The sequence below is a fragment of the Sorex fumeus genome, unplaced genomic scaffold (assembly GCF_029834395.1).
Source record: "Sorex fumeus unplaced genomic scaffold, SorFum_2.1 ptg000126l, whole genome shotgun sequence".
Lineage (NCBI taxonomy): Eukaryota > Metazoa > Chordata > Mammalia > Eulipotyphla > Soricidae > Sorex > Sorex fumeus.
Window position 1 is genome coordinate 6,646,449 of NW_026606183.1, and position 52,839 is coordinate 6,699,287.

A 52,839-nucleotide genomic window follows, 5' to 3' on the forward strand; every position below is an offset into this window, starting at 1 on the left:
GCTTAAAAAAAAAAAAGGGAGGAGGGCTGAGGAGTAACTTAAAGGGTTGGGGCACGTGTGTGTGTGTGTGTGTATGTGTGTGTGTTACATGTGGGAACCCAGGTTCAATTACAGTGCAGCGTAGTCTTCTAAGCAGCACCCCAACAAGCAACCTGAGTGACAAGAAAGTAGGGGGAACAGGTCAAACCCAAACCCCATGGAATAATGATCTCTGAGCAGTAGGAACTGGAGGTAGACGGATGAGTCAGCGCTGGAAGAGCTGGAAGGCAGGGAGGCCCAGCTGGAGAGGGCCAATCTCAACAGCCAACTGCCCCTGGCACTTGGGTACAGCCTGAGTCTTGGGGGTTTTGAGGGAGGAGATACTATGTATCTCTCTCCAGCCCAGGAAAACATTGTAGCGATGTCCTGCCCAGGCCAGTGGCTTTAGAGTCAGATTGGTCGCCCTTTCACTTTCCATGAAGTGGGGCTTCCCCTTCTGAGAATGGGCCGGCAGATGGGGTCCCCTGCAGCACAAAATGCATGTCCAGCAGGGAAGAACTTTCTTCCAAGCCTCACATAAACTATATGTCCAACATTTGCTTCTGGTGCCCACAGCACAGCAGGAGCTTCCTTCCTTCCTTCCTTCCTTCCTTCCTTCCTTCCTTCCTTCCTTCCTTCCTTCCTTCCTTCCTTTCTTTGCGTCACACCAGGCGATGCACCAGGGGTTACTCCTGGCTCATGCACTCAGGAATTACTCCTGGCAGTGCTCAGGGGACCATATGGGATGTTGGGAATCGAACTTGGGTTGGCCGTGTGCAAGACAAACGCCCTACCCACTGTGCTATAATTCCAGCCCCTCTTTCTTTATTTTTATTTAATTTTTTTTATTGTGAGCAATACCCAGAAGTGCTCAGAGGTTGCTCATAGCTCTGTGCTCAGGAATCACTCCTGGAGCTTTAGACCAGGTCTTGTGAACAATCCCTGGACTTGTGGCAACACTTTCTCCTTTGCTATTTTATTATTGGGAGAGCCAAGCAGTTTTATTTAAAAGGGGATAGAGAGGGAGCAAAAAAAAAAAAAAAAAGAGGGAGCAAGCAGCAATGTCTCCACTTCAGGATTAATGGCCTTCTAGCACCTGTGTCTTGCAGCCGGCAACCCTTTGCCTCTATAAATACCTCTGGACCTTTTAGTAAACAGGCAAAGTATGAACAATCCCACCTGCTGCCCCTCCCCCTTTTGTGCCTGTATTTGGGCCACTCCTAGTGATGCTGGTGCTGGTGCTGGTGCTGGTGCTGGGGATTGAACCAGGGTCAGCTGCCTGCAAATCAAGTGCCTTGACCCCAGTACACTCTCTCCTGCCCTTCTAGCCGCTTCTAGGTGGTCCTTATCAGAGAAAGCCTTTGTGTCTCTGATTTCCTATTTCTTCTTATGACCCTGTCTTTGAAAATAAATGGACAAAGCAAAACAGGAACCTCCAAGCAGTCAGAAACTGTTAGTCGAGTGATAACCAAACAGAGCCCAGCAACAGGCCCCATTGGGGAAGTTCAGAGAGAGCAAGAGAAAGGGCACTTGCCTTGCTAGAGGTTGTCATGACTGCAACAGGTTTGACTCCCGGCATCACCTATGATCCCTGAGCACTGCCAGGGATCACTGTCACTCCTGACCAACCCTGAGCACCAGCCAGTGAGGCCAAAAAAGAGAACAAAAGTAGTGATCGCTAAGGGCCCACAAAGAACTCATGTCATTTACACAGTGAAAACAAGAAAATGGAGGTTGGGGGTGACTGAATGCACTTAGGGGGCACAGGGAGTCCTGCATATGAGCTGATGACACTGGGACACAGTATCAAACTCTCAAGTCCACTTTGGGAAGGGGAACTCTGTGATGATTAAAGTCACTGGGTGCCTAGCCCAAAGAATGTATAGGTCTTGCTTATATGGATTTGTTTCAGCATAGCTGTAAATAAAATCTACCTTCACATCATTTGGATAAAATGAACAGATGAGAGACAATTATATTGTAGTTAGTCACAAATAAAAAGAAAGCCAAATAAATGCACCTTATAGATTGGACCTGGGTTAGCCGCATGCAAGGCAAATGCTCTGTCTGCCACATGACCTCTGCACCCCCAGGGAGCTTTATTTCTGTCCTTTCACAAACCAGAAGGAGGCCCCTCACACAGGATGATTCTCACAACTTTGGATTCTTCAGGAAGGTCTTCATTTATTCTGCATTACCCCCTGCCCTGCCCTGTGTTGTTTCAATGAATGGGGGTCACACCCCTTGGGCATAGTGGTGGCTTCACCCAGGGGTCACACCGAGCCTGGGCCATGTGACCATTTTAGCCCAGAGAAAGCTTGGCCTGGACTAGGGGTTCCCACCTCTTCCCTCTGGATCTCTCTCACTGTCTCTCATGCACACTCCACCCCCCCACCCCCCGCACCGAACCTGCACCTTAATTGGGCACCAATGCAGGTGGAGTTTCTTACTAAGTGAATTCAATGTTGTTGAGCACTGAAGGGACTTCCAAGCAGGGTTGAGGTAGACCCAGCAGCATAGAGAGGGCCACGCGGCCCAGGCTTTTAAATCACTTCTCAGAGCTTATAATTGCAATTTAAAAGTTGGGCAAAGGACACACCTGGCAATGCTCCGGAGTTACACCTGACACTGCACTCCAGGATCACTCCTGGTGGTGCTCAGGGGATCATATGGGATGCCAGGGATTGAACCGGGTTGGTCACATGAAAGGCAAGCAGCCTACCTGCCCCCCCACCCCCCTTGGTTCTTTTTCAATTGGAAATCACACACTAGGTTACAGGACTCATTAGGAATCACATAGCAATGACTGTGGGACGGTCCCAGGGCGAGACACAGCCTCACACCCAAATCGCTACATTCCACCTCTAAGCCACATTCGGGGCCTCCCTCTATGTATAACTTTGGAGGAACTGCTTGAGTGTTTTCTATGGAAACGCTGAAGTGTTTCACCATTTTACATTTCTGCTGGAAACGTGTGAAGGTTCCAGTTTCTTCACACCCTCAACCACACCTGCTATTTTCAGGTTTTAAAAAATGATTATGTTAGCCGCCCTCTGGGTATGAAATGATGTCTCACTGTGGCTTTGATTTACATCTTCCTAATAACTAATCATGTAGTCATGTACCTTGATCTCTGTACCATTTCTCTGGCTCCTGCTACCTCTTCTTTGGAGAAATGTCCATCAGGTTCTTTTGTTGTATTTATATGAGTTATTTATCTTAACTGTTAACATTTTTAGTTTCTTTTCCATGCTTTTATTGAGAAATAATTGATGCGCATTATTGAAGAAGGTACACGGCATGTTCACGGCATGTTTTAATTTCAGCTAACATCGATCAGGAAAAAAATATTCTGAGATAAGAACACTTAACATTTATTCTCAGAATAGCTTACCTGTATGAAACACAACAACACTGACCTTAGATACATACTACTGAATTTTCATTCCTGAAGCCAGGACTCGAACCCAGGTTTCATACATGTAGTGCATGTCCTTTTACCATGGACCCACATCCCCTGGCCCTTTGCCACCTCCTCCCTCTTCTCTCACACTTTGTTGTTTTTAGACTCCATAAATAAGTGACATCATAGAGTATTTGTCTTCCTCTGACTTATTTCACTCAGCATAATGCCTTCGAGGCCTGTTCATGTGGTCACAAACAGCCGGATTTCCCTTTCCCCACTTGTCGTTTATTGGTGTTGGGGTGACACTGCATGCCGAGCCCTTTGAGCCATCTCCCTGCTGCTTGTTCCTCACTTTTATGCCTAAATAACATTCCAGATGTGGGATACTATCTCATGACTCGATAACCACAGTGTGCTTATCTACTCGTCCATCATGGGCTTATAGGTTATTTCTACATCCCTGCTGTTGTAAATAATGCCCCCCCACTATCTCTCCAGTTTCCATAGTCCATTTTTTAGTTGGGTTATTTATTTATTCATTCATTCATTTTTTTTTCAAGAGGCCACTGCCAGGGGCCAGAGATATAGTACAGCAAATAAGGTGCTTGCCTTGCACACAGTCAACAGGCTTTGATCCTTGGCATTCCAGATGGTCCCCCGAGCACCACCAGGAGTGATCCCTAAGTGCAGAACCAGGATTATAACCCCTGAGCATTGCTAGGTGTGGCCAAAAACAAACAAGCAAAAAAAAAAAAAGACCACAGTCAGCGGTCACTGAGACTGGGGTCTCCTCCTGGTAATGGTCCTGATGCTCAGCACTTGGGCCCAGCCAGGCTGGGGGCTGCCAAGGTGGGGGAGAGGGCCGCCATGCAATTCTGGGGGTTGGATTCAGGGCACATCACTCACCCCTAGGTTTCTTGCTTGCTATTGAATTGTATTATTTATACAATTTGAATATTAACCTCTTAACAGCTACAGGGTGCTTTTATTGAGCACTGCCTAGTGGGCAAGGGGGCCTTCAACAGGAGATCCCCCAGCCCCCAACCTCAGACAGACAACCCTGGCTCTGAGGAGAGAAGAGAGGAGGAGCAGTGGAAGGAGGGAGGAGAGAAAGGAGGCACTATAGAGGGGAAAGGGAGAAGTGAGGGGAGGGGGAAGGGTGAGGAAGGAGGGGGGAGGAGGGGAAAGTGTATTCTAGAGGAAACAGGGCCTTCCTCTCTCTTTCTCTCTTCCCCCTTCCTTCCTTCCTTCCTTCCTTCCTTCCTTCCTTCCTTCCTTCTTTTTTTCCTTCCTTACTTTCTTTCTTTTGTCTTTTAGGTTTTTTTTTTTTGTATTTGGGTCATGCCTCCAGGGTTTAGTCCAGGCTCTGTGTTCAGGGATTACTCCTGGCAGGCTTGGGTACCATATGGGGTTCCAGGAGTGAAACCTGGTTGGCCATAGGCAAAGTAAACACTGCCCTCTGTACTATCTCTCTGGCCCCCAAACAATGTAATTGAATCATGTAGACCTTTGACTTTTTTTTTTTTTGGCCACACCTGGCGGTGCTCAGGGCTTACTCTTGGCTTTGCACTCAGGGATCACTCATGGTGATGTTCAGGGGACCATATAGGATGCCAGGGATCGAACCCAGGTCAGCTGCATGCAAGGCAAGTGCCCTACCAGCTGTACTATCACTCTAGCCCAGTGATGCATATTCTGTGAGATGGCTGGAGAGCTGGTCAGCTCCAAATTCTTGCCTTATCTCACTTTACCCTCCTGTCCTCTTGGGGCCAAGACTTAGCACCTTTGCAAAGAAAAGGAAACTGCATCTCCAAGAGCAAAGGGATGGTGCTAACCCACACCTGTGAGGCCGGGGGCGCTGAGAGAATGTGGGGGCTCATCCTCCCTCAGGACCTCACTGTTCTCAGCAGCCACCTCAAGGGTGTGTATTTATTTTATTTTATGTTTTGTGTTTTGGGCCACACCAGGTATGCTCAGGGCTCTACACTCAGGGACCACTCCTGGCAAGTATTCAGAGGACCATACGGGGTGCCGGGGTGCCGGGGATCAAACCTGGAACAGCCATGTGTAAGAAAAGAATCCTCCCCTCTGTGGCTCCGGTCGCTGAATACATTGATTGATTCTATTTAAAATGAGACAAAAGAGGGGCTGGAGTGATAGCACATTGAGTAGGGTGTTTGCCTTGCACGTGGCCAACTCGTGTTTGAGTTCCAGCATCCCCTATGGTCCGCCGAGCACTGCTAGGAGTGATTTCTGAGTGCAGAGCCAGGAGTAAACTCTGAGCATCGCTGGGTGTGACCTAAAAAGCAAAATAAATAAATAAATATAATGAGAAAAAAAAAAAAACCCAACCCCAGAACACTTGCCTCTGCTCTGAGCCACTGGGGCACAGCCTGGCATGCAGACTCAAGCCCAGGGCCCAGTCGCATCAGGCTTTCACAGCCCCTGGCAGGCAGAAGTGAGCAGCTAGATTAGCATCCCCAAGTCTCTTGGCTTCCAGGCCAGAGTGATAGTACAGCAGGGAGAACATTTAGCTTGCATGTGAATGACCCGGGTTCGATCTCTGCATCCCATATGGTCTCCTGAGCATGACCAGGAGTTACCCCTGAACAACACCAAAAAAGAAAATAAAGTCTCCTGACTCCCAAGTCAGGCTGGTGAGGCAGAAACATGTGTGAATGAGTGTGACTGTGAGAGTGAGCCCAGCCACGGAGCCTTGATTTGACCCAGCCAGGCCCCACCTGTTCTGCTGGCACTTGATGAAGGGGCAGGAAGGCGACTTTGTGTCAACATTGAATGACACGAGTCTCTATTAGTTACTGGGGGACAGCAGTGAGCACAAAAGGCCACGTTCCACCCCAGTGAACTACAGGAACATGTGGGGGAACATGTGGGAGACCCCGAGGGTCAGACAGAGGCAGATGACCAGGAAAAGACTCTGGGTTCTGTCCAATCAGAGTGGGGAAGGCTCTGAGGTCAGAGTGAGGGGTCAAAGGTGATATGTGTGCCAAGGAGGGAAGGTGGTGAAGGGAGTTGGAGCCAGAAAATGAGCAGAGGGGGCCCCCCTGGCTAGCACACACAGAACCCCGGGGCAGGCCTGGAGGAACCAAGCACAGCCTCTTAGCAATTTGGTTTGTTTTGGGGCCATACCTGGCGGTGCTCAGGGGTTACTCCTGGCTCTGCAGTCAGGAATCACTTCTGGTGGTGCTCAGGGGACCATATGGGATTGAATCTGGGGTGACCGCAGGCAAGGCGGATGCCCTCCCTGCTCTTCTTCTATTGGTCTGGCTCATCTAGCAATTTCTGACTTACGCTGGCTTCATCCCTGCTTTCCCCATGTCTCTGGACAGGCAAGCCTTTGAACATTGTCCTGCAATTTGTGTGTCTACAACACACACAATCAAACTTCTCAAGGGCAGGGAGCCTTGCTCTCCTCTCATCTACGTCCATGCAGTGCTTAGGAGTCACAGACATCAGAATACAAATGTGCTCAATCAACGATGCAGCCTTATGTTGCAGGTGGCTTAGGTGAAATGGGGAGGAGAGAGAGGTGGCAGCCTTGAGAAGGGAGTCCCCCCTCCTTCTATCCACCTTGGTCACCCAGGAAGGGCGTAGGAATCTAGGGCTGATGATGAGCCCCTGCATGGCACAGATGCTCACGTCTCCCCAGCCCCTCAAGGCAGCTGACAAACTGCGCCTGAAATCCACTTGTTCTGCACTGTGTGGGAAATGATCCACCCAAATTCTCATGGAGTCGTAGACTCAGGCTGAAGAGAGGAATTGCTCTTCCCAGGAAAGCCACTCCTCAGTCTTACCCAGGTTTTTCTAGGTTTGTTGTTTTCCCTCAGAGAAAAGAATTTCAGGAAATGAATAGTGAAGATTCAAGCATTCAAGAGAGAAGTGGGCTTCTCCAGAGGCAGAGAGAGAGTCCACATCTCAGGGAGAGTTGGGGCCACCCCAGAGAACGGGGAGGCTCCTCCTTGCCTTGGCAGAGTTGGTTTTGGAGGTTGCACCCCCATTCCTCTGTGGGGCTTCCTACCTAGATAAGAGTCTGGGGGCTGGAGCGATAGTACAGTGTGGCAGGCATTTGCCTTGCACGCAGATGACCCAGGTTCGATCCCCAGCATCCCATATGGTCCTCTGAGCACCGCCAGGAATAATTCCCGAGTGCAAAGCCAGGAGAAACCCCTGAGCATTGCCAGGTGTGACCCAAAAAGAAAAAAAAAGAGTCCTTTGACCGTGTCAAGGGGAAGAGCTTGACACTTTAGGTGTCCACTTTCACAACCCTTTGTTCCTGCTGGAGGGTCTTTTCTCTCTGGAGGGGTCCTGTGCTGGTGCCAATTAAGAGTCTTATAAGGGGGGCTGGAGGGATAGCACAGTGGGTAGGGCATTTGCCTTGCACGCGGCCAACCCGGGTTCGATTCCCAGCATCCCATATGGTCCCCCGAGCACCACCGGGGTAATTCCTGAGTGCAGAGTCAGGAGTAACCCTCAGGGTTAGGCATCGCCGGGTGTCACCCAAAAAGCAAAAAACAAAAAAAGAGTCTTATGAGGGGGCAGAGCCATAGTACAGCAGGTAGAGCACCTGGCATGCAACCGAATCAGGTTTAATTCCCAATACCCCATACGGTCCCCTCAGTCCACCAGGAGTGATCCCTGAGCACAAAATCTAGAGTTAGCCTAGAAACAGCTGGATGTGGCACAAGAAACCAAAACAAAACAAAAACCAGTCTTATGAGACCTCTGTTTCTGTGACCAAAAAGTGAATCCAGCAATAATGCTTTTAGGGCTAGTGACAGAGTAACTACTTCAAATTCCATCTTGGTTTCATTACTTCCCAAGAGCTCATTGCCAGCCCCCTGGCCCCACCTACCTGCCACCTTCAGTCTCATTTTTCTCATGGTTTTCTTTCCACAAAAATGAGGATAATATATAGGTCCCCTTCAATGGATTGTGGGAATAAATGATAAAGATTCTGAAATTGGGGTCCATAAGGTGTTTGCTTTGCACGTGGCTGACCCAAGATCTCTGGCATCCCATATGGACCCTGAGTATCACCAGGAGTGATTCCTGAATGCAGAGATAGTAGTAACCCCTGAGTATCACCCTGAGGCTCACTTCCCATCCCCCCAAAATTCTAAAATTGGGGTGCGGTGCAATGTTGTCTGGATCCTGGTGATCCCTGAATGGCACTTTTTTTTTTGGTCACACCTGGCGATGCACAGGGGTACCTCCTGGCTCTGCACTCAGGAATTACTCTTGGCGGTGCTCAGGGGACCATATGGGATGCTGGGAATTGAACCCAGTCAGCCGCATGGAAGACAAATGGCCTACCTGCTGTGCTATTGCTCCAACCCTGGTGCTGCTATTTTGTATGGAGTAGAGCACATCCAGCACTGCTCAGGGGACCCCACAATTCCTGGAGTCAGATCAGACCTCCTGCAAGCAGAGCAGGTGCTCAGCACATTGAACTCTCTTCCGGGCCCCATTCATGGGATTTAAAAAATTTGTCCTTGGGGGCTGGAGCAAGAGTAACCATGCTTTGCTGGTTTGATCCTGCCACCTCATATGGCCCCCCTAGCCTGTCAGGAGTGAACTCTGAGTGTGGTCCCCAAACAAAAATGTTTATCCTTTAGTACAGTAGGTAAGGCACTTGCCTGGTACACGCCTGGCTCGGGTTCAACCCGATATAGAATCCCAAGCACCACCAGGAGTGACCCCTGACTTCAGAGCCAGAAATAAGCCCTGAGCACTGCCGGGTGTGACCCCCAAACATAAATAAATGAGCTGGGCGCCCCTGCACTGCAGGAAAGGTCCTTGCTCTGCTAGGTCAGGGGTCCCTGCTGACTTCCCTCCAGGGCCTGCTGCCTCCCTCCCTCAGGAGCCCGCTGGGAAGAAGGGCCACCCAACAGCCTGGGAGAGAGGGCTGGAGCAGGGCTGTGCGTGCTCACTGCCTCCTGCTCCCTCAGCCGCGGATGCTGCCACAAGCGTTTGCAGGCGGGAGGATGTTCCTGTGCAGGGTTCCTCCATCCTGGGCTCTCACCCCAGAACACAGGCATCGACCCCCGCCGCGTCTGAGTCCAGCCAAGGTCAGGTGCCTGCACCCCAGACATCTGGCCCAGCCCCTGCTAGGTAGAGAGCAGCCAGGGATTACTAGACCCTTACTGGCCTCTGGGGAACCCCCCCAACAACCTGCTCCCCTCAGAAAGAGGGAGGGGGCTGGGTCTTCTCTACCTTCCAGTTTCCTCGTCTTCTCTTTTTTCCTTCCAGGCTGTGGGAGCCAAAGGGTTAAATCCCATAGAGCTGATGCTCTGACTCCAGGCTAGAGGGGCCCGGGAAGCTGGGGTCACTTCCTGCTCCGTCCCAGTCACCCTGAACTGGTCCCCGGGTCCTCAGCCTGGGATCACCCCTTGAGAAGGACCCCGGAGTCCTCGGCGTCCAGCCCGCCCCCGAGGCAGGGCGGTGAAGGGGTTAAGTCCCTGGGGGCTGGAGTCCGCCTGCGGGTGTTTCCAGACCCCAAGAGCCGTGAGTGGGGGGCGCCGGGGTGCCCGCTGGGAGGGGGCCCGGAGGGCCCAGGCCGGCCGCGGGGGAACAATGGGGCGCGGGCGGCGGGGCGCGCCGGGCCTGCACCCCCCCATCCCCGCGCGCACGGGGGCCCGGGTGGGGGCGGCGCGGGGCGGCGCGGGCCCGGGGATTCTGGGAAGCGGGGGTCGCGGGGGGGGGCGAGGCGGGGGCATTCTGGGAAGGGGGAACCTGGCTGGCGGCCGGCGCTGCGGGAGGGCCGGACAGCGGGCGGCTGGGGGCTCCAGTGGGCGCGGATGCGGGGCTCTGCTGGAGCGTCCGAGGGGGTCGCGGGGAGCTGTCGGGAGCCCAAGGAGCCTGGGCCGGGCTGGTGCGGGGTGAGGGGTGGCCGGTGCCTTCCCGCACCCGCCTGCAAGTCAGGGTCACCCTGGGCCGCCCCATTCCACCCGCCCTCTGCATTGGGAGGTCCCAGGAGAACCCAGGGGGCTCAGGGCCTGGGCCTGCGAGGGGGTGCTGCAGTGGCCTGGCGTCCACGCTCCTCCTTGTCCGGCCTTCTCGTTAACCCCTTCCCACCTCTGCACGCTGCCAGTTAGTCCACCAGAGACAGCCCGCGAATCTGTCCCTTAGGGAGCAGGGCACCTTCCCGGCAAGCCCCAGAGCTGACAGATCTCCCTTGCTCCCGTCTCCTCAGAGACACAGGCAGGAGGGGGTGTTCTCCTAGTCTGAGGGCCTGCAGGGCTGACAGATTCATTCACATTCTCCTGCGTTTGTGGGCTGCACTGGCCCCCACTTCGGTCACCTCCAGGACGCTGCTCCTCAACCTTATCTTCCAGCAACCAGTGGCCACCCATAGGCCACCCTAATCCTGTTCCCTTTGGAGGACCCAGGGGCTCTGAAGGCCCTTATGGGAAGCTCTTCTCCTAGCACTTAGCTCCTGTGGCCCTGTCCCCTTGCCCATTCTTTGTGGATTGACAGCTCCCGTGTCTCACCAGGGAGCCACTCTGAACTCTGGCTCCTTCACAAACTGGCCTTGAAATCACTGGGTCAGACAATCTTCCCGGGGCCAGGGCCGTCTTGTTCCTTCAGCTTTTGATCACTGGACATTTGTTGAGTAGTGGTTAAGTGTTAGGAACAGTTCTCGGATTGGATACGGTGGCAGCAGGGCAGTAGAACGGGCCCAGTGATGGGAAAGTTTAAAAATGCTGACAGTTGACCAAGTCCCCTTCCAGCCAAGCAGTCAAGGAAACATCTTGGTCCCAGGAATTTCTCCATCCCATTTTCTTGACCACAGGCTCTTGTCTGAGCTATCCTCATGACCTGTCTCCCGCCAGCTACCCATATTTGAGTTTCACGTGACTTCCAAGGTCATCTCCCTCTCCAAGAGGCAGAGGCAAGCCAGACAGAAGCTTGCATTTCTTGTCTTAGTCCTGCCACTTGGCTGGCAGTCTATGACCTTGACAAAATCTTCCTGGTGTTTCTGTAAAATGGACAGTCCAGCCCCTGGGTCAGCTGGTGGGGTGGCGGGAGGGTTGGGTGAGCTCATAAGGACACATGACGGGTCCTGTGTTCTCTGCCCGCTGGTCTCTTTTCCTTTGCATTTTCCTCTCAAGGTAGTTCCTGCAGAAGCCCCTGATGACTTCTAACTGCCCCCCCTCCCCAGACCTTTCTGTGCTTGGATAACGGGGATTGCCCAGTCCAGTCATCCTGGGGGGCCCTGGCCCCTCAAGGAATGGGGTGGGTTTTGTCTTTTGTCTTTTTTAAAAATTTTTTTAACTCTTTAAGTGTTCCATGCAGTGTCAGAGTGTCAGTTCTCTGTGGGGCTCAGAAGGGAAGTTTATTAGTCCCAATTAGCAGCCCTATTAAGGAGGAAAATTAGAGTCTTAATGAGCTTCCTCTGATTAGCAAAATAACAGGTTTCCCAGCCTCTGGGCATTAGAGGTGTGGGGGTGAAAGCTGCCTTCTGTGGCTGTCAGATACCTCTCCAGCCTTCACTCCGAGTTCAAATGGTTATGACTGATGAGATTTTAATTACACTCTTAAATTCCCCTACTTGCTTACTTGTGATCTTAAGTGCTGGAGCAGGAATCAGGCCCATGGGGTGGGATGGAGGGGTGAAAGGGAAAGTGGCAGGAAAGGAGTAAAGCAGGGATGCCCAGCGAGCACAGGTGGGTAGAAGAAGGAGGACAGGGATCAGCTCCCACGGGGCACACATTTCTCTCTCCTGCAGGGTCCCCGGGAGGCGGGGCAGCCCTGAGCTCTGGGATGGAGCCCGAGACCGTGCTATGGGGCCCAGATCTGCAGGATGATCCGGAACAGAGCCCCAGCACTGCTCACAGAGGTGAGGGACACCAGTGGGCTGGTCCGGGGAGGGTGACCCAGGGGCGGGAAGAGAGAACTGGCCCCGCGTCTGGGAGGAGATGGGGGCTGGAGACTCCCTTTCTTTCTGTAGGTACCGACAGTGGGAACGAAGAGGAGAGCCCCCAGAGGGAAAGTTCTGGGGAGGAGGTCATCATGGGAGATCCAGATGAGAGTCCAGAATTCAAGGACCCACAAGAGATGCCCCTGGAGAGACCCTCCCAGGACCCCTCAGACCCTCCGGACTCCCCCACCCCAGTGGGTCACCCCAGGCCCTTGGACTCCCCCACCCCTGAGGTTGTCCCCTCCCCCTCTGACTGGACCAAGGCCTGTGAGGCCAGCTGGCAGTGGGGGACTCTGACCACCTGGAACAGCGCGGCCGTGGCAGCCAGCGAGCCCAGCCTTCGCGAGCTGGTGCAGGGCCGGCCGGCTGGGGCCGAGAAGCCCTACATCTGCAACGAGTGCGGGAAGAGCTTCAGCCAGTGGTCCAAGCTCTTGCGGCACCAGCGCATCCACACAGGTGAGCGGCCCAACACCTGCTCCGAGTGCGGCAAGAGCTTCACGCAGAGCTCGCACCTGGTGCAGCATCAGCGCACACACACGGGGGAGAAGCCCTACAAGTGCCCCGATTGCGGTAAGTGCTTCAGCTGGAGCTCCAACCTGGTGCAGCACCAGCGCACGCACACGGGCGAGAAGCCCTACAAGTGCACCGAGTGCGAGAAGGCCTTCACGCAGAGCACCAACCTCATCAAGCACCAGCGCTCACATACGGGCGAGAAGCCCTACAAGTGCGGCGAGTGCCGGCGCGCCTTCTACCGCAGCTCCGACCTCATCCAGCACCAGGCCACGCACACGGGCGAGAAGCCCTACAAGTGCCCCGAGTGCGGCAAGCGCTTCGGCCAGAACCACAACCTCCTCAAGCACCAGAAGATCCACGCGGGCGAGAAGCCGTACCGCTGCACGGAGTGCGGCAAGAGCTTCATCCAGAGCTCGGAGCTGACCCAGCACCAGCGCACGCACACGGGCGAGAAGCCCTACGAGTGTCTGGAGTGCGGCAAGAGCTTCGGCCACAGCTCCACCCTCATCAAGCACCAGCGGACTCACTTGCGCGAGGACCCCTTCAAGTGCCCCGTGTGCGGCAAGACCTTCACGCTGAGCGCCACGCTGCTGCGGCACCAGCGCACGCACACGGGTGAGCGGCCCTACAAGTGCCCGGAGTGTGGCAAGAGCTTCAGCGTCAGCTCCAACCTCATCAACCATCAGCGCATCCACCGCGGCGAGCGGCCCTACATCTGCGCCGACTGCGGCAAGAGCTTCATCATGAGCTCCACCCTCATCCGCCACCAGCGCATCCACACGGGCGAGAAGCCCTACAAGTGCTCCGACTGCGGCAAGAGCTTCATCCGCAGCTCGCACCTCATCCAGCACCGGCGCACGCACACGGGCGAGAAGCCCTACAAGTGCCCCGAATGCGGCAAGAGCTTCAGCCAGAGCTCCAACCTCATCACGCACGTGCGCACGCACATGGACGAGAACCTCTTCGTGTGCTCCGACTGTGGGAAGGCCTTCCTGGAGGCGCACGAGCTGGAGCAGCACCGGGTGGTTCATGAGCGCGGGAAGACCCCCGCGCGGCGCGCTCAGGGGGAGACGCTGCTGGGGCTCGGGGACCCCGCCCTGCTCACCCCGCCCCCTGGCGCCAAGCCCCACAAATGCCTCGTGTGCGGGAAGGGCTTCAACGACGAGGGCATCTTCCTGCAGCATCAGCGGATCCACATCGGAGAAAACCCCTACAAAAACGCCGACGGCCTCGGGGCACACCCAGCCCCCAAACCTCCCCAGTTGCGTCCCCCCAGGCTTCCATTTGGGGGGAATTCCTATGCAGGTGCTTCAGAGGGCAGGGGCGATCCCCCAGGACAGCCCTTAAAAACCCCGGATGGGCAGGAGAGGCCCGCGCCGCCCTCCTCCAAGTCCTACATTTGTTCGCACTGCGGGGAGAGCTTTCAGGATCGGGCTGTGTTCCTCCAGCACCAGATCACCCACGGCAATGAAAAGCCCTTTCACTTTCCCGAGGGTAGGACCGGCCTCCGGGAAGGGGCAGGCCCCAGCCCTTTCCTAGGCGGGAAACCCTTTAAATGTCCCGAATGCAAAAAAAGCTTCGCGCTCAGCTCGGAGCTGCTGCTACACCAGAAAGTGCACGCTGGGGGCAAGGCCCAGAAAAGCGGCGACGTGGGAAAGAGCTCCTCCGTCCTCCTGGAGCACCTCCGGAGTCCGCTGGGGGCCAGGCCCTACAGCTGTGCCGACTGCGGGGCCTCCTTCCTCGATCGCCTGGCCCTCATCCGCCACCAGGAGGCCCACATGCCAGGAAAGCCCCCCAGACAAGAGGACCCCCTTCCAGAGCCGGCCCCTAGGCCCACCAGTCCGGAGGGGGAGGGCAAGTCCCCTACCCCCACAGGGAGCAGCAGCCATGGGAAAGGGGAAAACCCCAAAACCTTGTTGGAAGAAAAGCCCTATCTGTGCCCTGAGTGTGGTGACGGCTTCTCAGAAGTCGCAGCCCTCCTGCTCCACAGAAGCTGTCACCCTGGGGTGCCCCTCTGAGCAGGTCTGGGCACCTTTCTATCCTGAGAGGAACACTGGATCACCCCAGAAATCATGGGGGAAGGAGAAAAACTCTAGCAGCTTGTAGGGAAATGGAGGATAAGGAACCCCGGGTAAAAAATAGTGTTTTTACATCAGTGATGAAAACCCATACGAAATTGTTGGTGGGAACAAGGCAGTAGAGAAAATCTCTTGGGTTAGAAACCCTCTACGTAGGAAAAATAAAAAAAGCCCTTTAAGTCTGTAGCCAAAAATCCCGATAAACCATAGTGGATAAAAGCCCTATTAATTGTAGGACGAGGCCCCAGTTTGTCTCTAGGCAACCCTATAAGCCGTCTGGAATCCGTGTGGAACTGTAGGTGGAAGCGCAGGCTGGCACGGCCCGGGCTCCCCCACAGCGCAGCATCCAGAACTCTTGGACAATTAACAGTCACTGAGAAAAGTGCTCGACCAAGGGACAGAGGAGGCTCAGCCCTGGGACAGGGAATGGTGAGGTTGCCCTCTGTAGCCCCAGGAGCTGGGGGAAGAGCTGAGCTTGTTGCATTAGGGTTCTTGGGGCATAAGAGCACCTTGCAATGAGTTGTGAATGGGGGGAGGGGAGGAAGAGGCCCATGGGATTTCATATCCGAAAGAACTCAAAAATGGGGAAGGAAAAAAAAATGACGGCAGGCTTTTCAAGGCTGAAGTGTACTAATACTGATACCCACAAAAATTAGGGGAAGCGATGAGTTTCTGTTGTGTGCTTTAAGGAAAACAAATAGGTGGAAAAACTGTTCAGCTGGAATCCAGCAAACCCCAGACCACCTCCCCCCCACCCCAATCCCTCCACTTCCTGAAGCTAATTCAAGTGCAAGCAGCCCCAGGTCAGACGGCCAGGGTCCTCTGCGCCTGGCACGAGCCCTGATTCTATTCAGAGGCCTCCAGGTGCAGTGTCCCCACCATGTTCTCAGGTCTCACCGCCACCAGCCTTGCGACAGTGGGGACCATTTCCTCGCATCCTGTCCTCAATGCAGAAGAAGCTCCGCTAGTTGACCTCCAAAGAATAAAGCCCTACAGAGCCTGGGGCCTGTGTATGGTTCAGCCCTGCAGCGGCTTCTCGCCAGGCCCACGCGGGATGTGAGCAGTAGAAGGGCGAGCTCTGCCTCCCAGCGGCCTCCTTTCCCACCGCGCTCCTCTGAGCAGCCTTGGAGCCTGGCTGCTAGCAGGATGAGCCAAGCCTGCAGGGATCTAGTCTGTTCAGGCATCCTGCAGTGGGGACAGTCTCCTGTCCTGACTTGGGGAGTCTCCTCAGCAGGGATCCTGCAGAGGGGAAGGGAGGATGAGAGCAGCACTCTGCTGGGCCAGATCCCGTCCTCACACCACAACCCCCCCAACACTGTCATTAGCAAGGCCCACAGCAGAGGGAAGACTGTTCCCCTTTCTAATGATGGAGAAAGCTCCTGAGACAAGAACCCCACCCTGGAGCCCCTTAAGGGAGAGGACACCATCCAGTACTGAGTCCATAAGGAAATGCCTGCGGATTCCTACCGAGCTGTGGGAGAGAACCCTAATTCTACATTGGCAAGTGCAAAGGGTCTTCCACCACCATATATTCCCCAAGGTAGGACCCTTGGAGGAAGGACCCAGGCCCACTGGGCAGAAACAGCGGGACTTATGTGATTGCAGGGAGATCCTTGCCAACATCTGCGTCGAGCAAGGCCTCCTCAGCAAAGGGCCTGGCGGAGCGTGTTGCTGAATGGGAGCAACATCTGCAGGCAGCAAAGGGTCCCTATGAGAGAGAGGAGGAGACAATCCTTCAGGTTCGAGCAGAGTTCTCCTCAGATGGTAGTAGACAGGAACTCTAGCTGTAGAGACAAACCACGGAAAGCTAGATGCAGACCTCAGAAAGCTCTAGAAGAGTCTTGGCCAACAGCCTCTGAGGGATCAGCGGTGGTAGGTGTGGCCGAGTGAGGCCTCGAGGACTAGGCTGTAGCAAATGTAGTAGGATGCTCGCATGTGGTAGGGGTGAGTGACCCAGGGTTTCGCCTCTGGGATTGGATGCATGACGTGGACGTGAGTCGGGGTTGGGGTATGTGACTTGCTCTGTTACCCACCTCCCCCAAACTCCTTGAGCCAGTTTTCACTCCCAAAGGGAGCACATCTCAGGAAGAGCAAAGCCGGCGTCACTGGCTGGGATGGACATACTGAGGCTCCTTCTGACCAGCTCAGGTGGAGCCAGAGATTGCATTGGCAACCAGAACTGAGCTGGGAAGGCAAAAACCTCCTGTCCATGCAGATTCCACACACTGCCCACGTGCTCCCAGGGAGAGGTCTGATAAATGCGGTCATGGAGTGTTGGAGAAAGCACTGGGGAGGCTGGAAGCAGACCTGAGCTTAGGTAACAGTGTCATGGGAACACAAAGACGAGCATGGAGCCTGAATGGCTGGGGACTTGAAACCATCACAGTTGAGGGGGCTGCCTTGAGTGAAGGAGCCCCTGTTCTCCTTCACTTCCCATGAAGGAAACCCCACTTACCTGAGTTGCCCCCTAGAATGAAGAGAGGCCCCACTTTGAGTGTTGTGTGTCAATAACAGTGTTGTGTCACTGGTGGTCATGTTGATTAGTTGAAGAGAATAAAGGGGATAAGATTCCCAACGTGTTTTGTCTTCTCTCTCAAGCCCAGAGCACGCTGGAAAAGCTGGTCCTGTCCCCGAACCAGGGCTCAGGCATGACCTGGCCATGTCCAGGCTGCAGGATCCTCTCAGTTCTAAAATTCCCAGCCAGTGCTTGTTGGTGGGCACCCGAGGGGAACCCAGGGACTTGGGAGACCAGGGGAGAGATGGTGGCACATCGAGCAGTTCAGGATTGGGTACCAGAACGGAGCATTTGGTGATTTTCGCCCTGCTGCTCAGGCCCAGTGGGTGCTCACATCCTCATCCTCCCCAGACTGCCACAGGGGAAAGTCCCTATCATCTCCTAGAAGCTGGGAGTGACTTCTGGTCCCTGGGCTGGCCTGGTGTGTCCTCTGAAGCAAAGCCTCCAAGACCCTGAGAAGCAGGCGGAACCCTGGCCTCTTATCCCCTTGCAGGGGAAGCTCAGGGCGGTCCCTGGCCAAGAATCCCCAGCGAGCGGCCATGAGCTGCCTCTGTAGGTCCTACTCCTCCCCCATCCCTGGGCCTGTCTGGGCCTGCCTGAGCTCCACAATGTCTGGGTCAGGCGGGGCGCTCCTCTCAGCACCATCTCTCACAGCCGGGCCCAGGCCCTCGAAGGCTGCTTGAGGTCAGCACTTGCTCTAATCTGGTGCCCATCTCCGTCCCAGTCTGCTGGGGAGTTGCGCCTCAGCCAGGTAACTGACTGACCCTCACTCCCAGGACAGTCTCCGTCTTGCCTTGAGGTCAGAGTGAAGAGTATTCCTGTTCCCAGTCCTGGGGACTTCGAGAAATGTCAGGATTTCTCCCAACACAGGGGGCAGCATCCTGTAGAGTGAGGAAAAGACAGGCCCGGGACACCATAGTTGGATCCAAGGGGCCAGAAAATGGCAGGAGGAAGTGACCCGAGAGACAGTAAACAGAGGGGCCTGAGTGGAGTGCAGCAGTGAGGAGGGTGAGGGACTGAGACCAAGGCCAGAGTGTGACACACCTTAGTGGGGCGCCATGGAGAATATTAAGATGGGCACTAAGGAAAGAGATTGGGCAGGAAGAGGGTGTTAGCTCAGTGGCTGGGACAAAGAGCCAGGGAGAGTGGTGGGAGAAAGGTATAGCTTTAGGGTGGAGGAAGTGGCACACCGAACACGATGGGGTGCCCAGGAATGTGGTACCACAGGGACCGAGGGGGTTTTGCTGTTGTTTTAACAGGGGTAAGAGCTCAGGGTAGGGTGGACCCAAAGGTTAATCAGGGGTTCACCAGGATGAACCCAGCAGGACAGGGGTGGGAGTCCACCATGCTAGGTGTGTGCTTAAGTGTGTCAATGGATCCAAGGGAAGTGTCAAATGGGGCATCGATGCCCAGTGCTCTGCTGGGCACTGTGGACAGTCAGCAGCCCGAGTTCTGGTGGAAACAGGCCTTTCCATCACCAACATCTGCTGCCCCAGTCCAGCCCCCCCCATGCTGGTCCAGAGCTTTAGCCTGCTCCTGGGTCGCTGACCAAAGTGGACTGGGAGTCATCGCCATGAGGTACTGGGGATACTGAACCTTATGGGGACATCAAATCTCCCAATCGAGGGGTCAGAGTGACTGTACAGCAGGAAGGGCCTTTGTCTTGCACATGGTTGACCTGGGTTCCACCCCTGACACCCCAAATGGTTCCGAGCCCATCCAGGAGTGATCCCTAAGAATCCCTGGCTGTGGCCCCCAAACCAAAACTATAAACAAAAAAATTCGCTTGGTTAAGGGGCCTGGCCAGCTCTCATAGTATATTGTCTGGTCCTGGACAGGTCATTGCCAACATGCGCGGCCCCAGCGCTGCCCGCAGACACCGGTCAGGGAAGCCCAGTGTAGCCTGCAGGGAGGGCTGACCCCACCTGCGCGGGGCTGCGCTCTATGACGCAATGCCAGGAGTCCCCCAGGGCCCGCGGGCCAGGGCGCTTCCTCAGCCGCCCCATGCCATCCCCAGCCACTGCTCGTGCCTCGGCCAGCGCGCCCGCCGCCGCCAGCCCCGGTCAGGAAGTGACCGTCGCCCGCGTCTCCATGTCCACTCCGACCTGGCCGGGCCATGGCAGTCCTGGGGAGTCCCCGCGGGCAGCGGACAAGGCCGCCGGCGCCCGCGAAGGCGCCGCAGCTGCTCGGATCGCGCGGTCGCCGGGGGATGCGGCTGCTGACGTCTTCGGCCACGGCCCCGACCTGAGCTCCCACCCACGGCCCCGCACAACCACGGCCAGGGCTGCCATCTGAGGACGCTCTAGCGCGCCGGCCCCACTGCCTGGGAACGTGCCAAGGCGCCAGCACCTGTTGTAATGAAGTAGCCCCTTAACGTGCCTCAATCGCTCTATCCGAGGGGGAGGGACTAGATCAGCGCGCACAACCGGGAGAACCAGTTTCTCGGTCCCCTCCGGGGGCCCCAGGCGCAAACAAGGGACCACATTTCCCAAGATGCATCTCGAGGCGTCCCATGACAGCGAGGGGCGTAGCAACCCACGCAGGGAGACCCAGATGCAAGGGCATTTCCAGGTGGGAGCAGGATGGACCAGGTGGCACCTGAGAGCTGGCCACGCCCATTCCCCTGCAGTCTACCTCAATGGGCAGTCTCTGTCCCTTAAGACCATTAAGTTTAGGTGTAACTAGGGGGTTGGTAGTGGGCTGGATAGTGTATTTCTGCTTTGAGGGGTTATACCCGGCAGTGCTGGGGGTAGGGGTGTTACTTCTTGGCTCTGCGCTCAGGAATTAGACCTAGCCACACTAGGGGGACCTTTGGGATACGGAGGATGGAATAATCCGGATCAGCAGCCCTGCCCCCTGACCTATCGCTGTGGCCCCTGGACCACATGTCATCTCTCTTCTGAGCAGGCTCTCCAGTTCACAAATTAAACTGGCCAATGCACTTGCCTGTTTATAGAGGTAGGAAGCCTGGCTACCAGGATAGCAGGCTGAGGGTTGGGTGTTTATTGTAACATTTAACAGCCTTTACAAGACATCACTGGAGCAGGAGCTGTGATCCAAAGGGATCTTGCACCATCAGCAGCTCCACTTCTCATGCCCTGGGTGCTGCTTCCACAAGCCAGAGTTGGTCTGGGCAGGCCTGCACAGGAAGCTTCACTGGCACATGCTTGTCACAGGGTGTTCGATGAAGATTTTCTACCTGGAATGATCAGAAGTTGGCCCAGTGCTACTCTGTGCCTTCGGGGAAGTTCTGCCTCCATTGCAATTAAGGCCACCAGGATCAAAGGAGTCAGGGCTGAGGACCCAGTGGCACAATGGGATTCCCAGGAAGGCAAGTGGGCTTGAGAAAAACTGGGAGGGGGCTGACTCCAAGAAACTCATTCCTGGCCTGGCACTCCCAAGACGAGAGCAAGTCTCTGCAGCAGCCAGAGTGGTCCAGAGGGAGGATGGTGCCACTACTGAGCACCTCTTTCAACTCAGCATCCAAAGCTTACCACAGTGCACAGGGGAACCCCATGGGAGGGAAGCCCTGTCTGAGCTGGGAGGAAGAGCGTCTCCCTGGGACACAGGACTGTCTCAGGCAGGAATGAGGACCCAGGTCCTCCTTGGGAGTTTGTAAGTCTGTGTATGTGTTGGGGGGTGAGGGGGAAAACAGGACACTGCAGTGGGGGAGGTGTCAAAGTCTGGAGAATTCCCCCCTAGTGCTGGCTGGGTCTGGGTTGAGAGCAGCTCCCAGGAGGCTCAGATGAGTGTTTTGTGGCCCTCAGACCTCTCATAGCCAACCTTTCTGTGGGGTGTGGCCACGAGGAAAAGATGAACTGGGCGCAGCTGAGTCCACTCCCAGAAGCATGCACTGGACTCCCCATACCAAGGGGGGGGGGGTAGGGGGACCGGGCCCACAGGGTCCACAATGGAGGGGCGGGGGCACTGCCTCCAGGTTCCAGCTTCAGCTGATGTAGACGCGGTGGAAGTCGTGGGCACCAAACGCGGCGTTGCACTTGGGGCACTTCCTCTGGCGGGCCTCATAGCGGCCCCGAACACACTCGAAGCAGAAAACGTGGAAGCACTTGGTAAGGACTGCATCCTTCTTGCGGGTGTTACAGCAGGGACAGGTCAGCCGTGCCTGGGCCGGGCAAAGGCATCAGCTGGGCGACAATCACGACAGGGCCCACACCCCACAATGACAGCAGGAGGCGATCCAGGCTAAGCTCATCACACAGCAAACTGCCTCCAAGACTCATCCAAACCCCGGGGAGTAGCCCAGCACGCTCCAAGTTAGGAAACGGGAGGTTCAGAGCCGAGTTCTCAGAACGAGAGAGCGGCAAGTGGGGAAAGTTACCCAGGAGTTCTGGGTAACTGTGTTCCTTGCCAGCTTCCTGACCTGGGCTCGGCCGGAGCTGCTCTGCCGTGGGGCTTCAATTTGCTACTCTGGCCCCTGACAAAAACCCACTCCTGGCTGAGGCTGACCTCTCTCCCTGCCCAGTCATGGCTGGGTGTGCAGTGCCACCAGACCCTCTGGGTCCCCACAGCCACTCCTCTTCACAAAGGCTTTACCAGCCAGCCCCAGAGCTGCTTTTGGGTCTCACCTCCAAAGCATTTCTTCACTTCAGCATTGCCCAATATCTCTCCTTGGCCCTAAATCTGCCTGGAATCTCAGCTGACGGCCTCAGAATCAAATCAGCCCCAAGATCTCAGAGCACCTGACAGGCTCCAAAGGTCTCTCAAAACTCTCCTGTACTCCCATGGCTGCCTCTGCCTCGCTAAGGCTAAAAGGCTTCAGAGGGTCTCAGTGTACTGGGTGGGCGCTGCTGGATCTGACCCTGGAACCATACCCGCACTCCCACGGCTGCTCCAGAAGTCAGGGGGCCTCTGCAGCTGCCTCAGCTTGCACCTTCTTAAAAGTCGCCCCTCCACCACATCATCTCCCTACACCGTTCTCTGGCCCTTCTGTTCGCTTCCGTTCATCAGGCCTTACTCACCGAGTGTGCTGAAGGAGAATGGTTCCCTATCCCTTTCTCAAGCCCCAGAGCCTCTGTGTGTGTGTGTGTGTGTGTGTAGTTTCTACACCCACCTCTGGAATATGGGTGTATGTACAGAGTGAGCTGTAGTTTGTACCCCTGCCCCCGGAATATGGATGTATATAGGGGTGTGTGTGCATGCGCTGTGAGCTGCAGTTTCTGCCCCTGCCCTCGTAGCAGTCCTTTCACTGCAGTGCCTTCCCAGCCAGCCTCCCAGAGAACCTTAGGCCCCTCCTTCTCCACCTCCTGTAAAGTCTCAATCCTCCTGTCACTGCCACGGACTCCATTTCTCACGCTAGGAATCTAGTTCTCAGCATTTACCTCCTACCACACATTCAGTTCATCCCTGGCGCCTGCGTGCAGCAGGCCATGAAACCCGTGCTGTCCACTCACCGGCACCCAGCTCTCTGCTGTGCCGCTCTCTGAACTCAGGGCCCCCTTTGCCCTGGACCCCATTCTTCACAGGGCTACTGCTTCTGGAAAGCTTGCTAACCCGAGATCTGGGTGAAGGGCCAGCTGAGCTCCCACAGCGACGCTGCCCTTTTGTCATCCACTGCCCATCAATTCCAGAGGGAGAACATGTGCCTCTGCCAACAGTTTCAAGAGAGCCAAGGAGGCTGAGACGGCCTCCCACACCCAGCCAGGTCCTGTGGCTGGCCTGTGGTACTTAGCACACTTGGTCAGCGGACTCCCCACAGCCAGGGATCTGCCCACCCCCCCATTGCACCTGAGGGGTCCCCAGACTACCCCCGAAGATTCTCACTAGCCCCCTAAGAGTCCTACGTTGACGGGACACGACTCAGTCGGACGCCCCACCTTGTACTCCTTGATCTCTTCCTGGAGGATTTCGTCGGCATCTGCGTAAACCTCTACCTTCCTCTGCTTCTCCAGCTTGCGCCGCAGCCGTGAGATGTCCTCCTGCGGCCAGAGGGGACGCGGCTGAGTGCGGGGGCAACCTCGTAGGGGCCCTGAGCCCGCGCCTGCCCTCGCCACGCACCTGGGCCCTCTTGAGGTTGAAGCTCTCCTTCTCCCGGGCCGCCCTGCTCTCCGCCAGGCAGGGCTGGATCTCTCGCAGCCGTGTCTGCACGTGCTCCAACTGCACCTTCAGGTCCTCAGCCAGCTGCGCGGCTTCCACAGCCTGTGGCGGCAGGAGGGAGGGTGGGAGTTCCCTGAGCTGGAGCCGGGCCGCAGGCTTCACCCGACAGTCCTGCTGTGCCGCGTCCTGTGCTGAGCCCTGCAGCTCGCTTTACATACTGACCCCTGCAGTCCTCTCAGGACACTCCCAAGGTCTCCTCCTGAGAGACCATCTCCTATTCTCCTTCCCTCAGGAGACAACAGGAACAGCATTTTGGGACTGGAGTGACAGTACAGTGATAGGGCGTTTGCCTTGCACGCAGGCGACCCAGGATTGATCCCCGGCACCCCAGGGTTCCCCAAGCACCACCAGAAGTAATTCCTGAGTGCAGAGCCAGGAGTAACCCGTGCATCATGGGGTATGACCCAAAAAGTCAAAAAAAAAAAAAAAAAAGAAAGAAAAAGGAAAACCATTTACCATTTCACTCAGCCCCTTAAAATTGAAATTGGCAGTTCCAACTCCTGGTGGAGCCTTCATGTTCCCAGGGGCTTCCCAACACCCAGGCGGCCCTGCCACCCCACCAGGCCTTGAATGGACTGGCTTCAGAACAAATAAGGGAAAGATGGAAATCAGTGGTAACCCTGAGACTTCAGAGCAAGATATTTCTTATATTTCTCCTTTTCCTCATGGGGTGCAGTGACCACTAGCAGTGCTGGGGGATGAATCCGGCCTGGCAACATGCAAGTCAGTGTTTGCCTGCTGTACTAGCTCTCTGGCCCCACGCTTTTTAGATTTAACGTAACTTTGTGAGAGACCACCCCTCATTCTACAGCTAATCAGTGCGGTGGATCAGAATAAGGGTATGCAACCCGGAGCCAAGGAGACTTGACCCCAAAACCCACGTCACTCTTCCTGGAAGAAAATTAACTGACCCCCTTACAGCTGTTTCTTCATTTACAAAAGTGAACCTAAGATTATGGTGAGACTGAAATGGGACCAGCACAGACATGGCCCTCAGCATGGGGACTGGGACAAAGCAAGTGCGACCTGCTTCGTATTCCTAGAGGAGCCACCCTTGGCCTCACCTTCCTCTTGTTGAGCTCCAGGGCCTGGCTGCGCAGTGTCAGCTCCTTCTCCACCCCGCCAAGGCTGCCCTGCAAGGCCCGTTCTTTCTCCTCGAGCTTCTGCACGGTCAGCAGCTGGGCATCCACCTGAGGGCAGGGCGGGACTCAGGGCAGGGGTGCCTCCTGTCCCTCCCCAGCTCACCCCTGTGAGTCCACAGTGGTCCTACCTGGGACTTGAGGCCCAGAACCTGCTCTCCCAGCTCGTCCTTCTCCTCACGCAGCAGCTTGTGGATCTGGTTGGCCTTGATCCTCTCTGACATCAGCTTGAAGTTGGCATCATCCTTCTCCCGCAACTGCTGCAGGAGCCGCCCGTTCTGCTCCTGCATGTCCTCGAAAGCCTGCCCGGTCACGTCCATCTCCGAGAGCAGAGCCTCTTCCTCCTGCAGCAGGTGTGCAGAGACGGGGACTGTGGTCAGGGAATGGGCTGACCCTGGGGGGGGGGGGGGGCAGGGGGCAAACACGGCTGAGCCACAGGTGGGCCCAGGACCACTGGCCGGAAGCACCCATGGGGAACTGGAGGGACCCCCCCCCCCCCACTTGGAAGGAAGGGGCTAGAAAGGGGCCAGTACCTGCTTGGTGGCCCCCAGCTTCCGCTGCAGGTGTTCGATCTGCTCCTCCGCCTGCCGGATGCGCCGCAGGGCATCCTCATCTGCGATCTTCTTGCTCTCCCTGCGATCCCTCTCCTCCAGCTCCCGGATGCGTCCCCGCAGCTCATCCACCTGCGGCAGTGGTGAAGCTGTCACTGCTTCTGGCCACCTGGGAGCTGTACTCTGAGGCAACCTCTGCGTCTCACCCAGGGCCCTACCTGCCCTCACCTCAGCCTTGGCCTTGCGTTCAGCCGCCATGAGCTGCACCTTGTCCCGCTGCTCCTTGGGCGCCGACTTGTACATGTCTAGCAGCAGTTTCATCTCCTTCTGGCTTTCCTGGGCCTTCCTGGGCAGGCACAGAGGAGGGCGTGGTGAGCAGAGCTGGGGGGCGGCCTGGCAGGGGCGGGAAGACGGGACTCGGGTCTCACTTGAGCTCTGCTCGGAGGCCTTTGAGGAGTTCCGACTCCTTCCTTTTGGCCTCCTCCATCTTGGCCTTCTCCCGATCAGCTCGTGACAGGACTGGTGCTGCCAGCGGGGCTCCCAGGCCGGGCCCTTCCCGCTCCCGGAGCTCCCGCTTGGGCCTGGCCTCAGGTTCTCGGGGCCGTGAGGAGGGTCCCTGGGGGCCAGGGGTGACGACCTGGGGGTCTTCCTCAGGAGGGGGCAGCTCCTCCTTCTTCACCGATGAGGTAGCAGTGGCAGTGGCAGGCACGGCCACCAATTCCTTCCTGTTGTCGGGGGCACCCACTGGGCCTGGCCCACCCTCTTCTTTCCCTGGAGCTGGAGTACTGAGTGTAGAGTCATCTGGGGGGACCACATTGGGGATGGAGTGGGCAGAGCCGCTGGCCTGGGCCCGGAGCTGCAAAGACAGAGAACAAGGCTGAGGCACGGCGGGGTCTCTGGAGCCTGGTGAAGATGCTTCCCGAGCGGCCCTTTCTCACTTTGCCGATCTCAGCCTGGACTTCCCGCAGCTTCCGCTTGTAGCGCTGGGCATCCCCCTTCAGCTGATGGTTATGGTTTTGGAGACTACTGATCAGGTGACGCATCTCCCGATTGATGGGCCCTGGGAAGGAGCGGGAGTTAGGGGGCTGGCTGGCCTCCAGCTTGGCCCGACTCTTCAGCGGAAAAGAGAACAAGCAGAGTCTTTTGCATTACAGAGGGAAACTGAGGCTTGAAAGCAATCTCGCCTGACAGCGATTCAAATAAAAGAAACTGGACTATCATTTCTGCTACTGTAGATTTCTCAAATATTTCCGTTTCTTCCAATGCACATAATCAACACACACAAAAGTTAAGTCTCCTCCTGCTAGTACAGTGGGAAGGGCGCTTGCCTTGCAGGCAGGCGAACCAGGGTTTGATCCCCATTCCTTTTGGTCCCCTGAACCCCGAGTCAGGAGAAAGCCCTGAGCACCACTGGTGTGGCCCAAAATCCAAAACAAAAAGTCTATTTAAATTAGCTCCTGGCCCCTAATCCAATATCGCAACACCCTTTCTCCTAGTCCTATTTTCCTTCCCTGCTTTATTGGTCTCTGTTGGTGTTCAACCTTCTGCAGCTCCTCTACCCCCACTCTGCTCTGCTCTGCCAGTCAAGGTTGTGTTCATTCACTGGCTTCATCCCAAAGCACAAGGCAGGGCCTGCTTGTGGGGAGGGGGGTGGAGCTCTTGTGAAGTATCTCAGAGACCCTAGGATGCCAGAGAACCTCAGGTGGGGGTAACGCCTGGCTGACCTAGCTAAGCCTGCATTGCTGCCACAACAGGCAGTGACCACTGGGTGCCTCTGAGCTGGGTTCTGAGGTCCCGTTCTCAACAGGGCAATGAGGCACTGGGACCTCTCAGTCTGACAAGTGACCATCCCACGCAGCGCCCAGCAGTCCCAGGTGAGGCCCAGCTTCGGCCCTTCTTCAGACATACCTGCCTGCTCATTAGCTGCCAGGTTCTGTTCAAACTCGATGCGCAGCATCTCATACTCCTTGCGTACCTGGGCCAGTGTATCCTCCAGCTGGATAACTTCTGTGCGCAGCTTCTTCTGTAGCCCCAGCTCATCGCTCTGCAGGGTGACGCATTAAGGACTCATGCAGCATGAGGACCCATTCCTCCTCCTGCCCCCCAGGGAGGCTAAGGGACTAGGAAGACTATCCCCAAGGGATCCTGGCAGGCAAGCAGAGCCTCTGAAGCCACCACCCAGTCCCAGGTCACACCTCCATGTGCTCGATGTGCCGTAGATGGGAATTCTTGGTGGCCAGCAGTAGCCCCCGGGCCTCGTCCAGCTGGGTCTTCACTTGCAGAGACTCGTTGTAGAGAAGCGAGAACTGGGCCTGCAGCATGCGGTACTCCCCTGTCTCCCGAACCACCTCCTCGGGAAGGCTCCGCAGGGCCACCTGGCGACGCCCAAATGTGATCAGCAATCTGGGGGCCAAGCTTTGTCAGCAGGAGCCCTGTCCCTGTCCCCAGCACCACCTCATTCCCCAAGCACCGTGGGAGTGGGACTACCCGCCCCAGCCAACCAGAAAACAAAACAAAACAAAACATCCCCTTAAAGAGATCAGCAAGAGGACACAGGGCTGAAGCTGACACTTGCGGGCAGACTCAGGCCCTCCCAGCCCACCTTGAGACGCTCATTAGTCCGCACAGCCCCTTGGAGTTCGGCCTGCAACTTCTCCAGCTCTGCCATGCGGCTGTTGGCCAATTCCTGGTTTTCTTCCAACTCCGCATTCAGCATCTCAAACTATGGAGTGGGAAACGTCATGGGACCCAGGGACAGGAGGACGCACGCTCCTTCAAACCTTCCAAGTTACAATTTACTCCACCAAGTTTCTTGACATAAGACAACAATGAGGGCCAGGGATGGGGCTCTGGCTGGGGCACGTGCCTTACAAGTGTGAGTTCCTGAGGTCTGATCCCCGGCACTACCAAAATAACACCCCCCCACCCCTGAAAGGGCCCTCTGGAGGAGAGTCAGATGACATGGTGCTTTCTCTGCAAGCAGGCAACCCTGGCATCCCATATGGTCTCCCAAGCTTGCAAGGGGTGATCCCTAAGGGCAGAGCCAGGAGTAAGCTCCAAAACCAAAACCACCCCCCCTCCCCACCGACAATGATGGATTCTGGAGCCCCACCCAGCACTCTCCTGGTTCATGGGTAAGTGGGAGAAAATTCAACTCCGCGCATTCAATACTAGAACCAGGGCTGTTGACAGAAGGCAGTGGGGCCCGTGGTGGAAGCCTTGGTAGCAGGCTGAAGTGTCGCAGCTTTGTGTGGAGGCTTTGCCTCCAAGGCTGGGGGCACCTGCCTCAGTCCTCACGACTTGCCAGGCTCCCATCCCTGTTGTTCCCTTGTATCACAGGGGTACAGCATCAACGACATGCAGTGACCAAGAAATGAGAAAACAAACGCGGAACGAACAGCAAGGTATGATGAGATGTACCCTGCAGTGAGGTCCGCCTGCCACCTGGCTGAGATGCCAACCAAACCCAACACAGCTCTAGCACTGCCTCCCATGCTTTCCCTTGTGGCGGCATCATCCACCGATGGACACGTTTACTCGTAGCTTCCCTGTTTCCTTGGTCAGAATCCTCATGGAAGTTCTCATTTTTGCCCGTTTTGTCCCCCAAATCTGCTTCTTAGCACAGTGCCTAGGACCTGGCTAGTGTCCAGCAATGACTGATTATATGGAACAGAGCAGCACAGCTGACGGGGAAGAGCCTTGAGTCAGTCCTTTAATTTGAAGGGAATCTCCGAGGAACAGAAAGGCGGGGCTGGAAGCACGGGCCTCCTTACCTTTTGCATGCTGAGTGTGATCTGGCCCCCCTGGAAGCCCGAGGAGCTCCCCGACACATAGTAGCCAGAGTTGAGCTGTGGAGAAAATGTACAAACAAGAGGGCGTGGAGGGGTGAAGGCAGGACCCCGAGCCTGGCTCCATCTGACCCTGCACCCTGCCCACCTGCTCCAAGGCCTCTGCCAGGTGCTTATTGAGCTTCTGCTCACGCTTGCGCAGCTTTTCAATGTCCCACTGCAGGTCCTCTACTGTGGTCTCCATCTCCAGCACCTTCGTTTCGGATGATGTCACCTTGTCTTGGAGCTCTGAGTACTAGCACAACGAGAGGGGCAAACACTTAAAGGAGGGACCTTTCCCTGTCCCATTTATCTCGGGTGGGTTGGGGGGCTTAGAGCTACAAGCTACTGTGATCCCTGGCAATGGTTGGGGGACCCTTTGCTGTGCCAGGGATCTAACCAGAGTCTGTCACCCACAATAGAAGGGCCTTACTTCCAGGTCCCTACCCTGCTACTATTCTCAGGCCCTAAAGTCCAATTCCTACCTCCAGTGAGATGCGGTGGTGCTTCTCCTGTAGCTGGGTGGCCAGGTCCTGTAGTCGCCGGTTCTCACGGCCCAGCTCACGGGTGCGTATCCGAGCTCCCTCACCAGGAGGTTCGCTGTCCCCTGGGAAGGGTGTAGGTTAAATCACCCTCAAAGCAGTGGGGCAAAGTCGGAACAACCCAGGAAGTAGCTGCGCACCCAGCAGTACCCACTAGCCCTCTCCTCAGTTTCCCAGGACAAAGGCGGGAGTCTTGATCCCCCATACAAAGAAGGAATCAGCTTGGAGGAAAGTACAGAGTGCGCGGCTAGACTGACAGAATTAAGCCTAAGAGAAGCCTGTCTGGCAGCAAGAAGATCTGAGCACCTACTGCTGTGCCCCAAAGAGCAGCAGTTGCCACTGACATCTGTGCCAAGTGCTTCAACAAGGTCACCAGCAAAAAAGGTAGTGGGTCCATCTGGATCACACCAACAACTTCCTCCACTCACTGCTCTAGGGCAACTTCAGGAATCACAGAGACCACCTCAACCCTTTTCCTGAGAATGTGGCTGACTTACTGGGGATCCTGGGCTGACCATACCAACAAAGCAGCAAATGGAAACAGGCCTCTCTGAGGATGGGATGAAGAACTAACCTCGGCTGTACACTCGCTGACACAGTTCCTCCACCCGGCGCTGCAGACAGTCTGAGGCCTCTACGACACGGGACACCGCTGCCTTGGAGAATTCCATACGGCCCTGCAGCTGCAGCTCTACCTCCTCGCTACTGCTGGCACCCAAGGCCACCACAAAAGCCAATGCTGGCTCGCTGAGCGGGGGCCGCAGCTGCACAGGCAGGGCATCTGGGAGGAAGGGACAGAGTCTCATAAGGGTAAAAGCAACGGTGCCCACAACTGCTCCGGACAGAATTCTTCGACATTAGCGGATCTGCGCCATCAACATCACAGCTGCTATTATCCCTATTTCGAAAATGAAACATCTGAGGGGAGGGGGTGTAATTTCCTCACGGCCACAGAGGTACCAGATCACAGCCTCGTATAAGTTGTGTCTGCCTTCCCATTTAAATCAAATTTCCTCTCAAGGATTCTTTAAACTTTTTTGGGCAGCGTCAGAGGGAAAACCCACGGTCTCATATATGCAAGACCAGTGCTCTATTGCTGAACCCCATACCTCCCTTGCCAACCCCAAAACTCAGAGAGGATAAGCATTTCCTTCCTGATGGCAGAATTTCTTTTGACTTCTTTTTTTGTGACCTGCTTGAAGTGTAGACCAGTGCCAGGTACATAATCAACAATACGAGTACCTTTTTTTGGCTTTTTGGGTCACACCGGCGATGCACAGGGGTTACTCCTGGCTCATGCACTCAGGAATAACTCCTGGCGGTGCTTGGGGTACCATGTGGGATGCTGGGAATTGAACCCGGGTTGGCCGCGTGCAAGGCAAATACCCTACTCACTGTGCTACTGCTCCAGCCCCATGAGTACTTTGCAAAATTGAGACAAGTGTTACAACATGAATTACACTACACACACTTGAATTCCATAACCTGAGTTCTTCCTCCACTACCCAAACACAAAAGGACTCTGGTCCTACCCCTCAGTTCCGACGTCCCTGGTTCTGTGAGAGGAGTTTCGTCATGCATTGGCCCCTCCTGCGTTCCAGGCACCTCTGTCCCTGAAGACATCTCTCCCTGGTTTTCATGGTGTCGGAGAAGGGTTTCCACAGTTTCATCTAGCTGAAGAAAAAAGCACCAAGAGTGTTACCGATTCCTCAGTGCTTTCCCCGAGGCCTTTCCCAGCAGAGTAATCTGAGGACCAGCAGCTGGGTGCGGGCTGGTGGCAGGAAAGCAGAGGTCTCCACCTGGGCCCAGTAGCGATTGACAATGAGGAGTGTGGCGTCATCAGTTGCCTGCCGCTTCTCCAGCTTCTCAATCCGTTCTCGGAGCTCATCTTCACAAGCTTGTCGCTGCTCCAAGCGCTCGGCTAGTTTCTTGTTCTTGAATTGCAGGACCTTTAAGTCCATCTCCTCCTACCAAGGAACAAAGGAGGCCAGGGAAAGGATCAAAGGCGACCCTCCAAAAACCAATCACAGGGGGCTGGAGTGATAGCAGATCGGGTAGGGCATTTGCCTTACACGGGGCTGGCCCGAGTTTAATCCCTGGCATCCCATATGGTCCCCTGAGCACCGCCAGGAGTAATTCCTAAGTGCACTGCCAGGTGTGACCCAAAAAAGCAAAACAAACAAAAAAACAAAAACAAAAAAAACAATCACAGGGGCTGAAGTGATAGTACAGTGAGTAAGACGCCTGCCTTGCAGCAGTTGATTGAGGTTTAATCCCGGGCATCCCGTATGATCCCCTGGACATGGCCAGGGATGATTCCTGTGTAAGCCCTGAACAATACCCAGTGTGCCCCCTCAAACCCAATCAAACTAAATAAACAATCAACCACAAAGGAGAGCAAGTGGAATGTATGGGAAAACGGACTTTCCCCTAGCTAACTATGGACACGGATTTGTTTTTGGTTTACACCAGCTGTGTCCAGGTGTTCCGTGCCCCGGGGTCACCCTAGACAGAATTCAGGGAAACAAATGCAGTACCAGGGACTGAACTGAGGACGGCTGCATGCAATGTAAGCGCTTTAACCCCTGTACTATCTCTCCGGTCCAATAACACAATTTAATGAAGCCCCAACCCCCGCAGAGGCAGCCACTTGGCTGTGACAGGGTCACGGTCCGTTTCTGCCTCCTCCTCTTGGTCTTTGACAAGCCACACGCCCTCTGGGAACCTGTATCCCTATCTGGAAAGGGAAGTCAGGCATGGTCTCTGCTTCCTTCCATAGCGTTCCGTAAAGTGGATCTCGATAAGCTGGGCGCAGGGAATGAGGTTGTGGACGACTTGAGCGGACAACGGTGATGGGAGCCTGGCTTTGGGAAACCACGAACCGTGGAGGAGATGCCTCCGAGGCGAATGGGTTCTATGAGGGTGGTTGTGGTCTTTTCCTCGCGGCTCAGCTTCTCTGGGGGACCCGAGCCCCCATCGCCGGCGGCGCGTTTGTTGCCGAACCCAGACATGGCCGAAGCGGACAGAAACCGTGCAGGGTCTCCTGAGACGTCAGGAAGGCGGCGGCGGCACTTCCGTCACCTGCAGAAGACAGAAAGCAGAAATAAAGAGCAGGCGGTGCTCGGTGGCCCCAAAGCGCCACTGCACCACCCTGCGGGGTCTCGCCCACATCAGCCCCGGGACCCTCACCCGCAGCAGACTCAGCCCAGTGCCGCCATCTTGGGCTCTACCGGACGTCACCGGACCGCGGTGCAGTGCGCAGGCGCCAGGGACGGAGCCGGAAGTGGCGAAACCTCTGCATTTCCTGTTTCGATTGGTTGCGCTTTATCCCGCCTCTGACGTTCCGGCTGGCTTTTTCTTCGTGTGCCCCCTCTTCTCTCCGTGATTGGCCAGAAGGCAGTTCCCATGGTAACCCAACCACACTTTCCAACCTTGCTGACGCCGCCCGCTTCCTGCTCGCAACTTGGAAGCGAGGGACGGACGGGGGCGGCCTGCAGCCGGTTACGCATGCGCATTCCCCCCTCTCTGATTGGCAGCAGCCCTCTGCTTCCCTTCCGCGTACGCCCCCTTAGCAACGCTCACCGTTGATACCCACGGGCCTGCCCGCGACTGACCTTCCCTGCCCGGAGAACCGACGGTCTCCAGAGTGGTGGAACCGAGCCTTGTGGTCACCTGCGGCAGATAGGCGAGACGACATGATCCGTCAGAAGTCCAGGCAGTCCCTGGGACTTAGAACGCGGCCCGAGCCTGAACAGCCCTCCGAGCTGCTGCGGGAACCTGCCAGTCGCCCCAGCTCGGTCGACTCGCACAGGCGGACGGGAACTGGCGTGAGGACAGAGTCGGAGACCCTGGCTTCGGCGGCAGCAGACGACGACCCCGCCGCCAGCTTGTTTCCGGTGAGGGCGCATCCACAGTCGCCGTTTACTAACGTTCAAAAGGTTGCCCCGGCCTCTTCAGTGAAAAGGCTGTTGGCCCATGAATAGTACTTTAGGGACTGCTGGAGCCTCGCCCACCAGCGTTGCGCGGGCTTTCCAGACTCGAGAAGGCAAGCTGGCGCGTCCGGACCGGGAGCGGCACAGCTCAGCCTTCCCCGGTCTGCTTTCTCTCCGCAGCCACCCTTACCCCAGCCCCGGATCTGCATGTGGTGAGTGTGAAGATAACACTTCCCACTTGCATTATTACTTTAGTACCGAGTAGCCAGGCCCCCCCACCCCCGGTCCGTTTTACAGAAGAGGAGACTGGGGCCGAGATGCGATATCCAGATGCCTGGGAGGCAGCTCTCCCTTCTCCCTAGTTGAGCAGTATACTGGTCACGGGCAGGGAGCCCGAGACTGGGGGTGTAAGTGGAATGCCCATTTCTATGGACACTATCTGAACACTAAGACTCGCTGGGCTGGGGAATTAAGAACAGGGCCTGGTTTGTGCCCGAGTTCCATCCCTGGCACTAGATCATGTCCCTGCCCCCCTCTCCCAGCACTGCTAGCTTGCTGGCTGTAACCATGGTGTTTCCATAGCACTTGAAGCAAACCCCTAACAGGCATACTCAAGGGCAAGAATCTCTGGACGGCCTATGTGTTTTAAAATAATGCCCAGTGTTAGGGATGGCAAGGGATAGGCAGAGTGGAAAGAGCGCATTCTAACTTTAGACTTTGTAAATGCAGAGAACTAGAGCATTCATCCAGACCAATGGAGGAAGAGACCAAGAGGGGGAGGGCGCTTGCTTTAGGCTACAGAGTCAGTTAGTGGAAGGGTCAGAACTCAAACTCCATCTCCTGGCTTTCAGCCCAGTGTATCAGTCGTAATCTTATGGCACTGAGCCATACTGTCCACTCACATCTCTTCTTTTCCCTCTACAGGAAGTACCTGGACATCCATTCCATGCACAGGCTGGAGAAGACAGCCAACACTGAGGAGATGAGGAAGTATGGGGGAGGGGGTGATCAGCAGGGAAAGAGTACTGGGAAGGTGTGAGGAATGCCTGGCTCCAAAGCATGGGATGGTGACAGCAGACCCCTACTGCTACTCTTCCTCTCTCTGTCCGCACAGGGTGTTGGCGGAGCTGCTGGACCTCAGCTATCCTGAGCAGAGCCTCCAAGAAGCCATCACACTGGACCTCTTCGCTCATGCACTCATCTTTTGCCGCCAGCAGGGCTTCTCACGGGAACAGACATCAACAGCGTGTGCCCTGCTCCAGGATCTTCACAAGGCCTGTATCGGTAAGAGGCAGCGGCTGGTGGGTTTGAGCCAGGGAAGAGACTGGGAATGCTCAAGTGACCACAGGACACCTTTTGTTCTATCATTCTCATAAAAACATATTTAACCTTTGAAGTATTCAATTTATAAAAGAAGCTAACTTTCTAAGACTATCCCAAGGAAAATTAACAGATGCAGTTTTGCAAGCTCCTTCCTTATTCCATTTCTAGAACTGATTTCCTTCCAAATGTGTAACAGGACTGGATTAGGTTTTTCTTGGTTTTCTTAGTTTGGTGCATGCACTATAATCTGAGCTTCATGAGGGTAGGAACCCTGTGTTTTGTTCCAGGCCTAAAACAGTACATGTGTATCTCAGGGTGGTTCAATAAAAGGAATCTAATTAAAAAATTAAAATGAACCTGCACCTGTCTGCTTCAAATGTCTGTGATCAGTTTCTCAGGAAGAAACTGAAGAGTAACCAGCACATCTTGATTTCCCTCCCAGCAACCCCTTTGGGCAATGTGGAGGAATGTTACCGCTACTTCACCAGCGCTCTTTTTTGCCATGGAGTCAGGGTCAGTTTTCTTGCATTGGGGGTCTGCCCTCTCCTTCAGTTCTGACCTGATCTCCTACTGTCTGTCACACAGACCACCCTCATCTTCCTATGAGGTCCCATGGGGCTCCCCATGCTCCTTCCAGAACTAATTCCTACCATCCCCGCAGAGGCCCCCCTTCAGCATCGATCTCTTTAAGGAGGAACAGCTGCTGGCCCTTGCAGATTATGTGGTGAACACCTACTTCCGCCACTTTAAGCTCTACAAATATGTCTTTACACCCCAGGTACTGGGCCGGGAGTGCTGACAACCCTCACCTCTTCCTTAACCTCAGTGAAGGTGCTCGCTTTCTTGACCCAGTCTCTTTCCTCTTCCCAGGTGCGACTTGATCTGTCTTTAACTTACATGGGGCTACAGGCCCCCACTCTCTCTCCAGAGGGTGAGACAGGTGAGGGAGCAGGTGGAGGCTGGGCAGGGGATGGCAATGAGGCTGAAGCCTTGGTGGTGGGGATGGTGGTAGTATTTGGGGCCATACTGGGTGGAGCTTGGGTTTACTCCTGGCTCTGTGCTCAGGGGATAGTATGTGGTGCCAGATTGGCTGCATGCAAGGCAAGTGCCCTATCCGCTAAATGATCCAGCCCTGGCTCCTGCCTCTTGTTTGCAGAGAAAGAAGGGGAGGCAGCAGTGGAAGAGCAGGCCGTCATCCTGGAGGAGGAGGCGGAAGCAGAGGCCACGCCAGAGCAAGAGCCAAGTGAGGAGCTGGGGCTGGGGCCGCTGGGTTTTCCCTGCGCCTGCAGGCAGGTGGGAAAGGAACATTAGGACTTCAGGCTGCTTTTAGTCACAGTGTCTAAGATTGCCAAAGATCAAAATGACAACTAGATAAAACACACAGCCTGGGGAGAGGAAGAAGCTCTAGACAAGGATGAGTGTATGAAACTGATGACAGAAGTAGCCAGCACACATTTGTTGATACCATGTGCCAGGCAAGCCCTGTTTTCATGTTTATTAGCGCATTTCATCGACCTTTCATCATAGATGCTAGGTGTCCCTGCTATCTTTTCACACAGTAGACTGGGCTATGGGAAGGTCAAATAATCTGCCAAAGGTCCCACTGCTGCTTGGCCGCAAGCCCGCCCGCCTTGCCCCACCTATGCCTCTGCTCTCCAAGGGGCAGTCCCCGAGGTGCCTTGGTGATGGTTAGCCCAGCCAGGGGCGGTCCCTTGGCCCCAGTGTCTCTTTCCCTGGTCCTGCAGGTCACATATCTTTCCTCCGAGCCTACATCAGGACTCAGTTGAACAAGGAGCTGGAGCAGCTCAAACAGCTGGTGGAAGAGCAGCTCAAGGCCAGCGAGGAAAGGCTCAACAGCAAGTTGGTCACGTTAGAGCGGCCCTTTCAGCTTCCACCAGGCAAAGGGAAGAACAAGACCAAGTGACTCAAGGTTTTCCCCAATAAAAGTCTAGGTCTGAGTGGCCACATCCCTATCCCCCTACTGAACACCTGCCGGGCTTCCCGGTGGAAGCCGGACACCAGACATAGGGCACTGGCTTTCCTGGCAGAGCAGCTTTTATTGCATAGGCGGTGACGCGGGCAGAACTCTCTAGGCCAGCTGGAGCTACCTGAGTGACTCCCTCATCCCTCGGCTCTGATGGTGAAGCCCTGGCCAGTGGCCACAGGTGCGCAGGGCTGGGCTTTGAGACTGATCACACGGTGGCCATGGCAGGCAGAGTGGCTGAGAGAGCCTGGAGGGACTGGAATGTAGAGAAGCTTGGCGGGCTTCCCCATGCTGCGGCGCTAGCCCTGCTCCAGCATTGTCTCATCGCTGACAGAAGCCGAGTCTTCCTCCTCTTCAGGACCCCCAGCGGGGAAGGGCCGAGGGGGCAGGTGCTGGAACAGGGCCGCCCGATTCTGCTGCTCGCCCTTCTTCACCCAGTGCCCATACAGGCGGAAGGCACAGCTGTCGATGAGGCGCCGCACGGGCCGCAGCGCATAAGGATCCCTCAACAGCGCACTCTTGGTCAGGGGCCGAGCGCGGTGGGTGCTTAAGGCCACTCGTCCAGCTGCCAGTATCGTCCAAACTGCCACCTGGGAAGGGGCAGTGTAAGTGCCACGAAGCCATCCACCAAAGATCATTATGACAGAGGCATCATCCTGGACCCTGACACTCTCAGGCTTACCCGGAACCGTTGGCGGGGGGTAAGCGTCCAGGGCTGGCCGCCTTCACAGCGCTCAAAGAAGGGGTGCAGTAAAGCTTGCTCAGCTGTCAGGCGCTTCTCAGGATCCACTTGCAGCAGCCTCGAGATCTAGCGAACACCCCAGCGCATGAGGGGCGGCTCTCGGGCTTCCCACCTCCCCAACCCTTGGCCCCGCTTACCAGGTCTTTGACGGTATTTGAACGGTCATCCCACTCGGGCGAAGTGAACTGGTACTGGCCCTCCATGATCATGCGCAGCATGAGGATCTGGCGCCGGTGCCAGAATGGTGGCGAGCCGGCCAGGAGTGTGAACAGAATCACCCCACAGGCCCAGCTGGGAATGAGACCTGAGTTAGACAGGACTCAATGATAAGCAGAGAGGTCGAAAGATAATACACGAGGGAGAAGGAAAAGGGAGAGCAGAAACTCACAGATCAACCTCCCTGCTGTAGCCAGGGTGGGTTTCATCCATGGAGCATTTCAGGATCTCTGGTGCTAGGTATCCTGGCGTCCCACACAACTCTGGAAGAGAAGGCTAAGATCACTGAGATGTCTCTGGGGCCCATCCCCGCAGCCGTGTGCTGCTCCCTTACACGCCTCCATAGTAGCCGTCAGAGCCAGAACGAAGTGTGGACTGACCTGGCGAGGTCAGGGGTGGAGTCTCAGAGACCCTATACCTGCTAAGCTCCCAAGAGTCCCAATGGCCTTCCTGGGAAAATCTGATTTTTTGGGTTGACTTCAAGATTCCACCTTAGGTATGGAACACTGAACGCCCTTTCATTTAAAAAAAAAAAAAAGTGGGTTGGCTGGAGCAGTAGTGCAGCGCGTAAGGTGCTTGCCTTGGACACGACCAATCTGGATTTGATGTGGTCCCCAACGTGGCCTCCCATGCACTGCTCACACTCACTGGAATGAGTGTGAGCCAGGAAAAACCCTGAGTACGGTGTGGCCTAAAACAAAATTACTTGGGTGCCACCCAAGAAACATACCTTCTTTAAATGAACACACAAAGTGCCTCTGTTCCAGCTGTAGTCCAATCCTTCAGCCCACCCCTTCCATCACTTGTATTTTTACACACCTAAGACATATGGGAGATCCAACTTGAATCTTCTCTGAGTTCCAGTCTTTCTGTCTAAATCTCTTCCTACAGTCTACTCTGATTAGCACAACCGCCAAATACAGAAGCACAAATGGGATACAAGGCATTTTTCTTTCTCGAAAGGTTTGTTTTGGCCACACAGGCTGTGCTCAGGGCTTACTCCTTGCTCTGGACTCGGGGATTACTCCTGGCAATTCTCGGGGGACCATATGGGGTGCCAGAAATTAAACTTGGGTTGGCCACAGGCAAGGCAAGTGCTTTACATGCTGTAACTATCTCTTTAACCCACATGTGAGAGTTCTTGAAGCACTGGGTACAACCGTTGTTAAAACCTTGTCCTGGTTTTCCCCCATTGTGGCCTCAGGAGCAAGTCGAGACTAATAGTACAGGGTTCTCCATGACTTGATTTTTTACTTTTCCCATGGGGAGATGAAGTGGGGTGTGGGGGAGAGGAAGAGGGAGAAAACCTGGCGATGCTGGGGCTTCTCCTAGCTATGCACTAAGGAATTACTCCTGGCATGTTTGGGATGGGGGTGAGGGGACCATATGGGATGCTGGGAATCAAACCATTTGTCCATGTGCAAGGCAAGTTGCCCTACCTGCTGTACCATCTCTCCAGTCGCCTCAGGACTTGATTTTAAGCCTCTTAGTTTCCATTAGTTCAGATACCACCTCTTTTCATCCCAACAATTCCCAAACTGCCATGGCACAAATCCAGATCTTAAAAGGCCTAAAATAGTACAGCGGATAGGGAGCTTGTCTTGCGTACGACCAACCTGGGTTTCATCCTGAGTATCCCATACCCCTTAGCCCCCTCAGGAGTGATCCCTCAGTGCACATCCTGGAATAAGCCCTGAGCACTATTCGCTGGATGTGGCCCAAAAAGGAACTAAATAGAAAATGACCCACTTGGGAAATTCATTCCTCTTTCATGTGTTTCCTGAACACCCATTCTGTGCAGATGTATGTTAGATGTACCTGAACAAGTAATTTACCAGAAAGCAAGCAAATCGTACAGTAAGTTCTGTCATGAAGGAGGAAGATATAGGAACCCCCAAAAACCCACCCGAACTCTAACATGACCTGAATCTTTAAAGCTTTACAATAATTTCCTTATTTGGGGATGGGCTGGGACCACATCTAACAGTGCTCAGGGTACCCTATGTGGTGCCAAGGATCAAACTAGGCCAAAGCAGCCAGATGCAAGGCTTACCTCCTGAACTATCTTTCCTAAATTACAGCTCTAAGGAACTTGGGTCCCCGAAGCACTGCCAGGAGTGATCCATGAATGTAGGGCTCTGAGCCCAGTTGGGGTCCCAAAATCAGGGGGTGACAGACAGTACAGGGATAAGGGCACTTGCCTTGCCTGATGCCAACCTCAGTTTGGTATACTGATCCCTGAGCACAGAGCCTGGAGGAGACCCTGAGCATACCCCAGTGTGGCCCCCAAATCCTAAATGGAGAGAGGTGACAGGTGAGATAGGACACCCAAGAGAGAGGGACGGGGGGGAGGGGGGGTCACAAAGGCAGGGAAAGGTGTGAGTAGAAACCAAAGGATTTGTGTCTCCAGACAGGGAGCATGAGCTCTGAACTGAGACAGTTTAAGTACCAGCAACATGATCCGAAAAGACCCCTCACCTCTCCTCTGTAAAGAATATACATAAAAACTATTACGTCTATCAAATAGTTGGAGCTACAGCGATAGCACAGTGGGTAAGATGTTTGCCTTGCAAGCGGCCAACCCGGGTTCGATTCCTTGGAGAGCCCAGCAAGCTACTCAGAGTAGCTTGACCAAGAGACTGGCAAGCTCCCCGTGGCGTATTCGGTATGCTAAAAACAGTAACAAGTTTCACAATGGAGACGTTACTGGTGCCCGCTTGAGCAAATCGATGCACAATAGGAGAGGGCTACAGACAGTGCTACGTCTATCGAAATCATTTAAAGAAATAAGCGAGGTGTGGTGCCGGCTCACAGCGCCAGTGTATATATGCTATTAACAAGCACACCACAAGGTCACCGAAGGAGAGGGAGAGGAAGGAAGAGGGGCTTGGGCTCTCACCAGTGGTGCTTAGGGCTGGCTCTGCACTCCGGTCACTCCTGGTAGGGCTTGTGGGGGGAACATATGTGGTGCTGGGGACTGAACTGGCCACACGCAAGGCAAGCGCCCTACCCACTGCACTCCCACTCCCACACTTGGAACTTCAGTCTCTCATCTGCACTACAAGTATTTCCTCCAACACATTTTCCTCTCTTTTACTTTCAGGGGGGCCTTGGGCCAGGCAGCACTCAGGCTACTACTGACAGTGTCCTGGTGGGGGCTCGGGGACCCTGAGAGGTCCCTACAAAGCAGCACCACCAACCCCTCTGTTCCTGGCACAAGTCTGGTCTTCCAAGGCCCAGCTCTGGAGCTTCCTTACCCCGCACCCCACCATGTGACTTCCTGGTCCTCCAGCTGAATTCCTTCCCTGGCTGCCTCGGCACACGCCCTCGCAGGCTTGGCCACTTGTCTGCTCCATCCTCCCCAGTCAGGGAGCACCAGAGAGTCCTTCCCAGTACTCCCTAATTTCTCCCTTTCCTGGGAACCTGGGACTCAGGCAGCCTCAAGCCTTGGGCACTAGACCCTCTCACCTCGAAGCTTCTCGCCAGGTTCCAAGTGGCAGGAGAACCCAAAATCTGAAAGGCGGATCTGCATATTGTCATCCAGGAGAATATTCTCGGGCTTCAGGTCTCGGTGCACGATGTTGTTGGCGTGGAGAAAGCTCACAGCTTCCAGCAGAGACCTCATGATGGACCTAGGGAGGGCAGAGTCTCCTCTGCTTCTCCCGCCCACCCCCATGCCTGACCCGAGCTCAGGCCCAAGCATTACCTGGTTTCCTTTTCTGAGAGGGCCACCTTCTCCGTGAGATAGTCAAAGAGCTCTCCCTTCCGCATCCTAAGGGACAGGAGTTGGGAGGTAGGTGCATGCCACAGCAAAGCTGAGAAAATAAGCCTTTGCTCACAGAAGATCCCAAGGGCGAGGCCAGTAACGAGAAATTCCTCTAGACCAGAGGCTCCCAAAATTATCTGGCCTGCCACCCACTATCAGAAAACCGAACAAAAAAGTTTACTCATCACCACCCTAGAAATCTACCTTTTTATGTTTTTGGCTCTTATGCCACACTAGCTGTGTGCTCAGGAATCGCTCCTGGCTCTGTGCTCTGCACCCCCAAACCATTCCAGTATGCCCGCACTTTGGGAAATACTGCCCTAGACAGATGAAGAGTTCTCCAGGCAGAGAATATCAAGCATGTGCCAGACGCTTGCGGCTGGCTGGCCGGCCAGCAGCTGAGCTGTGCTACAATGGGGCTGAGCTGCCAAGAGTAAATGCCTTCATAATAATTAGCAGGAGAATAACTTGTTATTTGAGAACAGCCCCAATTTGTGGGGTGGCAGGGATCAAACCCACTTATGAGTCTTTACGTGCACGAAGCCGTGGCGCCTCAAAAAAGCCTTTGGAGGGAATGTATTTAGATCACAGGCCAAATTCTAAAGAGCAGTAAAAGAATTGAACAAGATTTCATCTTCAATGTTCCTTTTATTGTGGCCTCCAAAGCAGTGCTCAGGGCTTCTGGGAGCCATGCCAGGTCACAGCCAACTGGGCCAGAGGCTCAAATGCAAGTGCTTAAGGACATGTTCTGCTCAGGTCCTGTGGTGCCAGGGGCGACCCAGGCTAGCCTGGCAGTACTTGAGAGACTGCAGGGAGACTCGGCAGTGCCCAGGGTACCAGGGATCAGAGCTGGGTTTCAGGCATGTGCCTCATATGCTGCACCATCTCCTGTACCACCTCCCTATCTTGTACTTAAAAAGGAAAAATGAAAAGATTACAGGAACCATAGAGATAGTACAGGAGGCAAAGCAAAGTGGCAAGTGCTTTGCCAGTGGTCAACTCAGGTTCTGTTCCGACCACCATGTTTAGTTCCCTGAGTGCTACCAGGTATGGCCCAAAACACTCTCCCAAGTGAAAAACATTTAATTAGAAAAACTTAAAAGATTACAGGACCAAGGAAATACAGCTAACAGGATAGAGCTGCGGCCCCTGCCCCAGCGGGCACAGCCAGGAATGGTCCTGAAGTCCCCAGCAATTCTGGGCTCAAACACAGTACTGAAGGACTTGATCACCAAGCCGCTCTGGCTGCATGGAGGAGTCACGGGTCAGCAGAGGCGTCCCTGAGTCCCCTAAATTAAAGAATAGCCCTAGTGGCTCCTGGGCATTAAGAGTCAACTTCTGTCAGGACTGTCCCCTACAGAACCAAACCAAACCAAACCAAACCAAACCAAACCAAACCAAACCAGATAGGTACTTCCCAGGTAGAGTAACTGTTTTGTAAATTTAAATGGTGGCATGTAAAGATACCTACTGCTACTGCTTTGACTTACATGATTTTTTTTTTCAATTATAATTTTTGTTTGGGGGGCCACACCCAGTGGTGCTTAGGACTCCTGGCCAGGGGTCACCTCTGGTGATGCTAGAGGAACCATACATGATGCAAGGAATCAAACTGAGACTGGCTGCAAGGCAAGCTACCTTAATCTCCTTGCTATCTCTCTGGCTCTCAATTGCTCTTAAATTTTATTTTTTGAATCTCCCCGGTAGGCCCAAAAGGGCCTCCAGGGTTATACCCAGCATTGCAGAGGGCCATGAGGTGCCAGGGATAGAATTCAGGACCTCATGCATGCAAGGCACATAACTCTTTGAACTATCTCTCCCCAGTTTATTTTCATCCCCCTCCCCCATGCTGTCCTTGTCCTGGACAGGCTATATACATGCCTGCTGGGATGCTCGCTGGGATGCTCACTGGGGTCACAAAAGTGCTCGCCACAAGTGTTCACCGAGGTTTGCACTCCTTTATTTGTGGTGCTTTCACACATGCTCCCTGGGGTTGTCGTCACACATGCGCTTGCCCCCTCCAGGCTATGGTGAGCGCACATCTTTTTAACTGCAGCTCTAGCTGAGGACCACATTCCTTTTTGTGGTGCTTACACAGTATTGGGGGCAGTGTGGCTGGAAAACCCTTGAGGTTTGTGGGATAGCAGACAGCTGGTCTACCAGGACTGTGCATGGTGCATATGGGACACTGGGATTTGAATTTCCATTGTTAGCTCCTAGAGGATATGACACCAGCGCCATACACATTGCTGTTAGCCCCTATAGGACACCATGGCCATATACTTCCCCTGTTAGCTCCTGTATGATATGACAACAGGGCCATATACTCCCACTGTTTCTATCCCAGTAACCTCTCTTTCTCTTTCTGGTTTTTAAGCCAGAAGTGTACAAGACTTTACTCGTGGCTCTGTGCTCAGGGATCATTCCTGGTAAGCCCTTAGAATATCAGGAATTAAACCTGGGTCAGCTGTATGCAAGGCAAGCACCTCACATTCTGGACTAATTCTCTGACCCTTTATTTTTTTATTTGAGGGGCCATACCTGGTGGTGCTCAGGGCTTACTCCTGGCTCTGCACTTAGGGATCACTCCTGGCCGTACTTGGGGAACCATATGGGGTGCTGGGGAGCAAACCAGGGTCAGCCACTTGCAAAGCAAGTGTCATACTATCGCTCCAACCCTTCCCTTTTTTTGAAGGGCCATACCCATCTGTGTGTGATCAGGTGCCACAGGGCCCGTAACTAGTGGGGCTGGTATGTGGCTGGAGAAAACTTAGGGCCTTGAGGCTGGAGCGATAGCACAGTAGGTAGGGTGTTTTCCTTGCACGCGGCTGAGCCGGGTTCGATTCCCAGCATCCCATATGGTCCTCTGAGCACTGCCAGGAGTAACTCCTGAGTGCAGAGCCAGGAGTAACCCCTGTGTATTGCATTGCCGGGTGTCACACAAAAAGCCCAAAAAAAAAAAAACACACAAAAAACAAAAAATAACCAACTTAAGGGCCCAGCACATGCCAGGCATGTGCTCTACCACCTGTGTGCTATCTCACAGGATCCTGTGAGGTCATTTCTGTATTTAAGACCACTTCCCCACCCCCACCCCCCCGCCCCCAAGAGGCATCTCTTAAGTATTTTGTATTCAAATGATTCTCTTTTGAGTCCCTTTGCAATTTGTTTACAAAGCACATGTCATTAGACTGACTAATGACTGAGAATCTGGGTTATCCTTCTCTGCTAACTAAACAAACCCAGAAGACTGAGGTATTCAGGCCCTTGGATATGACTCACAACTACTACACTGGAAGAATTTGCCTCCAACTGTGTGTTTAGGAAAAGGAGCCTGAGCCACAGGCCCGCAGGCCAGGCTCCAGCCAGGAGAGGAAGGAGTGGGCGGATTCGCTTTCTCTGCACTAGGAAGTGAGGAGGCAGCAGTGGCATCTGAGAAAGGGGCAGGGAGATACTCACAGGTCAAACACCAGGAACATGAAGCTAGGAGACTCGTAGGAATCGATGAGAGTGACTGGGGAAAGAGGCAGAGAGGCAGAGAGGAGATGGAAAGGAGTGGGTGCCTATTCATGAGGCGTTCCACCCGGAGGCAGCCGTGGGCTGTTACTGGGAGGGATGGAGAACCAAAGGCGGCTGCGGGGACCCAAAGCTGACCACGCTCTGAGGTGGAGCAGCGCCAGGAGGAAGGGGACAGAAGCATGAGAGCAATGGGGGAATGGACTGGGGGAGAGACAGCAGGAGATGACTGTCGGCTAACAGGAGTGGGGAATGTAGCCTCACTGATGTGGGGGTGGCCGGCGACCTGGCGAAGGATATGTGTCTCTCGCCGAGTGGCTTCCCGCACCTCCTCCAGCTGCTCAGGACTCAGTCGCTCGGCTGTCACTTCCATGATCTTCACGGCAAATTCCTGGCCAGTGGCTCGATGAACACAGCGGCGAACCACAGAGCTCACTCCTCTGTCAAGGCCGGGGAGCAGAGTCAGGGCTGCCTCCTCTCGTTCCTCACACCCATTCCATCAGACTTGGAAGGACCATCTGGAAAACTGGGCGACTGACTGGAGTGCTCACCCTGCCTCACGGTAACCCCAGTGAGCAATGGGGGTGCCAGCATGATTTGTATCACAAACTCCAATCCCATTCCGCCAGTCCACCCCAACCCTCCCTCGGTGACCAAAGGCAGTCATTTGTACACAGGGCCCCAGCCGCTGGCCCTGGAAATCTACAAGGAGAAAGTGACAAGGAATGACCTAAGGCACCTTTAGACAGTACCCACACTCACCCAACCCCAAGCTCAGAGCTCCCTTACAATATTTCTAGTCAACGAATGGAGACCAGCATTGAGCATTAGTAAGACCTTTCTTCATGATCTAGATTTGCCACTAATTAACCTACAAACAATCTCCTGACAAAGTCTCAACTTCTACTTTACCTGCTCTGGAATGGGGCCCAGAGTATCTTGACAGGATGATGGAAGATCTCGAGGTACCCCCATTCGTTGTCGTAAAGAATGTCCCAGATAAAGACTCCCTTGCCTGGTTTTGTATTACTTACTCCATGAGCGCCTAAGCTAAGTTGTCCATATCTCCGGGATCTGGCCTCAGACCACATTTTGTAAGGCTCAAAAAGACCCTCTGGATTCCACTCTTTGCCCTCACATACCCTCATGCCTGTACTTGCCTGGCCTCAACGTCCTCCAATAACTCCCTCTACTTGGCAGGGTCATTACTCACATCTCCGATCCAACCAAGTGACAGATTACTGTTGATCTTCTAGCCAGCCAAGCCCACAGACATGTCGTGCAACACTCTCTACAAAGGTATTCACATATCACACCATATTGTCTTCCTCTTAGCCACTACACAGTTTTTTTTTTTCTTTTTTGCCCAACCACTAAGGGCATTTGAGTGTGAAGCTCCTGGTCTAACCACTCTTACTTGAGGGGGCCAGGAAGCATTCCAGCTGAGAGCCAGCCCGGTACTGCAGAACTAAGACATGCTGCAGCAGCATTCAGGGATGCCATGGGGTGCCAAGGATCAAACTCGGGGTCCCAAGCAGACAAGGCATTCTCTCCAACCAACTGAGCTATGTTCTCAATTGTTACTAATCTTTTAATAACAGAATCTTCTAAAAGCTGAAATCTGTAACAAAGATATACTTTCACAATTTTAGGGGCTTCAAAGTCTCCCTACAGTCATCCAACTAAGACCTGTTTGTATGTCCAAAGTAAATGGAACCACCACATTTCTGGGTATCCTCTATTACGTGACACAGCATTTTCCCTGTAAGAATGCGCAGGTGTGCAGTGCCAGGGACCAAACCAGGACCTGACGGTCAAGGAGCCACTGAGCTACTTCCTGCACCAAGTGCTTTCATTCTTAATTAAGCTACCGGACCACGTATCATCACTATCTCTGTACAGAGGGATACCAGGCTAGCTGGAGGTACTAGAGATTTGGTGCTAAAAGAACCATGCAGTGCCATGGACCAAACTTGAAATGCCCCCATCCCAGTTCTCTAATAGTGTCCAAAGCTATTTTTAGTGCTCTTATGTCACTTGGGAGTATCTTCAGTGCACTGACATATTTTCTACTCTGTGTTTCACTTTGAATATGGCATACAGGTGCTTCAACTATGTTTCTGAACGTAGTGTGAAAAATGGGACTGAATAACAGGAATCTAGTCACCACAAGTTCATCCACTAATCACTCGATCCTACACATTTTATAGCTACTTCGGTGTAACTGTAATCCTGGGGAGGACTGAATCCTTGGAGGGGGCTACCGATCCTTGCTAAGCCCAGGAGGCTTCTCATCAGCTGCTCTCCCGGGTCGTGTGGCCTCACCTGCCAATGACGTCCTTAGGGTCATATTTCTGGTAAAATTCCTTGGCAGCAGCCCAGTCGGGCAGATCATCCTCCGGCCCCACGTCCAGCGTCATTCTGAAAGAGGAGGTGGCCTGTGTGGAGGAAACGGAGGGTTGTGAGGGGAGGGAGGACCACAGGCTCTGCGTGGACACACATTGCGGCTCGCGATGGCGCAGCCCCTGCGGCTGGGGCGCCAGGGTCCTAGGGGATGGGGACGGGGTGGGGAAGGACTAGGGCGAGGGAGACCCTGCAAAAGGGTCTAGGGAATGGGACAGGTGGCAGGCCTGGGAGGGGAGGCGGGGGGAAGGGAAGGGAAGGTGTGGAAGGAAGAGGGAAGGGACTCTCGAACTGGCGGCTGTTGCTGCGCAGGCGCACTCCGTCGGCTCCGGGAGGAGCGCGGGGTCTCGCGCAGGCTCACCCTCGGGGGCGGAGAGACAAGCCAGGGTTGGCGGGAGCCCGCTCTACCGTGGCGTTCGCCTCTCGTCCCTTACTCCAGGTCCGGAAGGAGCCCGCGAACGCCCCAAGCCACGCCTCCACCCTGTTCACCAATAGCCAGCGCCGCCGGCAGACCAAGGTTCAAGAACCTTTCCGATTGGAAGCTGGCAGCCCAATAGAAACCCGGGCCCCCACATAGACCAATCATTCTCCAGCGCCTGGTGGGGGTGGCCCGAAGTCTCGGGTTGGAGGCCGGGACTCGGACCCGGAAGTTATTACTGAAAGCATGACCTCTAGGTAACCAGCATGCGGCAGCCACTCGGGCACCTTGTGCAATCTCCTCCTTGCATCCCACTTAATTTCGGCTTTTAGTGGTTAGTTTCGAAGCACCTGCTTTGGGTAGTTCGCACCCCTTAAGATGTTTAGAATTTGATGTGGACCTGAAATAGTTTCCGGTTTTGTAACTGTTCGTTGGCCCCCTGAATCTCTCTTAGGTGTTAGTTAACTGAGATGTCAAGAACCAAGGAAATGGCCCATCTAGTGAGTCATATGCCTAACAAATGCAAAGCTGAGAGCTCTGGTACCTGGTCCTTTCCCAGTACCACACAGGTTCAGATGTAGCCGGGAATCAAACCCACGTCGGCCGCGTGCAAGGCAAGTAGCCCTACCCACTGTACTATTATTTCTCAGGCCCCTGTGGGCCCTATAAAAAAATTGGGGCCAAAAATGTGGTTCATTGATAATGGGGTTGTCTTGCTGGGCCCAGGGGAGGGGCGGGCAAGAGAAAGGGAGTGTTTACAGCTTGAAAGCATTTTCTATTGATCTGAAGTCAAGATAGTTTTTAAAAGAATAGATTGAGGGAATAGAATATTCACTCCAGTAAAAGGGAGATGATTATCAAACAGCTTAAATGTTTCTGTAAATAGGGGTCAGAGGGAGAGGATACAGCAGGTAAGGCACTTGCTTCGCATGCATGGTGCAACCTTGGTTCAATTACCAGCATCAAGCCTCTTGTAGATGGCCTAAGAATCACAGGAAGTTGAGAAGCCATCTCAGTCAAGCTTCAGTGATTGCCTTTGCACTGAAACTCATCTTTGGTAACCTTCAGGAAGGGAAAGTCATGAAATAAGACTTCAAGTGTTTTGTATTTGCTCTTGGTTGATAAAAAATTGGCCTTGACCTCTTGATATAAAAGTTAACTGAATAGCAAACAAGGGCTTACCTTGTGGTACGGGGCTATACTTGGTGGTACGTTAGGGATCACTCTGTGGGGGACCATGTGCAATACTAGGGATTTAATCTAGTTGACTGCATGCATGAAAAGCAAGTGCCTTCCCCACCCTATTTACAGAAACCTCTTTTGTGGGAAGTGGAAGTTGGGCCACACCCAGTTATGTTCAGGATTAAGGAATAAGCCTTGCAGAGACTGGGGAACCCACATGTGCTGAGGATCAAATTTGGGTAAGCTATATGCAAGGCAAGTGCCCTATCCCCTATGCTACATCCCTGACCTTATTTACAGAAACTTTTAACGCATCTGATAAAGCTGTCTTACCAGAGAAAACATCCCATTCCCAGAGTCTGCCATCTTCCCTGCTTTTTTAGGCATTTGGGCCACACCCAGTGATGCTCAGGGTTACTCCTAGCAGTGCATACAGACGTTGAGGATCTAAACTGAGTCTGGTATGTGCAAGGAAAGTGCCTTACTTAAAAAAAAAAAAAGTACCCCCCCTTTTTTTAAAGACCAATATATTGACATTTAAAACTACGTTTATTTGGCCTTGGGGGTCACACCTGGTGGAGCTCAGGGCTTATTCCTGACCCTACACTCAGGGATCACTTCTAGTGGCACTCAAGGGACTAGGTGATACCAAGGATTAAACCAGAGTAGGCCACATGTGAAGCAAGCATGTGTGCTATCCACTCTTGGGCCCAAACTAGGGTTTGTTTTTTACGTTTTGGGTCACACCCTGCTATGCACAGGGGTTACTCCTGGCTCTGCACTCAGGAACCACCCCTGGTGGTCCTCAGGGAGCCATATGGGATGCTGGGAATTGAACCCGGGTCGGCCGCGTGCAAGGAAAATGCCCTACTTGCTGTGCTATTGCTCCAGCCCCAAACTAGGGGTTTTAAGTCTATCAAGAGTATAGATCTGTTTGGGGCTGGAGCGATAGCACAGCGGGTAGGGCGTCTGCCTTGCATGCGGCCAACCAGGCTTCGATTCCCAGCATCCCATATGGCTCCCTGAACACCGCAAAGAGTAATCCTGAGTGCATGAGCCAAGAGTGACCCCTGTGCATTGCCCGGTGTGACTCCCACCCCAAAAAATAGTTTGTTTTTTTTTTTTTGCTTTTTAGGTCACACCTGGTGATGCTCAGGGGTTACTCCTAGCTTTGAACTCAGGAATCACTCCTGGCGGTGCTCGGGGGACCATATGGGATGCTGGGAATTGAACCTGGGTTGGTCGCATGCAAGGCAAACACCCTACCTGCTGTGCTATTGCTCCAGCCCCAAGATGTGTTTTAAGAAAGGTAATGGGCCAGAGATAATACAGGAGTTAAGGAACTTGTCTTGCACAAGGCCAACCCGGGTTTGATCCACACGTTTCAAGTGCCAAGAGTGATGTCTGATCAGAGTCAGGAGTAAGTCCTGAGCATTACTGGTGTGTCCCAAAAGCCAAGAAAGGGGACAAAAAGGATAATGGATATATGGGAAAGTCGAAATTTTTTTACAAGGCCCCATGTGAATGTAAAAGGAATGTGTAGGTTGGGGGACTGGGTTTTACTTGGGCTGAAGAAAGCTCACAGGCTACAGTTTTATCTATGTTCTTCCCAACTCATTTCCTCCCCAAACTGTATAGTTCCCTAGAGCACTACTGGGTGTGGCCCCCAAACAAAAAACTTTAATGAGATCTCAAATACAAACAAAATTTTACTTAATGAGTGAAGAAAGGTTATTTCAGGCAATTAGATTTCAAGTTGACAGAATTAAGATTCCTCCTGATAGAGCTGAAGCCACCGCCCTGGGTTTTAGAGAAAGTTGAAAGAATTCTGAAGTTGTGCCTTGTTTTCCAAATCTCTGGTAAATCAAGTGACTCTAAAATCTGGTTTTAATATTCCCTTGCTAAAATGACAGCAATTTAAGACTTAAGTGAGATTTATAGATTGTAAATTGTTGAGCTCGTTTGTTAATGAAGACTTATTTACTAAACATTTTTTTTTGCTGTAAAATTTAAAAAACCTCTACTATGGTAGGAGTGACAGCACAGTGGTAGGGCGTTTGCCTTGCGCGCAGCGCAGCCAGCCTGGCCAAGCTGGGTTCTATTCCTCCGCCCCTCTCGGAGAGCCCGACAAAGCCTGGCAAGCTACTGAATCTCGTCCGCACGGCAAAGCCTGGCAAGCTACCCGTGACGTATTCAATATGCCACAGTAACAAGTCTCAAAATGGAGACGTTACTGGGCCCGCTTGAACAAATCGATGAACAACGGGAGGACAGTGACAGTGATGGTAGGAGCAAAAAAGGGTGAGCACTTTATTGCAGGTCAGGTTTGATTCATGGTTCCATGGTCCCCTGAACACTGGCCAGGAGCAGTGTGGGAAAATAGTTCTGCCCTGATCCTATCCTCACCCCCACACTGCTAGGTGTGGCCCACAACACTACAGGTGGAAAAAGAATCCTGAGATAATACAGGATGTAAGGCACTTGCACTATATGCTGCCAACAGTTCAAATCCCAGGTACCACATATGGTCCCCCTGAGCAGCATGGTGCAGAGAAAAACCCAAAAAGCTCTTAAAATTTGTTGTCCTGATGCCTATGCAGCACCCCACACAATTAAATCAAAATTTCTAGAGGGTAAAAGGCAGGCATTAAAATCCACCCGAAGCTGTGGATCACTCTGATGAGTGGTTCTTGGAGGGCCATATGCAATGCTTGGTTGAATCAGGGTCGGCTGCGTGCAAAGCAAGGACCTTATCTCTGTATTATCTCCAGTTCCCACCTTCCCTCTTCTTTGTGTGTGTATGTGTTTGGACTGCACCCAGCGATGCTTAGGGGTTACTCCTGGTTACTCACTCAGAAATTATTCCTGGCAGGGCTTGGGGGACCACTGGCATATGTGGGGATCAAACCCAGGTTGGCCATGTGCAAGGAAAGCACTCTACCCACTGCACTATCTATAGCCCCCTTTCCTTTTTAATAGTTTTAATTAGACAACTATAAGGAGAGTCAGAGAGAGAGAAAATACAAACCACATTGTAAGTTGTGATGAGGACAGCAGAGAATGTGCCAGACAAGGATCTAGAAAATGGGATGAAGAGATAGTACAGCAGGTATGGTCCTTGCCTTGTATGCAGCTGAACCGAGCACAATCCCTGGCACTTTATATTGTCCCCAGACCCTTATCAGGAGTAAGCACTGCTGGGTGTGGCCCACAACCAAGAAAAAGAACCAAACAAACTAGAAAGGAGGCTAAAGACATTGTACAGTGGATAGATGCTTGCCTTGCAGGTGGTTGGACCCCAGTTCAATTCCTGACACTCAGTTTAACTCCTAGTACCAACAGGAGTAAACCCTGAGTACAGCCTGGTATGGGTCCTCTCAAAAACAATAAAACCCCAAAAAACCCTCAAGGCCTAAAAAGGATAATTATCTTCATCTAACCAGGCCTTTAAGTTTGTAGTGTATATCAACGGATCAGTCCCCCACAGAATTTATTGTTCACTCTAGTGCCACCCTGTCTACAACATACCCATTCTAATTGGTGCTTCCCTATCAAACCTCTTTACTGTGAAGACATGTGTCCACCATCTTCCACCTGTGGTCTTGTTGCCAATAAAGCTTGCTCAGCCATCATGTCTCTTACCTGGCCTCCAAACAGTGCAGAAGCTCATCTTTCCAGTTATAGTGTTAGAAATTTTTTGCTTGGTTCATTAT

At 53.9% G+C, this 52,839-nt stretch overlaps 4 protein-coding genes across 9 annotated transcripts; 2 read left to right on the forward strand and 2 right to left on the reverse strand.

Annotated features, from left to right (window-relative positions):
* The first annotated feature begins 9,494 nt into the window (after nt 1–9,494).
* Nucleotides 9,495–16,023, forward strand: ZNF629 (zinc finger protein 629). Of its 3 annotated transcripts, XM_056137672.1 has the most exons (4): nt 9,798–9,927; nt 11,561–11,680; nt 12,174–12,284; nt 12,396–16,023. In XM_056137672.1, exons 3-4 carry the CDS (start codon nt 12,209–12,211, stop codon nt 14,894–14,896), a joined length of 2,577 nt encoding a protein of 858 aa, XP_055993647.1. In that variant the 5' UTR covers nt 9,798–9,927; nt 11,561–11,680; nt 12,174–12,208; the 3' UTR covers nt 14,897–16,023. The 3 variants fall into 3 exon arrangements, with proteins under 3 accessions (XP_055993648.1, XP_055993647.1, XP_055993646.1); XM_056137673.1 differs by lacking the exons at nt 9,798–9,927; nt 11,561–11,680 and adding an exon at nt 9,495–9,513; XM_056137671.1 differs by lacking the exons at nt 9,798–9,927; nt 11,561–11,680 and having other exon boundaries at nt 11,692–12,284.
* Nucleotides 16,024–20,424: 4,401 nt separating this feature from the next.
* Nucleotides 20,425–32,906, reverse strand: RNF40 (ring finger protein 40). 2 transcript variants are annotated; one of them, XM_056137609.1, is made up of 20 exons: nt 32,834–32,906; nt 32,527–32,725; nt 31,444–31,611; nt 31,177–31,318; nt 30,219–30,425; nt 29,588–29,709; nt 29,212–29,358; nt 29,049–29,123; nt 27,878–27,997; nt 27,471–27,650; nt 27,184–27,319; nt 26,214–26,335; nt 25,704–26,131; nt 25,504–25,621; nt 25,258–25,407; nt 24,856–25,068; nt 24,650–24,775; nt 23,487–23,627; nt 23,306–23,407; nt 20,425–21,594 (listed from the first exon to the last, which is right to left on the reverse strand). In XM_056137609.1, exons 2-20 carry the CDS (start codon nt 32,653–32,655, stop codon nt 21,418–21,420), a joined length of 3,003 nt encoding a protein of 1,000 aa, XP_055993584.1. In that variant the 5' UTR covers nt 32,656–32,725; nt 32,834–32,906; the 3' UTR covers nt 20,425–21,417. The 2 variants fall into 2 exon arrangements, with proteins under 2 accessions (XP_055993584.1, XP_055993585.1); XM_056137610.1 differs by lacking the exon at nt 32,834–32,906 and having other exon boundaries at nt 32,527–32,729.
* A 309-nt stretch (nt 32,907–33,215) lies between these two features.
* CFAP119 (cilia and flagella associated protein 119) lies at nt 33,216–36,856 on the forward strand. The gene is made up of 9 exons (XM_056137614.1): nt 33,216–33,540; nt 33,757–33,788; nt 34,501–34,566; nt 34,691–34,860; nt 35,342–35,412; nt 35,561–35,677; nt 35,770–35,839; nt 36,056–36,142; nt 36,645–36,856. The coding sequence occupies exons 1-9, from the start codon at nt 33,340–33,342 to the stop codon at nt 36,821–36,823; spliced, it is 993 nt and encodes a 330-aa protein (XP_055993589.1). The 5' UTR covers nt 33,216–33,339; the 3' UTR covers nt 36,824–36,856.
* On the reverse strand, nt 36,407–48,001 carry PHKG2 (phosphorylase kinase catalytic subunit gamma 2). Of its 3 annotated transcripts, XM_056137611.1 has the most exons (10): nt 47,888–48,001; nt 47,449–47,561; nt 45,388–45,563; nt 45,067–45,121; nt 41,548–41,613; nt 41,310–41,473; nt 38,014–38,104; nt 37,763–37,916; nt 37,566–37,691; nt 36,426–37,473 (listed from the first exon to the last, which is right to left on the reverse strand). In XM_056137611.1, the coding sequence occupies exons 2-10, from the start codon at nt 47,541–47,543 to the stop codon at nt 37,183–37,185; spliced, it is 1,218 nt and encodes a 405-aa protein (XP_055993586.1). In that variant the 5' UTR covers nt 47,544–47,561; nt 47,888–48,001; the 3' UTR covers nt 36,426–37,182. The 3 variants fall into 3 exon arrangements, with proteins under 3 accessions (XP_055993587.1, XP_055993588.1, XP_055993586.1); XM_056137612.1 differs by lacking the exon at nt 41,548–41,613 and having other exon boundaries at nt 36,407–37,473; XM_056137613.1 differs by lacking the exon at nt 47,888–48,001 and having other exon boundaries at nt 36,424–37,473; nt 45,388–45,649; nt 47,449–47,562.
* Between the last annotated feature and the right edge of the window lie 4,838 nt (nt 48,002–52,839).

Excerpts from the sequence above, each read along its gene's own strand:
- ZNF629 (XM_056137671.1), top strand. The coding sequence starts at position 12,095 with ATGCCCAGCGAGCACAGGTGGGTAGAAGAAGGAGGACAGGGATCAGCT. Across the intron at positions 12,285-12,395 it reads CCCCAGCACTGCTCACAGAG|GTACCGACAGTGGGAACGAA; the intron begins GTGAGGGACACC and ends TTCTTTCTGTAG.
- RNF40 (XM_056137609.1), bottom strand. The coding sequence starts at position 32,655 with ATGTCTGGGTTCGGCAACAAACGCGCCGCCGGCGATGGGGGCTCGGGT. Across the intron at positions 29,710-30,218 it reads TCAGCGAGTGTACAGCCGAG|GGGACAGCGAACCTCCTGGT; the intron begins GTTAGTTCTTCA and ends CACCCTTCCCAG. Across the intron at positions 27,998-29,048 it reads TCACACTCAGCATGCAAAAG|TTTGAGATGCTGAATGCGGA; the intron begins GTAAGGAGGCCC and ends CCCACTCCATAG.
- CFAP119 (XM_056137614.1), top strand. The coding sequence starts at position 33,340 with ATGATCCGTCAGAAGTCCAGGCAGTCCCTGGGACTTAGAACGCGGCCC. Across the intron at positions 33,789-34,500 it reads CAGCCCCGGATCTGCATGTG|GAAGTACCTGGACATCCATT; the intron begins GTGAGTGTGAAG and ends TTCCCTCTACAG. Across the intron at positions 35,678-35,769 it reads AATATGTCTTTACACCCCAG|GTGCGACTTGATCTGTCTTT; the intron begins GTACTGGGCCGG and ends TCCTCTTCCCAG.
- PHKG2 (XM_056137611.1), bottom strand. The coding sequence starts at position 47,543 with ATGACGCTGGACGTGGGGCCGGAGGATGATCTGCCCGACTGGGCTGCT. Across the intron at positions 45,122-45,387 it reads CGCCGGCCACCCCCACATCA|TCACTCTCATCGATTCCTAC; the intron begins GTGAGGCTACAT and ends CTCTTTCCCCAG. Across the intron at positions 41,474-41,547 it reads CTCTCAGAAAAGGAAACCAG|GTCCATCATGAGGTCTCTGC; the intron begins GTAATGCTTGGG and ends TGCCCTCCCTAG.